Source organism: Bufo bufo, chromosome 4 (assembly GCF_905171765.1).
Source record: "Bufo bufo chromosome 4, aBufBuf1.1, whole genome shotgun sequence".
Classification (NCBI taxonomy): domain Eukaryota; kingdom Metazoa; phylum Chordata; class Amphibia; order Anura; family Bufonidae; genus Bufo; species Bufo bufo.
In genome coordinates, this window is record NC_053392.1 from 82536870 (window position 1) to 82608958 (window position 72089).

General features: G+C 42.0%; 1 protein-coding gene across 1 annotated transcript; it reads left to right on the forward strand.

The window, feature by feature from the left end:
- The first annotated feature begins 3273 nt into the window (after nucleotides 1–3273).
- Nucleotides 3274–39560, forward strand: SPATS1 (spermatogenesis associated serine rich 1). Its single transcript, XM_040430979.1, has 7 exons — nucleotides 3274–3391; nucleotides 10395–10533; nucleotides 11769–11893; nucleotides 15172–15336; nucleotides 26670–26787; nucleotides 35043–35105; nucleotides 39232–39560. The coding sequence occupies exons 1-7, from the start codon at nucleotides 3358–3360 to the stop codon at nucleotides 39359–39361; spliced, it is 774 nt and encodes a 257-aa protein (XP_040286913.1). The 5' UTR covers nucleotides 3274–3357; the 3' UTR covers nucleotides 39362–39560.
- Nucleotides 39561–72089: the final 32529 nt, after the last annotated feature.

Below are 72089 nucleotides of genomic sequence, written 5' to 3' on the forward strand. Positions count from 1 at the left end.
ATCTATAATGATCCGAAGTTTGTGTTGCTGAGAGAGCTCAAGGATATTCTGATTGGAGCAAAAGAAAAAGGTGTAATTGATGATAATATTTTTTCATTTTTGTACTGTGATAAGCCGACAACGCCCATTTTATATACTTTACCTAAAATACACAAATCTCTGACTCCACCCCCGGGACGCCCTATTGTCTCGGGGATGGACTCATTGTTTTGCAAAGCGGCCATCTTTCTTGACAAAGTCTTGCGCCCTTACGCTGTAGCAGCAAGGTCTTACATTAGAGATACTAATGACTTTTTAACCAAAATCGCAGATCTGACCATACCTAAAGGGGCGTTGTTGGCTTCATTCGACGTGGTAAGCCTATACACCTCTATAGAACATGAGTTAGGTATACGAGTCATTGAACAGATCCTACAGAAGACACAGTACAGTATTGATTGTCAACAGTTTTTGAGTTCCCTGTTAAGGTTCATCCTGACTCAGAATTACTTCTTGTTTCAGGATGACTTTTTCCTACAATTACGTGGGACCGCGATGGGGTCCAACGTGGCGCCGACTTACGCAAATCTTTACATGTCTCATCTTGAGGAGTCTGTCGTCTATGTGAGCCACCACTTCAGCCATGTGCTGGGGTGGTGGCGATACATCGACGACATTTTCCTGATTTGGTTCGGCGCCACGGAGGACCTCATCGCCTTCCACGTTTTTCTCAACACCATTGACCCTAGTGTCAAGTTTACACTGACATATTCCGATGAAACAATACAATTTTTGGATACTCAGGTTAGCATTCAAAATGATAAGCTAATAACGGATTTATATGTAAAACCTACAGATAAAAATACGCTATTGCGCTTTGAGAGTCACCATCCAAAACCTATGATAAGGTCACTTCCTTTCAGTCAGCTTCTTCGAGTAAGGAAAATTGTACAAGATCCAGTAAAAGTGGATAATAGATTAAAAGAAATGGGACATAAATTCCAGACATTTGGATACCCTAAAAAACTTATTCAAGAACACATCAACAGGGTAAAACCCCTCACTAAAGAGATCATTAAGGAGGGACTAGGTGACCCTAAACGGTCCCAGTCTCGGATTCCATTTGTTTCTGAGTTCAGTACTAATAGTGTGAATATTGCGGCCATAATTAGAAAGCACTGGCGAATTCTAGCTAGCAATTTTGAGAAGGTTGAGGAATTTAAATCTCCACCTCTTTGCTCATATCGACGTAGTCGCAATCTCTGCGATAGATTGGTTAAATCCGATATTGGCACATCTAGGGAGACATGTGAGACTTACTTTGGGTCCACTAGGAAGGGTTGTTACCCTTGCTATAATTGCATTAATTGAAAGTTGATGTTGAGAGGTGATACATTTATCCATCCAGTATGAGGACAGAGGGTTAAAATCAGACAGTACTTAACATGCGATTCGTCTTATGTTGTCTACTTGCTGATTTGCCCCTGCAATCTTTTATATATTGGGGAGACCACTTGGGACGTAAAAACTCGCCTCAATCAACATCGGTATTCCATTCGAAAACAAAAAATGGATCTTCCTGTGTCAAAACATTTCGCCGAGGCCAAACATACACAAAATGATTTGAGATTTAGAATTCTGGAACAAATAACCCCCTCCAGACGAGGAGGTGACCGTATCAAACTATTAAAGAAACGTAAACTTTACTGAATCTATACTTTAGGCACCCTGAAACCCCAGGGTTTAAATGTGGAGTTTAGGGTTGTTTAATTGCCGATTATGTTTATCCTTTCTTCTGTCTGGATTGTGTATATGGAAAATAACATGTGCCATATATTAATTGGTTTCCCCCTTTTTTTCCTTGTTCCCTTCTTCCTATATAGGAAAATACTATGACTGTATACTATGAATGGACATACATGGTGAAGACTGGAGGAACTGTGTCGGCGATCCCCATATATACTCTTGTATTACTATGTGATGCTGAGCAGCTTAGTGACAGCCCCTGTCTGTCTTGTGTGGCCCCAGCCCCTTTGTTTTGGGTCTCGGGTCACATCACACAGACGGGTTGGCTGTTTTGCTTTCTCTTATTTTTCATATATTTCTTTATGTTTACCGATGCAGTGGATCCGTGCGCTCTTTCATACCAGTGTGATTAATTCACAATGTGGATCCTTCACTATATGGTAGTAATGAGCGGCATGGAGCGGATGCGCCGATATATCTGGACGACAGGGTGGAGTTGGTATGACAGCCACACACCCTTGCCGATACAGATGTCCTGGCGGTGACCGGCATTGAACCGCTGGCCCCCGACAAATGGATCGGCCTCTTCTGCTGCACACTGCGGTGCATTTTCTGTCACTTAGTGACGTCAAACGCTCTATGGGCGGCAGTGCTGTCTTGCGCATGCGCCCTAATGCGATGTTCCCACAGTGGCCATTTTTGTTATGGTCTACAATGATGCTCAGCTCCTGTACATGTCTTGCGATAACAGATAGTGCGGCGCATGCGCCGTTGTCTTTTCCAGACGCCAGCAGTTTCCACCATGTCGCTTCAGCCAGCATTGATCCATTCAAAGGTTTTTAATTGATTTTATTATGTTTACACACCTGTTCACTTTTGTAATGATTACCAATCATGTAAAATTTGGGTATATTCTACACTATATGAATTATATCATGTATTTTTATGATTCCACTTATGTCCAATCATATTCACATCAGATGTATAGATGAATTGCACTACTTATGTGATTGCACTTTTAGTATATTTACTTTATTTGTTTTCTATGATATCATGAATCAATTTGTAATTATGTTAATCACTGCCACTACTTATGTATGTTATCGTGCACATGTTACTCAGCTGGACAAAGGCTCCATAGAGAGAGCTGAAACGTTGCTGCTGGTTGGGTGAATAAACCGTCCACTTTCTTCACTACCTGGAGTGCTGCCTTCTTTTTTTGCTTTGTATCTACAATCTGGACCTTGGTCACAGGTCTGATAGGAGGATTTTTTGCACCCGCATACTATTTGAGTGCTGCTTCTTTTCTTTTATTCTTCTAGATAGATAGATAGATAGATAGATAGATAGATAGATAAACTGTGTCTGATAATCCATTCCAGTAGCAGTATGATACATCACAGCTATGGCAGTGGGACACTTTCTGCAGTCTTTGCTCCCGGTGTTTGTTCTGCTGTCTCCATGGTTACATCATTGTTCTATGTAGATCAATTGTTGTCAGGACTGAATAGAGAGTGTGTTTACCACAACATGCTGCTGACCGCGCCAGGAATGTGGTCAGGAGCCGGGGAGGAAGAAGCCATAGCCTACTGTACAGTATATACACTGTTCTATACGTCTTAAGAAGAGATCATGCTGGACCTACTGGAGAACCTTCCTCACAGAGGTGACTATCTTTTTGAAAAATTTTACAGGGATGTTGTTATCTGATTGCATTTTTATGAATTTTCAACACTAGATATTTTAGCCATCAGATTCTGTAGGATTTATCACTAAAGAAATGTTATATAAATGTTAATTTTCGTTCTGTGAAGTTTAGCTCATTGGTTTTTAATAGGTTTAAATTGGGGTGAATAACAAAGCATCAAGATCAAGTTTTTTTTCCACATGACTGGGGTGTGTGATGCTACTTCTGTGTAATTAATTGCTCAACTTTTTTTAAACAGACCAATAGATTGATCAATGATGGATATGCAGACAGATACATAAGATTTATATATATTTTTATGTTATATATAAGTTATATATGAAAAGAGTTTATACAGTACATAATACAAAACAAGCAAAATAAGGATTTACAAATCGGTAAAGAAGCAGAGAGGACCTTTCCCATGAAGGCTTACAATCAACAAGGGATTGGGCAGGAATACATACAGTAGGTAAGGGTAGAAACTGCTCATATGGCGGTATAGTGGCCGTAGGGTCACTGAGATGTGCAGTGTTAAAACGCAACCCTTAGGGCTCATGTACACAAACGTATTTTGTTTCCGTGCCCATTAGGTTTTTATTTGCAGACCCTATGTGGAACCATTCATTTCAATAGATCTGCAAAAAAGTTACTTTGTGTGCTTTCCGTTTCCGTATGTCCGCAAAAAAATAGAACATGTCCTATTATTGTCCGCGTTACGGACAAAGGTAGGACTGTTCGATACCACAAAGTGCGGAATGCACATGGACGTCATCCGTATTTTTTGCAGATACGGTCGTGTGCATGAGCCCTTAATCATATAATTAAAAAAAGGCAGCTAATTAAATAGAATAGTTAAAGTAGGGACAAGATATCCCAGTGTGGGGAAAAAATCAGGCGACCCTGTAAAACAGGAAACCTTGTACGGGAAAATGTGACAGACTCTCGGGGGATGTCTTTCTAATGGCCCCTTAGACGCCCTGTACACTGGAAAGTGCAATGGGTCCAGGATGAGTGTATCCATAGGTCGGATCTACCCAGGATCTGGCTCATATAATAATCATCTATTGCAAGGCACAGCAGGGGATGCAGGCCCCCGCACAGTGGTGGAGCTGTACTGTCCCACAGAGGGTTAACGCTAGGATACTGGTAGAACCCAACAGCAAATGAGATAGCTGTGAGTAGAGTCCTGCCTTAACCCTATGCTCCCTGCTGGAGTAGACAACCCGAAGTACAGCTACAGCAGGAACACTGAAACCCACATGCAATGGGAAAGCTGAGCTAAAGTGCTCTTGTACTGGATGGGTTAATGCTAAAGTAAGGTCTTGTCAGCCAAGCGGCTTAATGTTAAACTGCGGGCAAGGTCAGAAGTATCAACCCCTTCAACACTGAAGCCCATATGCAATGGGAAAGCTGGGCTAAAGTGCTCTTGTGCTTGAGGGGTTATTGCTGAGGTAGTTTTTTTGTCAGCCCAGCAGCTCAAAGTTAAACTGCGGGCAAGGTCAGCAGTGTCAACCCAATCAACACTGAAGCCCCTATACGATGGGAAATGCAGAAGTAGCGTCTTGTCAGCCCAGCAGTTTGATGTTAGTCTGTGGGCAAGGTCAGCAGTATCAACCCCATTTCCCCTGCTTTAGAAAGCTAACTTCGGTGACGCATATGCTCGAACATTAGTAGCTACAGTATGCGATATTGATGTCTATTACGCATTTCTGAGTCAGTTATTGGGAGCGTTAGTAGCCGGATATAATAATGCAGACAGTAGTGCGGTGTACCACAACTGGTGGTGTGTGGTCACCTGTCGGCGCTGGGTGGCCATGCGCGGCCGCTTACATGTGAGTATTTAAGGAATAAGCCCCCCTCCCGATGAGGCAGTATATTGAGGGCCGCATACACATGTGAGAAGGTATATGACACCGTGGTCTTGCAATTCATGAAAGATCTATTAGATATATTGCCGGTGGAGGTTATTGGAGAAGGTGCAAGCCGCGCACTGACCGCATCTGTATGTCCCTCTAGGTTCAGCTTCGGATTTTGACACCATCATTTATGCGAATAAACAAAGTTTCAGGTCATAGACGCGAGACAAGCAAGATCGCAAAGACCTCCGTGGAGCCCATACAATTTACAGTAGGACGGAGGCTATATTGTTAACTAAGTTTACAAATGTATCGGTTTTGGATACAGCAATCCATAGGTGACAGTCTGATATGTTGGGGTAGACAGTTCTAGAGCATGGCGGATGCACACGATACATCTTGGAGACGATTGTGAAAAGAATAGATAAAAGAAGGAGGTCTTGTGAGGATCACAGATTATGTGTGGGAAGGTCACAGATGTATGGAGGGGGCAGATCATGGCTGGTCTTGTATGTCATAGCTAATGTTTTGTACTGGATTTTATGAGGAATGGAGACAGTGAAGAGATTGGAAGAAAGAAGAGACAGAGGAGTAACATGGGGAGAGGTGGAGTAGCCAGGTTGCAGACTTGAGGATAGATTGGAGGGGCACAAGAGTGTTAGATGAGAGTGGAGTACCTCAGAACAGGGTTACTGCAAAGGGTTAATTGCTATGATGTTAAAAGGTGCATTAGACTGGTTTAGGCTACATGCACACGACCGTATGTGTTTTGCAGTCCGCAAATTGCGCATCCGCCCAAAAAACGGATGACATCCATATGCCATCCGTTTTTTTTTGCGGATCCATTGTAACAATGCCTAAAACGGACAAGAATAGGACATGTTAAATTTTTTTACGGGACTACGGAACGGACATACGGATGCGGTGGGCTGTCCGCATTTTTTGCTGACCCATTTAAATGAATGGGTCTGCATCCTATCTGCAAAAATAACGGAACGTGTGCATTATTCTCAGTCAGTTCATCGTTAACAAGTTTTCGCATGAACGCTCGTTAACGATGATCCGGCAGTTTAATACTGCCACCGATTGCCCGATGAACGGGCAATTGTGATTTTTAGGCATGATCGTGATTAGACAGGACAATCTGCCCCCAGCAAACAACTTACAGTGTTTCCCAACCAGTGTGCCTCCAGCTGTTGCAAAACTACAACTCCCAGCATGCCCGGACAGCCTTTGGCTGTGCGGGCATGCTGGGAGTTGTAGTTTTGCAACAGCTGGAGGCACACTGGTAGGGAAACACTGAACTAGACAGTATGGGGACAAGCGATGGCATAACAATCGTTCCTCCCCATGCTGTGGAGGCGATCACTGCATGTAATAGCAGCAGTCTCCTGCTCTAGCGACCAGGCATTTACGGGAAAGAACACTTCCTTCCCGACAATCGTCTGCAGAATCGGGTTGTCTAATACAGCCTTTACATTGCTAAGTTAATTGTATGGACAATTAATGCTTAACTTCTTGGCTGATTGTGTTGAGTTGTCAGGAGATGGACTTAGGTGTGCCCCCTGTTTAGTTAGTCAATACAGTTGAGTTCTAGCTGTGCGACAGTGCAGACCTTAATGTGCAGGCTAATCAGAGCTAGGCCCAGGATCAGAAAACTCTCATCTGTGACACTTCTACAGCCAAGAAAGCACCTTAACTACCAAAGTTCTCCTGAGAGAAGGAAGTTAGAAGGTCTAGAACCCTCAAGGCCATGCATTGGAGTCAGGCAGCAAGGCACCGTGCACATTTATGGCAGAGAGACCTTTCTGCTGTGAGAGGGAACATTGCTAATGCACCCTTCCAGATTTTGAGATGTTTTTGATCACCTTATCTCACATCTGCACCCCTCAGCACAGGAATCTTGCTAAGAGCCTCATTGTCTGGACCAAGGTTCTGCAGAGAGTCTTTTGAGAAAGACAGATAGAAGGAGTGCTACAACCCTCATTACTGATGCTGTCCATACGTTACCATTGGAAAATAATTGCACTGTGCTTTCGAATTGTGCCTTGTTATTACTAGATGAACTACTACTCACATTTTGCACTTTCATAAAAGCAGTCTTTATTTATTGGAATCAACTGGCCTGGTTCCTTACTCCACCATCAGCTTGCCACTACACCTATATTCTTGCGGCATACTTAAAGAAACATCCAACACCAAGCGGGGTCAAACTCCACAACTCCAGGGAGAGCCCTGAGGAAAGAAAGAGGAGATGCAGGAGATGAGGGAATGCACAAGTGTTTGAAGACTCCTGGTTGAGGAATATGCAGACCTAAGAGATAGTTTTGAACTGGTGGCGGCAGAAGGTGGAAAAGGCTTGGATGTGTGTTTGGAAGGACACAGCTGAATCAAACGTTACCGAAGGCAGCAGAATTGTGGAACCAGGGAGAGCATGCAGCCATTGACTGTGATAGATGGGTCTGTTGGGGAGGGGGGGGGGGGGTGACAGTAGGGGTCACCTGACAGGGGGGAATAATAATTCTGTTTTCTCTATTTTAAGTTTCAGAAACCAAGAGAAGTAGAAGGAAGATATAGCAGATAGACACTGAGGAATTCTGGATAGTAGGGAGGGAACATCTGGACCAGAGAAGTTAATTTGAGTGTCATCAGCATAAAAGTAATAAACTAAAAGCCACAGAGCTCTATGAGCTGTCCCAGGCCAAAGATCTGGTCATTGTTATTCCAACAATCTGGATCCTGGACAATTTATTTTCATCCCAAAAAAATTAACTTTATGATGTATGAGCTTTTCAGACTTAGAAAATCACCAGATCTACATATAATACTTCTCATAGTATGGGTCTAACCATCATTTGGCCGTTTCTTAACGTAAACTGCTTTGCCTGCCAGTATGTTTTGCAAATTTGGAAGATTTAAAGTAGCTGACATGGCAAATTACAATATAGGCAAATGTCAGCCAGTATCCTAAAGTTTACAAAGAATAGGACCAGAGGTATACAGGGTGTAGATTTTTGTAATCGTGTTTATATCATATGCAGTATGTATAGAGATATATACACAGACAATGGTCTTTGGACCCCCTCAGGCACCTGGTCCTTGTAGCGACTGGTACCTCTGACCCCCTTTAGCTATGCCCCAGAGTACAGCCACAACAGCCCTAGCTACTGCTATAGGGGGGCTCAGCAAGTGTTCTGATGCTAGCTTAAAGGGAACCTGTCACCTGGATTTAGTGCATAGAGCTGAGGACATGGGCTGCTAGATGGCCACTAGCTCATCTGCAATACCCAGTCCCCACAGCTCTGTGTGCTTTTATTGTGTTAAAAAACAGTTTTGACCCATATGCAAATGACCTGATATGAGTCCTGTATCCGGAGATGAGTCAAGCGGAAAGGAGCCCAGCACCGCCCCGTGTCCTCCGAATCTCCTCCTTGCTGGCTGACGTCACAGAGCTGGAGCGCCGAAATCTCGCGATGCGCGAGCTAGCGCATGCGCAGTGTCGGCATCATGTTCATTCCCTGTACTGGCATCAGCACAGGGAACGAACTACGCATGCGCTAGCTCGCGCATCGCGAGATTTCGGCGCTCCAGCTCTGTGACGTCAGCCAGCAAGGAGGAGATTCGGAGGACGCGGGGCGGTGCTGGGCTCCTTTCCGCTTGACTCCTCTCCGTATACAGGACTCATATCAGGTCATTTGCATATGGGTCAAAACTGTTTTTTAACACAATAAAAGCGCAGAGGGCTGTGGGGACTGGGTATTGCAGATGAGCTAGTGGCCATCTAGCAGCCCATGTCCCCAGCTCTATGCACTAAATCCAGGTGACAGGTTCTCTTTAAATCAAACAATGCACTGATGCGGTCTGGTCTTGGCACAGAGTGTAAACTTTAGTGCAGGGCAGCAGAAGATCCTGGAAACATACAAGTGAAGGTTCCTAGACACACTGCCTAGGAAGAGTGTCAAACAGGGTGGTGACTCCGATTTGGGAGTTTTACTGTTTATTGCCACCTGTGGTTTCCCTGGCCCTGGACACCTTCAAAGTAGCGTAGCAGGTGCCAGAAGGGTCCTATCCAGGAGTAGTCTGTACTCCTGGGCTACTCTACCTATCACACCAGAAATGTCCTACAATGCAAGCAGACATTTCAGCAATGCACATCCTCCATGTGCAGCTTCAGTGTAAAGGTTCAGTCAATAATTGGTACACAGTACCTTGAAAAAGTATTCATATCCCTTGAATTTATCCACATTTTTTTGACGTTACACCCACAAACTTAAAAATGTATTTTATTGGGATTTTATGTGATGGACCAACACCAAGTATGTGTGAAGTGAAAAGAAAATGATACATGGTTTTCAAAATATTAATAAATAAAAATCTGAAAGTGTGGTGTGCATTTGTATTCAGCCTCCTATACTCTGATTCCTCTAAATAAAATCGAGTGTGACCAATTGCCTTCAGGAGTCACCTAATTAATAAATAGAGTCCACCTGTGTGTAATTTACTCTCAGTATAACTATGGCTGTTCTGTGAAGGCCTCAGAGGTTTGTTAGAGAACATTAGTGATAAAACAGAATTATGAAAATCCAGGAACACACCAGACAGGTCAGGGATAAAGTTGTGGGGAAGTGTAAAGTAGGGTTAGGTTATAAGAAAAATATACCAAGCTCTGAACATCTCACAGAGCACTGTTCAATCCATCATCTGAAAATGGAAAGAGCATGGCACAACTGTAAACCTACCAAAACATGGCCGTCCACCTAAACTGACAGCCTAGATAAGGAGAGGACTAATTAGAAAAGCAGCCAAGAGGTCATGGTCACTCTGGAGGAGCTGTAGTGATCCACAGCTCGGGTTGGAGAATCTCCGCAAATCTGGCCTTTATGGAAGAGTGGCAAGAAGAAACCATTGTTTAAAGCAAGCCATAAGAAGTCTCCTTTGCAGTTTGCCACAAGCCAGGTAGGGAGCAGAGCAAACATGTGGAAGAAGGTGCTCTGTTAGACAAAAAGTTTGGCATCATAATATTATTGGAAGTTATTTGAATAAACATTTTTATCTGACCAGTTGCACTATTAAAATAATAATAATATGACTAATAATAATTTTACATTCTTATATCTTTACAGACTTTTTAGAAAACTGTAATAATTTACTACATCACGACTGCACCTGCAACCCAGAAGAACCCCATTCTAATTCTGAAGAGGAACAGCATGACAGAAATGTTTTCCCAAATATTCACTACAAAAGCCCGACCTATCCTAAGTAAGTTGTGTTGTTGTTTTTTTACATAAAATTTTAATTTCACTTTTTCGTCTTGAATGAGACCATGTTTATACCATTTGTTGCCTACTTCTTGCTATCATCTATTTAGTAAGTTGTGAAGTAAGATTCAGGTGAAAGATACTGGAGGTTCATATCACATGTGTAAGGAAATACTACAGTCACCATCCAGAACCACAGCCAGCAAACTCAGAAACTGCTACCAGTGTTCCTTAACCATTCAAGTTGGTAGGAAGATAAGACTACCCCTAGGCTTTTTACCAGAGGCTGCCACAAGGCCAGATGGACTTGGCTGCTATGGACCCAGGGTTATGTCTTTGGAGTAAGGTAGCAGAAAACTGGTGCTAGCTCCCTAGAATAGACCTTCCAGAATGACCGGGGTGGAAAGAGTAGTTGACAAGCAGGGTCAGAACCAGGGGAAATGAATAAGGACTAAACAGCAGATGAGGGGTTAATCCAGAAACTAACCATGATCAAAAATCAGCAGAAAGCAATACAGCAGACGAGAGGATAATCCAGAAAACAAACCATGCTTGGTGCACAGAAGTTTACCAAGCAGATCTAGAGCTCAAGTACAAAGCACAGCACAGGACACATATTTGCAATCACCATCAGCTGTCCAAGACTCTCTAGCAGATTTAAATACCCCTCCTATCTCTGGCTTGCCTCCCAGTCTCACAGGTCGACCAGCCACTCCAAACGCACATGGAGTCACATGGAGAAATGTTTGCATAGGTGTTATATACACAAAACGGTAGCAGATTTTTAATAAAGACTTTTTACAGAATTACATATTTTTTATTTTTATTTCAGTGACACAGTAATAAAGAAAATTGGTTGAATATTGGGACATACCATTTAAGTCAAGTAAAAACTTGGCTCAGGGTATGTCTTAGTTAACAATTCTGGAGGATCTCTTTTTATGACTTTATTTTGTGCCATTCCTGAAAAAAAAAATGCAAATTGAGGTATGCAAAAACAAAAACATTACTGCTACAAAATTGGTAGTTAAAATATGGGATTACGCATAAAACAACAACACATAACAAAATAAATAGGGTAGCCCATGGCAAAGAATACAATAATGCACCAAATAGACATCTGGTTGAGAATGATTCTGTAATATGGCATCCAATGGAGAATACCTCTGTAATATGTAATCTGATGGAATCTTAAAGGAAATAATACACAACCTACTTTCCTGTTGTTCTCCACAGCTGTGATCTAGACTGGAAACCTTGCATCCGATGGCTGCCTTCACCTCGATATTCAGACGCTCCTCTGCCTCATATAAAGGACGTTAAATTCCCAGAACGAATTAGACTTCAACGATCATATCCAAGTAAGTACATTATGAGGAACCTAATGATTTTTTTAAAACCTCATTGTTTGACCACTGAAGTGACCTCCTACCTCATTGGGTATGACTATGATAGATGCAGTAATCTAAGCAAAATAATGAAAGAGGTATTCTTATTCTGCACATAAATGTTACACTCATTGGCAAAAAAAATAAACGCACCCAGATAGACATGTTAGATTGCTTCAAAACTTGGCAAGCAGTTTTGTCTCAAGCAGATATGTAAAGGATAACAGGTGTGGTCTAATTAGACACTGCATAAGACATTTTGCTCAGTTGACAGACTTTGAGAGGAGGTGCATCATTGGACTGAGAAAAGCAGTATGGTAATTTCAACGGATAGCCCGCCATCTAAGCTGTTCTGACCTAGCTGTTAGGAGGTGTTGGAAGCAGTGGTTGAGTGAGGGAATGCACGTATGGCAAACGGATAGCCCAAGACAGACCACCAGTAGAGAAGATTTTTTGATCTTCCAACAAGCAAGAGCAGCTCCCACGGTTTTGTTGTCCACCATCCAGATACAGGTAGTACATTCATTATACACCTCTGTTTGTCATGATTCCCATTACGTGTCCAGCCATTGACAGACAGCCACCATCGCCTTCATTTGCAATGGTGTCACGAATAGGAAACCTGGACTGCTACGGACTGAAACCGTACTTTAATGATGAATCCTGGTTCTGTTTGGGATCCCATGATGGTTAGGTTTGACTATGGAGGCCTTGTGGGGAGCGCTTCAAGACATTCTTTGCTGTGGGCACATTGCCCCAACAACTACTGTGTAATCAAGGGAGCCTTCGCAAACAACAGTCGGTCACTCCTAGTAGTGATATGAGGGACACTGACAGTTCAGTGATAAGTTTAGGACAACCTGCCGCCACATGTGTTCCTCTCATGGCAGGGCTTCTAAATGGCATTATTCTGCAGGATTATGCTCACCACACCAAGGGCTTCCCAGGAATGTCTCCACCAGATTACAAGACTTCCTTGGACTGCCTTGTCACCTGATTTATCACTAATTTAGCATTTATGGGACCAGCTGGGACCCTACCTTCAGCATCTTACGAGTGTACAGGATCTACAGGCCCATCTATAACATCTGTGGGCAAATATCCTGCAGGATACCATACAGAACCTGTATGCCTCCATGCCCAACCGTATCTCATCTTATTTCCGGGCCTGAGGCCATATCTCATCTTATAACGAGGCTAGAGGCCGTATCGCATGTATCCAGACTGGAGGCAGCACAATAGGGTCCTAGAAGCTCCTTTCAATTGTTCAGTTTTCCTTAATAAACTTCTCTTTTTTTTTTTTTTCCAGTGAGTGTATTTGCTCTATTAATTCCATTTTAGAGTGCAAAGAAATATCTGAGCAATTGCAAAAGGTCTTTCTCTATATTCAGAGCACTCTAATTCTGTGATGTTTTCAGAAGTTTCATTATGACTGCATTTCCCTTTAAAGGGATATATAGGGGGTCATCTACTAACCTGAAATACAACTATATAAGGTGTATTTCTGGTGCAGATTGCATAGAAAACGTCCTTTGTGCCACAATCTTCAAATTTCCCCCGCTAACGCCAGGTCTAAAAAAGTGGGCGTGGGGTGGGCGGGGAAGGGGAAAGGCCAGTAGGCCCGTTTCATTTACCATTTTGTACGCCTGGTTTAGACATAGACAATGGTCTAAATGTAAGACAGCAAGGAAGCTTTGGCTTGCTTGTCAGCCAGGTCCCTCCTCCAGTGCCAGTAGTACCTTCAGGTTTTTTAAAGCGCCAATGCACATGCCCTAATCTTCACCAGCCAATGGCGGGAGAACTGTGAATATTTTAGGCACCTTCTCCAGTGGGAAGGTACCTAAACAATTATAATAATAATAATTATTATTATTTATATAGCGCCACCATATTCCGCACCGCTTCAAAGTAATAGGGTTCATATACAAAACAAAAGTAACTGGCTAATATACAACTGAAACACTAGGAGTCAGGGCCCTGCTCGAAAGAGCTAACAACAATAAGGTTCTTAGCTTTGCTAGATCCCTGTGAAGGGGTGTTGTTTTGTTGTCTGCCTGACCTCTGCCCTTTGCTGACTTTGATTCTCCACTGCCTGACCTGTGCCTGGTTTATCATTCTGACGCTGCCTAACCTGACCTTGGTTCTGTTTCCTGTATTCACACAAACCCTGCCTGCCCTGACCTTAGTCCATTATGGTTTTGCCTGATCCTTTGCTGCCCCGCACCGGTGTCTCTGACCACTATGAGTCAGCTACCAACCACAACAGAACTATTCCAGGAGGTAGCAGTCTTGTGGTTCCCTGCAGCAAAATCCAGAGCTTTGTATAGGGGTTAAAGGGTAAATACCAGGGGACCACCAGGATAACGCCCATAGGTATACATCTATCCCAAAGTCAAACTGTTTGGATTGGCGCACAATTCGGAGTTCCACACTCCTTTCAATAACACATATGGACATTATAGATGGGGATCCCTCTGTCAGAACTCTCTCTATGAGATAGAGCATGGAGCTGAACAGCAGAAGATGGCTAGAGTTTCCAGGAACCAGACCAGCATTTAGCTACTCACATAGGGACTTGTCTTCATGAGTCAACTCACTTTGAAAAAGTCAACAGAGAAAGTGGGTGGTGGAGGCCCCCTAGATCCTCAAAGTGATGGAGGACCCAGGGTGCATGCCTCATGTGCCTCTGTAAGAATCACAGAGCTTTTTGCATTTACGGTGAGGGTATGTTCAGATGCAGAGTACTATTTCCTTTTTATTTATAGTTCATGGAATTCAAAAGTCGTCTATTTGCAACAAAATTTTCAACTTTGTCATTTTATCCCACCTTCACCACTTTTGAAAAGTGGTGTAAAAGTGAGTGTAGTTTGCTATCCCACTTAGTTTAACTGCACATTAATCACTGCTTAGCAGTAACTTAGAGTGACATTTCTAGACAGCTTAAAGATGCTCCATGGTGTGACTTTTGTATATATATGGCGCACATTTCGCCAACTCAAAGTCAAAGCAAAACTAACTCCAAAATGTCCGATAATGATGCTTTCCTCCCTATGAATTGTGCCAAGTACCACCTATAGTGCAGAATGTCTCTCCCATAACATTTACATGAAATCTGCAGTCAGCTGGAACTTGTGGAGACTCACTTTGCATATACTCAGCATGTGACAAAAGCCGCACTTCTATAGATATCTTTCTGTTGCCTGAAACCTAGAACAAGGCATAATGAAAACTATTCCATCTATTTGTTGCAGAAAGCAGCCTCAATGTTGGAACTGAATGGAGTTTTTATCCGAACGACGGATGCCCATTTACTTACCATGTTGGCAAGAGATGTATCATTGGTGATGTTCACAGGAGCAGCCAGGTGGACTCGCATGTTCACACACTTCCAATGAGCATTGGAAAGAAGAAGAAAGGTAAGTCTACCTAAACAGCGCACCAGAGGGAACAGTTGGGTGCAGTCACATGATGCAGTCAAATCTGGTTGCTCTGATTACGGGAAAATAGCAAAAGAAAACTATTGCAGCTTTTATGAAAGTAACAATTTGCTGTCATTCTCACCAGTTTCTATCTATCATCTATCTATCTATCTGTTACCTATCAAACTATTTTATATCTATCCGTCTGTCTATACATTTGTCTATCCGCCTGTTTATCAGTTTGTCTGTCTGTCTATCCAATTGTCCGTCTATCTATCTATCTATCCAGGGGTGCACCTAGCCTTTCTGCTGCCTGAGGCACCTCCCCTTCCTAATACATATTTCTTAACCTAACCCCTCCCTCACCTGGCCTCATTGGTGGTGCAACCCTGTATCTATCTAATTCCTTCCTTCCTTCTGTACTGATTACTGTCTCACAACTCAGCACTTTCTCTTGCTTTTGGTGGACACAGTCTCTTAAACTGAAGAACCGAAGGACCATGTAATAAACTAATACAGTCTTTATAAAGGTCTAGAGGTCAGGTTGCCCTCTGAATTACTGACGGATCTTGCCTTTACCTTCTGTGCCACTATGGGTCTAATTCGGGCTACTTTCTACCATGGAATGCACAACTAGGCTTAGTTTTTGGGGTTGCACCAGCCTCTTTCATGTACTGCCCTTTTGTCTCCAGGGGCCTCTGTGATCGCTAATAGTGTTGAGCGCGAATATTCAAATTACGAATATTTATCGTGAATATAGCAACTTAGAGAATTTGCAAATATTTTGAATATAGTGCTATATATTTGTTTTTCGAATATTCGTCTTTTTTTTTTTACTTGAAAAATCGGCAATGTAATGATCGCGTAATATGCGAATATTACACGATCAATACAGGCGTGGTTCAAAAAGGAATATATAGCACTATATTGAATATAGTGCTATATATTAGTTTTTTAGAATATCCGTCATTTATAGTGCTATATATTCCTTTTTGAACCACGCCTGTATTGATCGTGCAATATTCGCATATTACGCGATCATTACATTGCCAATTTTTCGAGTAAAAAAAAAAGTTGAATATAACGAATATTCGAATACGCGAATGTTTGACGAATATTCTACAAAATATTTGCCAACTATCGCTAATTCAAATATGACCCCTGCTGCTCATCACTAATTGTTAAGCCACTAAAGAGTTGCAAAATAATTTTGATCAACCTCAGCTGCCAGTAGGTATAGTGTGTGTGTCAATGATGCTTCATATATCCCAGTATGATCCCTTTTACCACAGTTGAAGTCCACAGTTTGCACAGTTCTTAACCGGGTTATCTTCTCTAGCAGAGTACCACTTTAACTTGAGAATATAGCACACAATTCCACTGAATCATCTTTCGCAATTTACACCATTTGACTCTTGGTGCTGTGGGTTTTTTTACTCGTAGAAGAATGTCGATTCTGTGTCGGTCTCTCACTGGCGCCTGTAGACACAGTCCCTTGCATCCTCCACTCCATACATAAACCAGTCCTAGTACCATGCTGAAATTGTTTAGATCTTTAAAATGGCCTTCAGATCCAACATTCGTCTCTCATTCTCTCGCACACCATCCTTACATGTGGTTCCATGGGCGCCAATCTTTCTCAGGCTTCAGTCATTCTTCTGGCCCACCAGTGTGCTCCTTGGTGGCTTTTTAGGCCAAGACTGTACGCACACACATGGTTTTATGGAGGCATCTCAACATCACCCATAAATGCTGCATTTCAATGCTTCTATCCACCATCAAGTTAGACCCAGAGCACCAAATGATACCCCCCTGTGACTGATCATTCCTGATGTCATCAACTAACACACGAATGGTGACACTGCTGAGACAATTGGTCTCCACCTCCTGCTGTAATGGGCCATGAGTCTGAGGATACATGGCAAAAAATTAAGTATTAAGAACATGATATATCACTTTCAATGGTACTTTACATTGCAACATACAGATGTAGCAGGACTAAAAGGAATTGTGATAGTGTCATCTCGTGACAAAAGCCATCAAAAACCACCCAAAAAATCTATTAGCATTTTCTTGCCATTGCTTGCTTAATGCGCCAACTATTCCTTTGAGCTCTGCTACATCTGTATAACAATGTGATTCTGTAAGGGGGCAACTGGGTTAACGTAGTTCACCCCCCTAAACACACACCCCATATGTTTACCCATGTTATTTCAAGGACACTTTCTTATTAGAGTCCATTTACACGTCCGCATATGTATTGCGGTCCACAGATTGCGGATCCGCAAAACACAGATACCGGCCGTGTGCGTTCTGAATTTTGCATACCACACATGGCTGGCCCTGTGATAGAAATGCCTATTCTTGTCTGTGGCTGCGGACAAGAATAGGACGTGCTCTCTTTTTTGCTGGGCTGCAGATCGGAACTAAGGATGCAGACAGCGCACAGTGTGCTGTCCGCATTTTTTGCGGCCCTATTGAAATGAATGGGTCCGCCCCTGTTCTGCAAAAATGCGGAACGGGTGCGGACCCGAAGCTATGTACGTGTGAATGGACCCTTATATTGTAAGACAGTAAGGTATTCGCTCGTTTATGGCAATGAGACTTTACTGCTGTGGAAAAGGTATATTTCTTCAGCAACCACCACACTTTGACTGGACATCCGGATTGGAGATCTGCACCCCTCAGTCTTGGAACTGCTGTAAATTAGAATGACTGTGGTTATTTAGAAAGATTGTGAAGGCTCTTGGAATTGTGGCTATTGCTACTATATATACTGCAACTCCTATCATCCATTCAGTAAAGAGAGGCTTATTTATTGTAACCAAACGGGCCTGGTCAGTGACTCCACCATCCATCTGTGGTAGCGACATCTACCCTCCTGCCTTGCACTCATCTACTTAACATCGATGGCACCCACCAAACACCCAAAAAAGTCTCTAAAAAGCCCAGGGTGTGTCCCGAAAGAAGGAGTGCATTCTCCATTCACTGCATGGCCCCAGAGAGCCACCATGAACCACTATTACTCTTATCATTGCCTCAACTACCACTTCCCCTCCTTCCAGGTCTTCCTCCTGTGGATCGCTGCACATCTTCACAAAAAGCCATTGAGTTATCAGCACTTGTAAGAAAAGTAAGCAAGATTATGCTTACCACTTTTTGTATGTTTATTATCACGCCAAGCCTCCTCTGCATTCAGGTAATCTTCCCAACATGCAGTTCCATAAATCACCCAAAAGATGGAGCCTGAGCACCACAGTTTGTAAACAATGGCTACTTCACAATATATAGCCTTTCTTCAAGACTCCTCTCTTCTTCCAGTAATGAATATTTCACGCTTCTTTTTATAAATGAATAATTGAATGAGCCAACAAAAAGAGAGGAAAACGGCCACAGACAAATATTCTCAGCCATCATAATGCTGCACAGAATAGGATTATTCTACTGCGAAGAAGTCAGCAAGTCAGCAAATTTAGTGATACATTACGAGATGTGATACAATTATTAATAAAGCGGAACTCTGATGGAGTGGTGCATGGTCGGGCCCTAAGCAAAGGGGCACTTTACCTCCCACGTGTATTCTACCATCAGGACTCATCGCATTTCAATGACTTTGCATCGTTAAAACCCTTGTTCTACTTAAAGGTGCTGTGCTGTGCTAAATGTTATTTCAAGAAAAACTAGTTACGTTTTTAATTTGCTTTTTGTTAGAAAAAATGCTCCAACTGTGAAATATTTTCTTTATTTCATGATTAGTCCCCCCCTCCCCCGGCGTTTTACCTGTATAGTAATGTGCACGTACACCTACTCAAATGGTTGCACATGTTCAGTTCCATCCTTCAACTTCCACAAGCCATATCTATTTTTAAAGCTGTAACAGTTATGAGGAGAGAGCTGCAGCAGAAAGGGCACGCCCCCTGAGTTGTGATAGGGACAGAGCTGCAGCAGAAATGACATGCCACTTGAGCTTTGGTATGGACAGAGCTGTAGAAGAAAGGACATGCCACGCTGAGCTTTGGCAGGAAGAAAACTGCTGCAGAAAGGAAATGTCTCCTCAGCTGTGATAGAAGGAGGGCTGCATCAGAATTAACACATCCCCAGAACTGTGATAGAAGGAAAGCTACAGCAGAAAGGACACCCCCCTCGAGCTGCCAGCCATAAGAGAGTCTAGCAGAGCAATTTGAGCAATGAACGGGGAGATATCTGGTTTAATTTCTTAAATCATGCAATTGCCCCTATACGGATGACTTCTGTACATATACTCCGGAGGTCCGGGGTATAAACATGGACTCCATAGGAACATAGCTAACCTCCCATAGACTGCAATGGTAATTCATTGCAGTATATGGGAGAAGCAGATGACCGCATGTTCAAGTCAAAGTAAAAAAAGGTAAACAATAAAAAAGGAGGATTATTTATCATTTTAAGTTGTTTTTGTGTCAGTTTTAAGTCTGGCTTTGCTTTGTGTGCGTGCACCAAATTTATGAACTGGGTGTACCTGAACGTGGCGTGAGTGTAATGTGCTTTACACCTATGTGTAATAGTCGAAGTAGTTCCTGGCGTGGGTTGCTACTTTTTTGTGATTTATAAAAGGCACACATAGTAAATAATCCATAATCCAGGTCTAATCTCACTTTTAGTTTTTAAACATAGACCGCTGTTAAAGTGGCGAAGATCCCGAAATGTCACAAAATGTCGCAGTTGCTAGGAAAATGTTGCAGTTGCCATGGCTTGAGATTTTTTTATGCTCCAAAACTGATTTCATAAATGACCCCAAATGTTTCTAAAAAAAAAAAAAAAAATTCTAATCACCCCATTGCCCCCAAAAATAGATAAACAATAAAAATAAAGATAATTCATATTGCGCAATGTATTTATCCCATACGGTGAACGCCATAGCAGAAAAAAAAAATTAAAATAGCTAATTCCTGTTTTTCCGTTGCTTCACCTCTCTAAAAAAAATTACAAAAATAATCAAAAAGTCGTACACACTCCAAAATAGTATCAACAAACTACAAATTGCTCCACAAAAATTGAGGCCTCACACAGCTTAGTAGTCTTAAATATAAATGAATTATTGGACAGCGATGAAAAGAAAAAAAATCTTTTTTTTCAAAGTTTTTATCTTTTTTTAGGTATTAAAACACAAGAAAAACTATATAAATGTGATATTTTAATCGTACTGACCCACAGAATGAAAGTAACAGGCCAGTTTTGCCTCATATGGAACGCCGTAAAAACAAAATCGATTAGAGATGAGCAAAAAGATTCTACGGAACTGATTTGTCCAATCAGTAGGGCTCTTTTATTTGCATAAACCCTGCTGATTGGATAAATCGATTCTGTAAAATCTATTCGCTCATCTCTAAAAGCCATAAACCCCAGAATTTTTTTTTTTTCCAATTACACCCCATTTGGAATGCTTTTTCAGTTTCCCACTACATTGCATGCAATATAAGATGTTGCCATTAGAAAGCACAACTGGTTCTGCAAAAACAAGCCTCATATGACAATGTGAACAGAAAAATAAAAAAGGCTTGAGTAAAAAACAAAAACGCAAAAATGAAAAATCACCCAGTCCTTAACCACCTCAGCCCCCAGTGCTTAAACACCCTGAAAGACCAGGCCACTTTTTACACTTCTGACCTACACTACTTTCACCGTTTATTGCTCGGTCATGCAACTTACCACCCAAATGAATTTTACCTCCTTTTCTTCTCACTAATAGAGCTTTCATTTGGTGGTATTTCATTGCTGCTGACATTTTTACTTTTTTTGTTATTAATCGAAATTTAACGATTTTTTTGCAAAAAAATGACATTTTTCAATTTCAGTTGTAAAATTTTGCAAAAAAAACGACATCCATATAGAAATTTTGCTCTAAATTTATAGTTCTACATGTCTTTGATAAAAAAAAAATGTTTGGGTAAAAAAAAAAAATGGTTTGGGTAAAAGTTATAGCGTTTACAAACTATGGTACAAAAATGTGAATTTCCGCTTTTTGAAGCAGCTCTGACTTTCTGAGCGCCTGTCATGTTTCCTGAGGTTCTACAATGCCCAGACAGTACAAACACCCCACAAATGACCCCATTTCTGAAAGTACACACCCTAAGGTATTCGCTGATGGGCATAGTGAGTTCATAGAACTTTTTATTTTTTGTCACAAGTTAGCGGAAAATTATGATTTTTTTTTTTTTTTCTTACAAAGTCTCATATTCCACTAACTTGTGACAAAAAATAAAAAGTTCTATGAACTCACTATGCCCATCAGCGAATACCTTGGGGTCTCTTCTTTCCAAAATGGGGTCACTTGTGGGGTAGTTATACTGCCCTGGCATTCTAGGGGCCCAAATGTGTGGTAAGGAGTTTGAAATCAAATTCTGTAAAAAATGACCTGTGAAATCCGAAAGGTGCTCTTTGGAATATGGGCCCCTTTGCCCACCTAGGCTGCAAAAAAGTGTCACACATCTGGTATCTCCGTACTCAGGAGAAGGTGGGGAATGTGTTTTGGGGTGTCATTTTACATATACCCATGCTGGGTGAGAGAAATATCTTGGCAAAAGACAACTTTTCCCATTTTTTTATACAAAGTTGTCATTTGACCAAGATATTTATCTCACCCAGCATGGGTATATGTAAAAAGACACCCCAAAACACATTCCTCAACTTCTCCTGAGTACGGGGATACCAGATGTGTGACACTTTTTTGCAGCCTAGGTGGGCAAAGGGGCCCATATTCCAAAGAGCACCTTTCGGATTTCACTCCTCATTTTTTCCTGAATTTGATTTCAAACTCCTTACCACACATTTGGGCCCCTAGAATACCAGGGCAGTATAACTACCCCACAAGTGACCCCATTTTGGAAAGAAGACACCCCAAGGTATTCCGTGAGGGGCATGGCGGGTTCCTAGAATTTTTTATTTTTTGTCACAAGTTAGTGGAAAATGATGATTTTTTTTTTATTTTTTTCATACAAAGTCTCATATTCCACAAACTTGTGACAAAAAATAAAAACTTCCATGAACTCACTATGCCCATCAGCGAATACCTTAGGGTCTCTTCTTTCCAAAATGGGGTCACTTGTGGGGTAGTTATACTGCCCTGGCATTCTAGGGGCCCAAATGTGTGGTAAGTAGGTAAATGACCTGTGAAATCCGAAAGGTGCTCTTTGGAATGTGGGCCCCTTTGCCCACCTAGGCTGCAAAAAAGTGTCACACATCTGGTATCTCTGTATTCAGGAGAAGTTGAGGAATGTGTTTTGGGGTGTCTTTTTACATATACCCATGCTGGGTGAGATAAATATCTTGGTCAAATGCCAACTTTGTATAAAAAAAATGGGAAACGTTGTCTTTTGCCAAGATATTTCTCTCACCCAGCATGGGTATATGTAAAATGACACCCCAAAACACATTCCCCAACTTCTCCCGATTACGGAGATACCAGATGTGTGACACTTTTTTGCAGCCTAGGTGGGCAAAGGGGCCCATATTCAAAAGAGCACCTTTCGGATTTCACAGGTCATTTTTTACAGAATTTGATTTCAAACTCCTTACCACACATTTGGGCCCCTAGAATGCCAGGGCAGTATAACTACCCCACAAGTGACCCCATTTTGGAAAGAAGAGACCCCAAGGTATTCGCTGATGGGCATAGTGAGTTCATGGAACTTTTTATTTTTTGTCACAAGTTAGTGGAATATGAGACTTTGTATGAAAAAAAAAAAAAAAAAAAAAAAAGCATTTTCCACTAACTTGTGACAAAAAATAAAAAATTCTAGGAACTCGCCATGCCCCTCACGGAATACCTTGGGGTGTCTTCTTTCCAAAATGGGGTCACTTGTGGGGTAGTTATACTGCCCTGGCATTTTCCAGGGGCCCTAATGTGTGGTAAGTAGGTAAATGACCTGTGAAATCCTAAAGGTGCTCTTTGGAATATGGGCCCCTTTGCCCACCTAGGCTGCAAAAAAGTGTCACACATGTGGTATCGCCGTATTCAGGAGAAGTTGGGGAATGTGTTTTGGGGTGTCATTTTACATATACCCATGCTGGGTGAGAGAAATATCTTGGCAAAAGACAACTTTTCCCATTTTTTTATACAAAGTTGGCATTTGACCAAGATATTTCTCTCACCCAGCATGGGTATATGTAAAATGACACCCCAAAACACATTCCCCAACTTCTCCTGAGTACGGTGATACCAGATGTGTGACACTTTTTTGCAGCCTAGATGCGCAAAGGTGCCCAAATTCCTTTTAGGAGGGCATTTTTAGACATTTGGATACCAGACTTCTTCTCACGCTTTGGGGCCCCTAGAATGCCAGGGCAGTATAAATACCCCACATGTGACCCCATTTTGGAAAGAAGACACCCCAAGGTATTCAATGAGGGGCATGGCGAGTTCATAGAAATTTTTTTTTTTTGGCACAAGTTAGCGGAAATTGATATTTTTAATTTTTTTCTCACAAAGTCTCCCGTTCCGCTAACTTGGGACAAAAATTTCAATCTTTCATGGACTCAATATGGCCCTCACGGAATACCTGGGGGTGTCTTCTTTCCGAAATGGGGTCACATGTGGGGTATTTATACTGCCCTGGCATTCTAGGGGCCCTAAAGCGTAAGAAGAAGTCTGGAATATAAATGTCTAAAAAATTTTACGCATTTGGATTCCGTGAGGGGTATGGTGAGTTCATGTGAGATTTTATTTTTTGACACAAGTTAGTGGAATATGAGACTTTGTAAGAAAAAAAAAAAAAAAATTCTGCTAACTTGGGCCAAAAAAATATCTGAATGGAGCCTTACAGAGGGGTGATCAATGACAGGGGGGTGATCAATGACAGGGGGGTGATCAATGACAGGGGGGTTGATCAATGACAGGGGGGTGATCAGGGAGTCTATATGGGGTGATCACCACAGTCATTGATCACGCCCCTGTAAGGCTTCATTCAGACGTCCGGATGCGTTTTGCGGATCCGATCCATCTATCAGTGGATCCGTAAAAATCATGCGGACGTCTGAATGGAGCTTTACAGGGGGGTAATCAATGACAGGGGGGTAATCAATGACAGGGGGGTGATCAGGGAGTCTATATGGGGTGATCACCACAGTCATTGATCACGCCCCTGTAAGGCTTCATTCAGACGTCCGGATGCGTTTTGCGGATCCGATCCATCTATCAGTGCATCCGTAAAAATCATGCGGACATCTGAATGGAGCTTTACAGGGGGGTAATCAATGACAGGGGGGTGATCAGGGAGTCTATATGGGGTGATCACCACAGTCATTGATCATGCCCCTGTAAGGCTTCATTCAGACGTCCGGATGCGTTTTGCGGATCGGATCCATCTATCAGTGCATCCGTAAAAATCATGCGGACATCTGAATGGAGCTTTACAGGGGGGTGATCAGGGAGTCTATATGGGGTGATCACCACAGTCATTGATCATGCCCCTGTAAGGCTTCATTCAGACGTCCGGATGCGTTTTGCGGATCGGATCCATCTATCAGTGCATCCGTAAAAATCATGCGGACATCTGAATGGAGCTTTACAGGGGGGTGATCAGGGAGTCTATATGGGGTGATCACCACAGTCATTGATCATGCCCCTGTAAGGCTTCATTCAGACGTCCGGATGCGTTTTGCGGATCGGATCCATCTATCAGTGCATCCGTAAAAATCATGCGGACATCTGAATGGAGCTTTACAGGGGGGTGATCAGGGAGTCTATATGGGGTGATCACCACAGTCATTGATCATGCCCCTGTAAGGCTTCATTCAGACGTCCGGATGCGTTTTGCGGATCGGATCCATCTATCAGTGGATCCGTAAAAATCATGCGGACGTCTGAATGGAGCTTTACAGGGGGTTGATCAATGACAGGGGTGTAATCAATGACAGGGGGGGTGATCAGGGAGTCTATATGGGGTGATAACCACAGTCATTGATCACGCCCCTGTAAGGCTTCATTCAGACGTCCGGATGCGTTTTGCGGATCCGATCCATCTATCAGTGGATCCGTAAAAATCATGCGGACATCTGAATGGAGCTTTACAGGGGGGTAATCAATGACAGGGGGGTGATCAATGACAGGGGGGTGATCAGGGAGTCTATATGGGGTGATCAGGGGTGATCAGGGGCTAATAAGGGGTTAATAAGTGACGGGGGGGGGGGGTGTAGTGTAGTGTAGTGGTGCTTGGTGGGACTTTACTGAGCTACCTGTGTCCTCTGGTGGTCGATCCAAACAAATGGGACCACCAGAGGACCAGGTAGCAGGTATATTAGACGCTGTTATCAAAACAGCGTCTAATATACCTGTTAGGGGTTAAAAAAAAACACATCTCCAGCCTGCCAGCGAACGATCGCCGCTGGCAGGCTGGAGATCAACTCTCTTACCTTCCGTTCCTGTGAGCGCGCGCGCCTGTGTGCGCGCGTTCACAGGAAATCTCGGCCATCGCGAGATGACGCATATATGCGTGACTCTGCGCAGGGCTGCCACCTCCGGAACGCGATCCTGCGTTAGGCGGTCCGGAGGTGGTTAAAGGCTATGTACACCTTTGAGGGCAAGTTTTGTTTTATTATTGCATTGTACTCATTTTGAGCTAAAAAATCATTTTTCAATTGGTCCTTATTAAAAATGTTGAGCCCCTTTCTCTGTACAGCCTTGAGATTCTGTAGTAGCAGGCTCTGTATTTCTTCAGGTAGCTCAGCTGACTGCTCCTTTTCTCTGGTCTCTGACCTCCTAAACACTCAGTATAGCTTAATTCTTATCTTACTAATAAGAATATGTCTTAAAAAAGTGTTTATGATCTTTTAGTAATTTAGAGATAAGATTAGATGACTGGCACAAAGGGAAAGTGAAAGCGCCATTACACAGCACAGTTAACCCTTTGTGACAGAATGGCTCAATATTTTTAATTGAAGAATGTTTTTTTACAGTAGAAATCAATTTATGAAGTTGTTACGCGAAGTCTCGCGAGACTTCGCGAAACAATAACTTCGGCTCATCTGAGCCAATACATTCTAATACTGTACGGAGCTCCTGCTCCGTACAGTATTAGAACGAAGTTTTATGCAAATCGACTTTGGATGTTTCATCCGAAGTCGATTCGCTCATCCCTAGTGACAATCTTTTTCATAAAATATATAAAAAATGATTTAATTTATCAAAACTGTTTAACATAGAAACTTGTGTTGCTGTCCATATCAACTAGTCACAGCTCTGTTGTCTGGACAATCGAGTCACACTGTGATTGGATGCTATGGTGTAACAAGAACAGTTATTCACAGTATTTAGAAAGTTTTAAAAAGATTTTCTTTTTTACTTTGCTTTTCAGTTTTCGATCCTCGAAATGGAATCCCCGAGGCTCATCCTGGTGATAAACCTTTCCGCACAGTAGAATACAGTCCCGGTTTTCACATGCTTGGATCTACGATGCCGGTGGTAAATTTTAGGTATGTTTGCGATTTATAGAATAAAGGCAGTGGTCTGATAAATCCATGACAGGCTCCCCCACCTACCAAATGACATTTATAATGGTGTTTTTTTCATACTTGGCAACTTTGAAGAGTGGAAGAAGTAGCGCCACAGATCATTTTTCTGGGTGTGGAAACAACTACTTTTGGAAACTCCTCCTCTTCTTGCATGGTCATGATACGTCACGCTCCTTCAGAGCATGTATGGGCGCAGAAGCTGGAGCATCCCACTGTGGCATACAGCTAGCACTCATGGAGAGAGAAAGCAACCCTCCATTTAATTCACTGGGAGATTTTCCAGATTTTTGGTGAGTCCAGAAGGTCTGTTCTTTTTCTGGCAGCCTTCCACACGTTTCAGGAGAATTGGCGCATATGGTCTTCTTATATGGTAGAAGGTCAGGTCCTGGGCCTGGGTATGACTGTCGCCTCTCCATGACTAATGGTTATTACCCTCTTATAATTGTCAAATTAACCATCCACCATATATACAGTATGTATATCCATATTGGACCCCAAGAATCAAGATGTCTAAAAGAGAAAGCTTCTGTGTTTCCCATAGCAATTATTCCAAATCCAGCTTTCGTTTGGTAACCTGCGAAGATTGGATAATTCTTTGTTACATGAAGTTAAAGCATACTTGAGTTTTCAAAAAAAGCTTGCATAATGGATGTGCTTCTTTATACACTGCTCAAAAAAATAAAGGGAACACAAAAATAACATCCTAGATCTGAATTAATTAAATATTCTTCTGAAATACTTTGTTCTTTACATAGTTGAATGTGCTGACAACAAAATCACACAAAAATTAAAAATGGAAATCAAATTTTTCAACCCATGGAGGTCTGGATTTGGAGTCACACTCAAAATTAAAGTGGAAAAACACACTACAGGCTGATCCAACTTTGATGTAATGTCCTTAAAACAAGTCAAAATGAGGCTCAGTAGTGTGTGTGGCCTCCACGAGCCTGTATGACCTCCCTACAACGCCTGTGCATGCTCCTGATGAGGTGGCGGACGGTCTCCTGAGGGATTTCCTCCCAGACCTTGACTAAAGCATCTGCCAACTCCTGGACAGTCTGTGGTGCAACGTGACGTTGGTGGATAGAGCGAGACATGATGTCCCAGATGTGCTCAATTGGATTCAGGTCTGGGGAACGGGCGGGCCAGTCCATAGCATCAATGCCTTCGTCTTGCAGGAACTGCTGACACACTTCAACCACATGAGGTCTAGCATTGTCTTGCATTAGGAGGAACCCAGGGCCAACCGCACCAGCATATGGTCTCACAAGGGGTCTGAGGATCTCATCTCGGTACCTAATGGCAGTCAGGCTACCTCTGGCGAGCACATGGAGGGCTGTGCGGCCCTCCAAAGAAATGCCACCCCACACCATTACTGACCCAATGCCAAACCGGTCATGCTGGAGGATGTTGTAGGCAGCAGAACGTTCTCCACGGCCTCTCCAGACTCTGTCACGTCTGTCACATGTGCTCAGTGTGAACCTGCTTTCATCTGTGAAGAGCACAGGGTGCCAGTGGCGAATTTGCCAATCTTGGTGTTCTCTGGCAAATGCCAAACTTGCGCGGTGTTGGGCTGTAAGCACAACCCCCACCTGTGGACGTCGGGCCCTCATATCACCCTCATGGAGTCTGTTTCTGACCGTTTGAGCAGACACATGCACATTTGTGGCCTGCTGGAGGTCATTTTGCAGGGCTCTGGCAGTGCTCCTCCTGTTCCTCCTTGCACAAAGGCAGAGGTAGCGGTCCTGCTGCTGGGTTGTTGCCCTCCTACGGCCTCCTCCACGTCTCCTGATGTACTGGCCTGTCTCCTGGTAGCGCCTCTATGCTCTGGACACTACGCTGACAGACACATCAAACCTTCTTGCCACAGCTCGCATTGATGTGCCATCCTGGATAAGCTGCACTACCTGAGCCACTTGTGTGGGTTGTAGACTTCGTCTCATGCTACCACTAGAGTGAAAGCACCGCCAGCATTCAAAAGTGACCAAAACATCAGCCAGGAAGCATAGGAACTGAGAAGTGGTCTGTGATCACCACATGCAGAACCACTTCTTTATTGGGGGTGTCTTGCTAATTGCCTATAATTTCCACCTGTTGTCTATCCCATTTTCACAACAGCATGTGAAATTGATTGTCACTCAGTGTTGCTTCCTAAGTGGACAGTTTGATTTCACAGAAGTGTGATTGACTTGGAGTTACATTGTGTTGTTTAAGTGTTCCCTTTATTTTTTTGAGCAGTGTACAATCATAACTGTGAAGGAACAGGATTTTTTTGGGTGTTCCTAATGTCTCTTTCAGCCATATTATTTCTTGTTTCAGTTGCACAGCTACAGTAGATGTATTACTCTCAAAAGCAGGGAGCACCTCCCTTCTATGAAATCTACGAGCACTGTACTGCTATGACATCCTTGCTCTTACTTCCCACTACGAGGGGTGTTCAATAAGTTATCTGCCCCAGCATATTCTGCAGGTTGATACATGTTTGGATATGCAACACACACAATAGCAGTCTGAGGAAAGCATTGGAAGTGACAGGATCGCAAGTGCAGTACAGTGGAAGAAAAGTAGCCTAAAGAAATTCATGAAAGGATGATTGCTATATATGGTGATGATTAGGGATGAGAGAAGAGAGAGTTTCAAGTCCTACATCTGAAGTTGCTTTGCTCGAAACTTTAGTTTAATGCTGTACGGAGATCCGTCTCCATACAGCATTAAAATGTGGTACCTCAGAACCAAAGCCGAGTTCGGATCCAAGTTTTAAAATGTTTTTTTCACTTTAAAAATAAAATACCAAAGTCATTCACCAAAGTCTCTCAAGACTTCAGGAATAACTCACATTGCTTCATTGGAGGCTGCACATTTTAATGATGTATGGAGACAGATGTCCGTACATCATTAAACCAAAGTTTTGAGCGAAACGACTTTGGATCTAGGATCCGAAGCTTACTTTGCTCATCCCTAATGATTATGCACCTTCCTACTACCAAGTAAAGTTTTGGGCTGAGCAGTTTAAATGGGGTAGGGAATCAATTCAGGATGACCCTTGTTCAGGGTGACCTGTTGAGCGTCTTCAGAGGAAATGTGCCTTAAAGTGGAGGCCATGATTTTGGAAGATGGTCAGGTCAGGGTCAGCATTATAGCTCATGAATTAGGCATCATTCATGATGTTTTGATAATTTCAAAGGTCAGTTGCCGGTGGGCGGCATGAATGTTGACACCTGAGCAAAAAACTTGTCGCCAGCAATTTAGCCAAAAGAATTTAGACATGCTTAGAAAAATCCAGTATACTTGTATTCTCAAATTATTACGGGTGATGAAACATGAGTCCACCACCATGATTCTGAGACCAAACAATAGTCAATGCAATGGAAGCAAAAGAGGTCACCAACTACAAAGAAATTTTGCATGCAGCATTTAGCTAGAAAGATCATGGCAACAGTTTTTGGGGATACAGAAGGCATTTTATTACTAGAATTCATGTCACACAAGACAAAAATTGCTGGAGACACCTATGCTTCAACAATTAAGACATTATAGTAGGCAATCACAGAGAATTGCCATGGAAACTTTTCAGCAGCTGTGTTCCTGCTTCACGACATCGCGCCAGCTCCAAAGTTTCACAAATCACAAGATGCTATCAGGGAATGGGCTTCATGGAGCTTAACCATCCACCCTACAGTCCAGACCTGGCTCCCAGTGATTACTTTCTCTTTCGGAACCTGAAGAAATTTCAGTGTAGGCAACAATTTCCTGATGATAATGCAGTCAGAGAGGCCATAACAGAGTTCCTGCTGCAGCAAGAAGTCTCCTTCTATTCTGAGGGCATCTGATCACTGGAGGCGAAGTGGAATAGGTATGTTGAAGTCAAGGGAGATTACATTCAAATTGAATTTTCTCAGAAAATTTTGTTCTCAAATTTAGGTAGATAACTTATAGAACACCCTTCAATTGTTTGTTTTCAGCTCCGGTGCTCACAGAACAGATAAGGAGGGGGAAGCAGGGGTGCACCACCAATGAGGCCAGGTGAGGCGATTGCCTCAGGCAGCATAAGGTAGGGACAAGAGTGGGGCAGCTGAAGGGCCATGGGCAATGAGCGCTTTCATTGTGGCAAAGGGGTTAGGTTAGGAAATTGGCATTGGGGGAGGGCGCTGTTTCAGTTTTCGCCTCAGACAGCAGAAAGGCTAGGTGCACCCCTGGGGGAAGTCACACTTATAGACACAAAGGAGGGTCTTATAATCATCCAAAGCAGTGTACAGTCGTGGCCAAAAGTTTTGAGAATGACACAAATATTAGTTTTCACAAAGTTTGCTGCTAAACTGCTTTTAGATCTTTGTTTCAGTTGTTTCTGTGATGTAGTGAAATATAATTACACGCACTTCATACGTTTCAAAGGCTTTATCGACAATTACATGACATTTATGCAAAGAGTCAGTATTTGCAGTGTTGGCCCTTCTTTTTCAGGACCTCTGCAATTCGACTGGGCATGCTCTCAATCAACTTCTGGGCCAATTCCTGACTGATAGCAACCCATTCTTTCATAATCACTTCTTGGAGTTTATCAGAATTAGTGGGTTTTTGTTTGTCCACCCGCCTCTTGAGGATTGACCACAAGTTCTCAATGGGATTAAGATCTGGGGAGTTTCCAGGCCATGGACCCAAAATGTCAACGTTTTGGTCCCCGAGCCACTTAGTTATCACTTTTGCCTTATGGCACGGTGCTCCATCGTGCTGGAAAATGCATTGTTCTTCACCAAACTGTTGTTGGATTGTTGGAAGAAGTTGCTTTTGGAGGGTGTTTTGGTACCATTCTTTATTCATGGCTGTGTTTTTGGGCAAAATTGTGAGTGAGCCCACTCCCTTGGATGAGAAGCAGCCCCACACATGAATGCTCTCAGGATGCTTTACTGTTGCCATAACACAGGACTGATGGTAGCGCTCACCTTTTCTTCTCTAGACAAGCCTTTTTCCAGATGCCCCAAACAATCGGAAAGAGGCTTCATCGGAGAATATGACTTTGCCCCAGTCCTCAGCAGTCCATTCACCATACTTTCTGCAGAAGATCAATCTGTCCCTGATGTTTTTTTTTGGAGAGAAGTGGCTTCTTTGCTGCCCTTCTTGACACCAGGCCATCTTCCAAAAGTCTTTGCCTCAATGTGCGTGCAGATGTGCTCACACCTGCCTGCTGCCATTCCTGAGCAAGCTCTGCACTGGTGGCACTCCGATCCCGCAGCTGAATCCTCTTTAGGAGACGATCCTGGCGCTTGCTGGACTTTCTTGGACGCCCTGAAGCCTTCTTAACAAGAATTGAACCTCTTTCCTTGAAGTTCTTGATGATCCTATAAATTGTTGATTGAGGTGCAATCTTAGTAGCCACAATATCCTTGCCTGTGAAGCCATTTTTATGCAACGCAATGATGGCTACACGCGTTTCTTTGCAGGTCACAATGGTTAACAATGGAAGAACAATGATTTCAAGCAGCACCCTCCTTTTAACATGTCAAGTCTGCCATTATAACCCAATCAGCCTGACATAATGATCTCCAGCCTTGTGCTCATCAACATTCTCACCTGAGTTAACAAGACGATTACTGAAATGATCTCAGCAGGTCCTTTAATGACAGCAATGAAATGCAGTGGAAAGGTTTTTTTGGGATTAAGTTAATTTTCATGGCAAAGAAGGACTATGCAATTCATCTGATCACTCTTCATAACATTCTGGATTATATGCAAATTGCTATTATAAAAACTTAAGCAGCAACTTTTCCAATTTCCAATATTTATGTAATTCTCAAAACTTTTGGCCACGACTGTAGATGCAGTTCTTTTATCAGGCTCAAGGTCTCAGCTAGCTCTGACACGCCCCCATTTCCTTGGAGTCTTCTGAGTCTCTGTCACCATGGACAGACCTGATTGTGCATGCAATTAGGGGTGACATGGTGTCATGACACCTTTAAATGCATGTACAAGTAATGATGCTTATATTTCTTACCTGGTAACAGATGCTTTTGCGATCTGGGTATTTGCTGGTAACAGATGCCTCGTGCGATCTGGACTTGAAGGAATATCTCCCTCTTGATTGGAGAATGGTTCAACTGTTCGCACGTGAGTACCTATAAAAGAAAGGATCGGACAGTTAATTTTCAGTTGGTGAGTAGCAAGAGAAGAAACCCCCTCCCCCCCATTCCCCTTTTAAATTTATGTCACGGTGTTAGCTTTGGGGTAATAGTCACTCTGAGTGGACTAGGTGGATTTAATTATTTATATGGGGTAATAGTCACTCTTTGAGTGGACTAGGTGGATTTAATTATTTATGGTGATTAACTGGTTTATCAGTTAATTCAGTTTACATATTTATTTAAGTAACGTAAGTAACACCGTGGCCAATTTTATCCAACAAATAAAAGAATGTAAAATAAAATAAAGATGATTAATACTATTCTGAGTGTTGTATTTATTGAAAGTAGGTTGATAGATTGGTTACAATGGAGTTTATGACACCATGGACAGATCTTGCCTGACAACAGACAGTGGACTGCAAATTAGGTGGAAGTGAGACCTCTAGTGGCCATGACTCTTTTCAAGTTGATGCAGGCAGATTTTTTCAATGAAGTGATTCTTTATGAAATTAAATGAAATTGTGTGAAAGTACAGTGACTCTTAAGCCTTCTTCACATCCATGTGTACACGGCCTGCACCTTGACCCAAGGTGATAAACACTTCAGTCTTTTTCTACACAGACCAAGGACCATACAGAGAGACCCAGGACAAGAACTATTCTGTCCATATTTTACGGACCTGGAGATGAATGGTTGCCAGGACCGTGTCCTACACGGTCATTCCAGCATATGAAAAAGTGTCCGTGTGTGGAAGCTGGAACATGAATGATTTTGTAATATAAACATCTGAATGAGGCCTAAGGATTAAAAAAAAAAAGTTTTCCAGAATTTTAAGCAACTTAACCAAATAACTTGCAAGAATTTTGCTGTCTCACGCATTATGCAGTTGCTCCGCATGTTGTAAACAAGAGACGATTCACCCGAGTCAGCAGTAAATTTGTGTCGCTAGGAACATCTCGGACGGCTGCACTTTTTTACAGGAGAGCCGCATTGTTATTAGGGAAGTGCTAACAGTGCAGGAGGTTTATGAACCTAAACATTTAGGCAAGAATCCAAATGAACAGGTATTTGTATACAAAATTCTTCCGCATTATGTCGCATGGAATAACCGTTTTCTTTCTAAAGTTAAAGAGACATTATCATCAGACTATTATTATGTGTAGCAGCAGTGGAGGTTGTGGTAGTAAAATTAGTATCAGTATTTTTATGATCAACTGTGGTAGTAGTGGTAACATTTTCCTAACCCCCTTAAAGGGCACCTGTCAGTAGGATCAACCCTATAAAATCAAACTTACTGCCTGGTGGGATTGTTCCTTCCATTTGCTGCTTTTCAGAGAAAAAGGAATTTTTTTTTTTTATCCTGGTGGTTCTTAAAGGCTATGTACGCCTTCAAGGGCAATTGCTTATTATTGCATTTTTCTCATTTTGGGCTAAAAATCCTTTTTTCAATTGGTCTTTATTATAAATATTCAGTAGTTCTGTCACAATGGGTTACCTGTATGTCTAGCTGTGTGAATTGCACTTTCACTTTGTGCTGGTCATCTAATAAACTTTATCTCTAAAAGGTCATTAACACTTATTTAAGCCTCATTCTTATCAGTAAAATAAGAACTGCACTATAATGAGATCAGAGATAAGGAGCTGTCAGCTGAGCTGCCTACAGGAAGCATTAAAGCACAAAACATGCTACTAGAGAATTCCGAGGCTGTAAAGAGAAAGGGGCTCAGCATTTTTAATAAAGACCAATTTAAAAAAATGATTTTTAGCGCAAAATGAGTACAATGCAATAATTAAAAAATATATATAATCCCCCCAAAGGTGTCCATAGCCTTTAATGGGTGATAAAAATAACTTTGATGGAAGTGTCCCTTTATGCTAATAGTTCTGCTATAATGCTTATTGTTGACCTGTATGCCTAGCATGTAAGGTAGGTGTGATGTGCTTAGAAAGCCTTCCCTGGAGGGAAATAGCCAAACTATAAAAAAATCTGCTTGATCCCAGAAAATAAATACTTATTACTACTAATGTACAAATACAAATCCAGATCTCATACGTCCATTACTAATTTATATTATATTACAGTAAAGTGTTTTCTTGCAGGGAATCCTATAAAATTAAAGCTGATACATTCATTCCTCTTCAAAAATTGTCCAAGAGACCACGGTAAGTATAAAGACGTTTTGTTACCTATTATGATCATCGACAGGTTCATTTTTAGGGAATTAGCAAACTGGGCAACTAGCCAAGGCGCTCTTTTTAAAAAAAATAATAATAATAACAAGAGCAAGCTAAAATAATCCTTTATTATTTAGTGACATATGAGTACAATATGTCAGCATTATATGGGCTCTGTAAAGGGAGTCTGTCACGAATCACAAGGAAACCCACTGATAAACCAGGCACAGTGTCTTGTAGGGCTAACTCATCTAAATGTAAAGATATTTTACTTAGTGATCTGTTGCTTCATTCTGGAGAAAAATTACTTTTGATCCATATGGAAATGAACAGTTAAGTGCACCGAGAGTGGGCCCAAGTCATTTTGTGTACCCTTGCCCCTCCTATTTCCTCTGCTAGCACCTCCCTCTACTTCTTGATTGACCGGACCAGTTGAGATGACTTTGCAGGAACCTGGTCCTGTCAATCAAAAATGAGATAGAGGAAGCAGGAGGGGCAAGCATGCATAGAGTGGCTTGGGCCCGCCCTCAATGCACTTAACTCCTCATTTCATATAGATTAAAAGTACTTTTTTCCAGAATCAGACACCAGGTCTTTAAGTGAAAGGTATCATTACAGTCAGCCGAGCTAGCCCTACAAGACATTGTGCTTGGTGGCAGATTCTCTTTATTATAGATTAGAATTCTAACAGCATTTCAGTTACAAAGACCAACTCAGTTCAGTTTCTTCTGTATCACCAAATGATTGCATTGTTGGTTTTTATTTCTACATATTTGATCCCCCTGGACCATGATAACCCTGGATTATTTAGACTATATTTTTTATAAATGTGGAAACATTTGCAATTTTTTAATCATTGTATGAAATCTGATGGTATATATAATTATAGTAGATGATAAATATATATAAATGTTAGATGAGGTGCAACACATTTGTATATTAAATGGGTCCATGTATGCAATCAATGGGGTTTAGTTGGCAAACCCCTAGATGTGCTAAACAGTGAATCAGAAAATGACCAATCATTTAAATACATTTTTATGTTAATATGTGTATTTTGTAATCCTAAAATCCTCGATTTTCTGCTAGGCCTAATTGTATATTGAGACTTCCTGTTCTGTATAGATAACTTTTCAACAGTCATCTCATTATCTTCACTGGCAGAATTACAATGGAAGGTAACACAGAGAGATAAAAAGATAGATAGATAGATATGAGATAGATAGATACAGTAATAGAAATGATATATATAGATATGAGATACAGTTGCAAGAAAAAGTATGTGAATCCTTTGGAATGATATGGAATTCTGCACAAATTGGTCATAAAATGTGGATCTGATCTTCATCTAAGTCACAACAATAGACAATCACAGTCTGCTTAAACTAATAACACACAAAGAATTAAATGTTACCATGTTTTTATTGAACACACCATGTAAACATTCAAAGTGCAGGTGGAAAAAGAAGCATTGCCTGATGTGAATGATGCCTCGCACAAAAAAGCTCTCAGAAGACCTACGATTAAGAATTGTTGACTTGCATAAAGTTGGAAAGGGTTATAAAAGTATCTCCAAAAGCCTTGCTGTTCATCAGTCCACGGTAAGACAAATTGTCTATAAATGGAGAAAGTTCAGCACTGCTGCTACTCTCTCTAGGAGAGGCCATCCTGTAAAGATGACTGCAAGAGCACAGCGCAGACTGCTTAATGAGGTGAAGAAGAATCAGCTAAAGACTTACAAAAGTCTCTGGCATATGCTAACATCCCTGTTAGCGAATCTACTATACGTAAAACACTAAACAAGAATGGATTTCATGGGAGGATACCACAGAGGAAGCCACTGCTGTCCAAAAAAAACATTGCTACACGTTTACAGTTTGCACAAGAGCACCTGGATGTTCCATAGCAGTGCTGGCAAAATATTCTGTGGACAGATGAAATCGAAGTTGAGTTGTTTGGAAGAAACACACAACATTATGTGTGGAGAAAAAGAGGCACAGCACACCAACATCAAAACCTCATCCCAACTGAATTATGGTGGTGGGGGTATAATGGTTTGGGGCTGCTTTGCTGCGTCAGGGCCTGGACGGATTGCTATCATCAAAGGAAAAAATGAATTCTCAAGTTTATCAAGACATTTTGCAGGAGAACTTAAGGCCATCTGTCCACCAGCTGAAGCTCAACAGAAGATGGGTGTTGCAACAGTACAACGACCCAAAGCATAGAAGTAAATCAACAACAGAATGGCTTAAAGAGAAGAAAATACGCCTTCTGGAGTGGCCCAGTCAGAGTCCTGACCTCAACCCGATTGAGATGCTGTGGCATGACCTCAAGAAAGCGATTCACACCAGACATCCCAAGAATATTGCTGAACTGCAACAGTTCTGTAAAGAGGAATGGTCAAGAATTACTCCTGACTGTTGTGCACGTCTGATCTGCAACTACAAGAAACGTTTGGTTGAAGTTATTGCTGCCAAAGGAGGTTCAACCAGTTATTAAATCCACATACTTTTTCCACCTGCACTGTGAATGTTTACATGGTGTGTTCAATAAAAGCATGATAACATTTAATTCTTTGTGTGTTATTAGTTTAAGCAGACTGTGATTGTCTATTGTTGTGACTTAGATGAAGATCAGATCACATTTTATGACCAATTTGTGCAGAAATCCATATTATTCCAAAGGGTTCACATACTTTTTCTTGCAACTGTAGATAGATAGATAGATAGATAGATAGATAAGATTCACCATTCACAATAGTTGAAATTACAACTCATCCCCTCCTTGGACAATGACGTCTATACAGGCCAGAGATCATGAAACAGGAAACTCTTCTATAGACAGGGGCTGATTGGGAACTTAAAGTGGTCCCATGTTGTAGCCGGGACTAAATTGATTGAGAAGGGGCAACATAAGTAAGCAGGGACAACAGAAGTAGACAGGGTTTGCAATACCATAGTAAACCACAAAGTACCGCCCCAGCAGAATCAAATAGCACAGTGCAGTAGAAAGTACCGCCCTAGCAGAGTCAAATACCACAGTGCAGCACAAAGTACTGCCGCACTCTCCACAGTATTCAACTGTATCATCGTCCTGAGGATGGTAATACAGTAGAGTTCAAGAGGGCAACTGCGTCTGCTGGGCATCAGATCATTATGTACCTGCCATGCAGCCATCAGGAGGGCTTGGGTGGCCCCTCGGGCATTGGCCCACTGGGAAATTTCCCTGTAGGGTCTATGACCAATCCTCCCTTGCCTATAGAAGTCAATGAGTCATCTCCTCTCCAGTGTGTCTATGACCCATGTGACTGCTATAAAACACACCTCTAAATGCCGTTAACAGCAGTTCAGGCAAGATGGCCGCCCCATAATAATTTTCAAGACATAAAATAAAAAATTGAAAATAAAAACTGATTAGAAAAGGAACGTGTCATCTAGTTTTTATCAGTAGAAATACATATATTTGAGTCTTTCCCTTAAAGAGTATATTGTGAATGGGACCCCTCCCCCTTCGCTAAGCCCTAACAGTGTATTTCATAATCGGCTTTCCAGTACATTTATGGCAAAAGTGATCATCCTAGGTACTGACAGCTGAATGGACTGATTGTACTTTAAAGAGATGCAGGAGACAAAGGAAACTATGACTGAAGGATCAGACTACACAACACAGTTTGTAGTCTGTTACAGTGGAGACATATACTGTAGGTCTGCATAGGATCTGTATACACCAAAAAGGAGATTTGTGCAAAGTTTTTTTAATGGTAGCCTTCAATAATCCTAATAAGCCATTCCTAAGAACCCCATTGATGCACATATGTGTGACTGGACTCCTATTTAGTTGGTAAACCCCTAGATGTGCTAATTGCTAAACAGTGAATCAGAAAATGACTAATCATTTAAATACATTTTTTATGTTAATATGTGTATTTTTTAATCCTAAAATCCTCAATTTTTCGCACTGGCTACTAAACCTAATTGTATATTGAGACTTCCTGTTCTGTATAGATCACTTTTCAACAGTCATCTCATTATCTTCACCGGCAGAATTCAGCATGTCTTAATATTGTGACCTAGACTTTCAGTATTGCATCTTCTCTTCTGCTTGTTGTTCCCAGTGTTCCATACAAAGTCATGATCCACAAGCAAAACCTGGAAGAAGAGAAGAAAGATGTGCAAGAACTGAATAGATGGAAACCAGCCAAGCGCTTCTTTCTCTTTGAATTACCCAGAAATGGACAAAAATAAAAATTTAAGAAAATGCAATTGAAACAATCTGCAGAAATGTGCAAGGTCCTCTTGTCTCAGCTTATTCATCCATTACATGTGCTTCTTGTGTGAGACATCAACCCTCAAGCTTGGTGAATTTTAGAAAGGAAATTTATAAATCGCTTATATTGTTTTATTTCGGCTGTGTCGTGTGATGCATCATTTCCACTTTGGGAGAAGTTTAGTGGTTAGAGCTAACGACTTTCTCTGAAGTGAGATTGCTTTCATGGTCATTTTTAGAGATGAGCGAAGTTCTGGAAAATTCTATTTGGCTGCTTTGCCGAATTTGACCAAAAAATTTGCTTTGTGACAAGTTACTTCTCCATGAAGCGCATTTCTTTGTAAGTAATGGCTGCAAGGATAGGAAGCAATGATTGCGCTGCCCTCCATCATTGTTACCCTCAGATGCCGCTTTCATACATGATCGCAGTATCTAAAACAGTGTAAAATAAAAAATAAAAAATTAAAATCATACTTACCGCAACCATTTGCTCGAACCGGATCGGCCGGCATCGTCTTGCTTGAAGATCTGGCGCGAAATCTTGCGTGGCCCGAGATCGCTTCTTTCCCACTAAACAATTCGCCTTCATCGAGCGAACTCACTGTAGTGTGTTAAAAATACTCAAAAAGCGCACATAGAGCAATACCTAAGGGTTAGTCAAGTGTGGGTGGGTGACGGTCTCACTCATCTGAGGGCATTGTGCTATGGGCACAACAACCAAAAAAGCCAAAGAAACTTTTGAAGGAAACTGCTGCCCTATTGTCCCCTTGGAAGAGCAATCCAGATGATATGTGGCTCATATAGTCAGAAAAAGCGAATTTGCCTGAGCGCTGCTGTATAAACGGATCTAGTAGTTGAAACATCAACCATTAATTGGTAGTGTAAAAGAGGGCAATGTGTTTCGGGACTGGACTATTCCCTACCTCAGGTCAATAACTGACCTGAGAAATAGGGAGGCAGGTTCAACCACAGAATGGGCCCGGTTTGCAGGTAGGGAGGAGAAGTCGGCTGGGTAAGCAGCGTGGCACCTTTATCTGCCAGGAGTAGTGGTACAGTGGACATGGGACACAAGCGCAAAAAGCAGGTAGCAGGTACAAAAACTGGCATACAGCAGTCCTACATTGACTCTCAAGCCTCCTTCTGTTTCTCTGCTCCATAGTAGGTGAACCTGTTTGATTGACTTCTGGAGCAGAGACTGTTACATAGGCACAGTCTACAAAAAGGACAAATATTTTTTTCTCATCTTGGACAACTCCGTTAAGTCTTGCACAATACTTCATAGTGTTTCTTTTCTTGAGCTCCTTACATTGCGACTGATAAATGAAAGTTCTACGTGGAGACAGGTTGAGCAATAATCTCTCCATTAAACTCTATCCCAGTACTTCGGGGCATTGTTTCATAAACCTGCTCTTCAGATAACTGGCTCCTCATTTTGGGTTTTATACACAGAATTGCCTGAGGTTTTTCAACGTTTTCATCATAGCCATAATTACTCAAGAAATAAATCTATTGAAAATTGATATTTTTTTCCAAGATAATATAATAGCCAGAAATCCCTTGGTCTTAGACGGTGAAGTCAGAGTTAAATGAATCTGTTGAAGATAGCAAGGTACATTTATTTCCAGTAAATGCAATACTGCGGCTGTGGGAGAGGACACCCCCCCCCCCCCTTGCCTATGTTAGCTAAAGTAACATAAATTCAATATTTGTCTGGGTTATGGTTTTATTAAAGTTGAAACTGAAACTCTGCAAGCAAGCGGACGCAAGAATCTAATGACAGGCATCAAATCAGCTTGCTGTGGATTTATAGCAAAGTGGATTGCATTTTTTATTTGGTTAAATAAATATGAGTCCTATTTCTTTTCAGATAGATAGAATATATTTCCTTTTATGACCACACAAAGCCAATGAGCACAGTTCCTTTATGAGGGCAATCCTAGTTCCTATGGGTCCATATTACGTACACAGGACTCGGAATGATTACTTCATACACCTCCATAATATGACTGGCAATGACACATACTGCAAACTGTTTCAAATGCAAATAAGCTCTTATCTAGTGCCCCCTATTGGAACGCTACCGTATAAGTCAAAAACCCTCAAACAGCTATTGATGATAGTTGTGATTTATTAATTAATTTAATTATCTTATAGAAAAGATTCTGGTTTTGGTTTATATCCAAAGTCAAGTCCCAAAGGGATTGATTTTATAGGGTAGTCACCCCATAGGTGGCAGTAGAGAGCCAGGTTTTATTCTTCCAGTTAAAGGGGTTATGCCATGATTGATTTAAAATTGCAAATCAGACAGCTAGCTCCAGCCCTGAGCATTCATTCATTGCCCCAATTCATTTGCCTGATTATCTTCATCTTCGGGGGGGGGGGGGGGGGGGGGGTTCCTGCTGCATCTCTCTCCCTGTAACTTCCACAACTTCTAACAAAACATATGGCTGGTGGAAGTTCAAGATTTAAACTGAGCATGTGCGACCAGCTCAGTGAGATGGACAAAAAAATAAGGAAGAGAACAAACAGCAGGTGGTGCTATACAGATACATGTTATTGAATATCTCAATAGGTATCCTACATTTTTAATTATATGTAATTACAAAAGTATTGAGATCCAGGTGCCGCTTTGAAAAATGAAGAATAGGTTTTGTGACACAACCCAGATTATTTACACATTCCCTATTTTGCAGGACACAATTGCCTTTCTATAAGACTCACTGTGTAGAGATGAGTCAATTGTTTGTTAGAATCAAAATTTGACCCAAATTGTGAAAGAATTCAGATTTAGAATTCAGAATAAAAATGTCTTCATGTTCGGTTGGGTAGAACTGAGAGAGAGAAAAATGTTCAAGGCATTTAAAGCACTTTTGATTTGTGTGGAATCGGTTTGTACCCAAATGAATTTTTTTTGCTATTTCGGATGAATCAGACCACACCAAATTTTCGGAACTTCACTCATCTCTATTCTTGTGCCAACTAGCCCAACTCCTTTCCCTCAGACCCACACTAAGGACCCAGATGCCGTTTTATGGATCTGCACAACATGGGACCATAGAACAACAAAGTGCAAGAAGCCTGATGAACATAAGGAAGAGTTAAAAGCAAATAAATAACGTACTATAATTTTTAAAAGTTGGTAGTAGATGTCATACCTCATGCACTACTAAACTAAATAATACCCATTTAACAAAAAAATAGTAATAAAAGAAATCAAAGGGGTTGTCCAGAATTACTAAAACATGGATCGGTGTGACATTTTTGGAAGATAGCATGTTTTCCTAACTATGTACAACCCCTACTATACAGTGAGAGAATAAAGAAAGTATTAATATAGCCAGATGTGTCTCTCCAGAGACAATTCACAAAGCTGATTATTGCTATAACATTATTCAACCAAAGAAGACAAAAAGTAAAATGAATAATGTAGGTTTACGTAGTTTAACTATATAATAATGAACGATATAATCATAAGAGAACTAAAAACATCAACGCTTGGCTGCATTTCTACACATATACATAACGTAACGGCATTCAAATTACATACAGTATACCGTATGCTACATACACGAATAAATAATCATAAAACACCATTAATATACAGTGAACTACCATCAATGGGAATTACATATGTTATGAAGGATGTAGGCCATTAAATAGAAAAAAATGAAAGAAAAAATATCGCAAAATAAATGTCCATAGCAGTTAGAAATACATAGATGCTTTATGTCCAAAAATGATTTTTTAAAAATTACTGCTGGACTAGATTACGTTCATAGGAGGACATTTATTATTTTATTTATGCCACAATATTGGCATAAAAGAGTCTCATAATATGTTGCACACCATATTTGAAATATGCAGTTTTTCCTTCATGCCACTTTTCAGGAGTTATGAGAAAAGCGGGAGTGGCGAGGATGGGGAGGGAGCATTGCAGCAGGTCCGACACATTTATCTTTATTACGCCAGTTTAAGGGTCCATTCACACGTCCGTAGTGTATTCCGGATCCGCAATACACCCGGCAGGCACCCCCATAGAACTGCCTATTCTTGTCTGCAATACACCCAGCAGGCACCCCCATAGAACTGCCTATTCTTGTCCGCAATAACGGCCAAGAATAGGACATGTTTTATTTTTTTCCAGAGCCGCGGACCAGAAGATCGGGTGCGCGCTCCGGAGATGCGGATGCGGACAGCACACTGTGTGCTGTCCACATCCATTCCTGCCACATAGAGAATGAATGTGTCCTCACCAGTTCCGCAATTTGCTGAACGGATGCGGACCCATTCTACGGACATGTGAATGGAGCCTTATGGCGTAAATAAAGACAGAAATCTATGGCAGCTACGAAGCTACATGGCCAACGAGGATGTGCCAAATCCATGAGAGGCGTGTGCCTCTACATAAATTTGGCGCCTCCCCCGATAGAGCAAGGGAAATCAAGAGCGGCGAAAAAAACACCAGTCTTGATAAATGTCTTCGATAATGGTTTATGCTTTACCTTATCTGAGGCTCCTACTGATAACAGGACCATGGACAGTGCAGCAGATTTATGAAATTATCTACAAGATCTAAATCCTTTTGCCCATATCAACCAATCACAAAACAGCTTTCTCTGAAAATACCTGAATTTTTAGAGGCAACCCCAGAAAATTCAGCTTGTGTATACCTCACGCAGTAATAGGCCTTCTGGTGGCGGGTTTGGAGGGTGTCTGGGGCAAGGATTAAAATAGCCTTCAGAGATACGATTTACAGCAGCCATGAGAACCTTAGGCACAATAGGCGGGAGATGTTTATTGATATCTATGGGTGAGTTTTCTAGACATGAACTTCTGCGGGAGGAAGAGAGTCCCACACAGTTTATAATCTAATAGTAAAAAGGGATGGGACTATCAAATGTTCTTGTCCATAATAAGAAACAAGTTGGCACTTACCATAGTAGTCAAAAAAGTCTTCTTTTATTCCATCAAAAGAGTAAAAGCAAATCACAAGGCAAAGGCGGGCAATCTGGACACCACACAAGCCAGAGCAAGCAGCGATGGTTGTTTCATGCTAGTTAGTTTCCTCAGACCACTGACATTTTTCTTTCTTTGGAGGCCAAGCACCGCTAGTAGCGATAAGGGGGTCCTGTATCGTGGGGCGTATTATTTAATCATACCGGAGACAAGAAGGACAGCTAGCAGTGCCACCCACATTTTTTTTGTGTAGCTATCAAATGTTCTTCCCCAAGGCCACATAGTGGCTCTTAGTCCAACTCTATGCAATGTATGGCCCTTCATTAGCATGTCAAAAAGTCTCTGTTAAAGGTAAAATTCCTTTAACTTTTTGACACAATTGCCCTCCTTTATCAAATATCAATATGCAGCTTTTACTTCCCAGAACCATTTATAAAAGCAGATCGCTGATTCATTGCTATGGGAATAAAGATAAGTGGGTCAATTCAAAAATTCTGAAATTCTACCCAAATTAAAACATCCCAGAATATTGTGAGATACTCTCTTCCATTCTCCCAAAATGTAAGAGGGAGACAGAGAGGGATTTTCAAATTTATTCAAACCAGAATTGGATTGGATGGCCAAATTGGACCAGCAATGGAATTTTGAGAAATTCCCAAATCTCTATATGGGAAAAATGACTGTTTTTTTATCACAATTTTGATTAAAAAAAAGGCCAACTTGTTATTGGGTTGCTTTAGGTATTTCATTATTATCAACATTAGTAAGGGGATAATGTGAACATTGAAATTGAATAAAGTGCATCTGTCAGCAGATTTGTACCTATGACACTGGCTGACCTGTTGCATGTGCACTTGGCAGCTGAAGGCATCTGTGTTGGTCCCATGTTCATATGTACAGACATTTCTGAGAAAAAATTATATCTTTTAATACAAACCGGATTCCAAAAAAGTTGGGACACTATACAAATCGTGAATAAAAAAATGAATGCAATGATGTGGAGGTGCCAACTTCTAATATTTTATTCAGAATAAAACATAAATCACGGAACAAAAGTTTAAAAACTGAGAAAATGTACCATTTTAAAGGGAAAAATATGTTGAATCATAATTTCATGGTGTCAACAAATCCCCAAAAAGTTGGGACAAGGCCATTTTCACCACTGTGTGGCATCTCCCCTTCTTCTTACAACACTCGACAGATGTCTGGGGACCGAGGAGACCAGTTTCTCAAGTTTAGAAATAGGAATGCTCTCCCATTCTTGTCTAATACAGGCCTCTAACTGTTCAATCGTCTTGGGCCTTCTTTGTTGCACCTTCCTCTTTATGATGCGCCAAATGTTCTCTATAGGTGAAAGATCTGGACTGCAGACTGGCCATTTCAGTACCCGGATCCTTCTCCTACGCAGCCATGATGTTGTGATTGATGCAGAATGTGGTCTGGCATTATCTTGTTGAAAAATGCAGAGTCTTCCCTGAAAGAGATGACGTCTGGATGGGAGCATATGTTGTTCTAGAACCTGAATATATTTTTCTGCATTGATGGTGCCTTTCCAGACATGCAAGCTGCCCATGCCACACGCACTCATGCAACCCCATACCATCAGAGATGCAGGCTTCTGAACTGAGCGTTGATAACAACTTGGGTTGTCCTTGTCCTCTTTGGTCCGGATGACATGGCGTCCCAGATTTCCAAAAAGAACTTTGAATCGTGACTCGTCTGACCACAGAACAGTCTTCCATTTTGCCACACTCCATTTTAAATGATCCCTGGCCCAGTGAAAACGCCTGAGCTTGTGGATCTTGCTTAGAAATGGCTTCTTCTTTGCACTGTAGAGTTTCAGCTGGCAACGGCGGATGGCACGGTGGATTGTGTTCACTGACAATGGTTTCTGGAAGTAATCCTGAGCCCATTCTGTGATTTCCTTTACAGTAGCATTCCTGTTTGTGGTGCAGTGTCGTTTAAGGGCCCGGAGACCACGGGCATCCAGTATGGTTTTATGGCCTTGACCCTTACGCACAGAGATTGTTCCAGATTCTCTGAATCTTCGGATGATGTTATGCACAGTTGATGATGATAGATGCAAAGTCTTTGCAATTTTTCGCTGGGTAACACCTTTCTGATATTGCTCCACTATCTTTCTGCGCAACATTGTGGGAATTGGTGATCCTCTACCCATCTTGGCTTCTGAGAGACACTGCCACTCTGAGAAGCTCTTTTTATACCCAATCATGTTACCAATTGACCTAATTAGTGTTAATTGGTCTTCCAGCTCTTCGTTATGCTCAAATTTTCTTTTTCCAGCCTCTTATTGATACTTGTCACAACTTTTTTGGGATTTGTTGACACCGTGAAAATTGGAATCAACGTATTTTTCCTTTAAAATGATACATTTACTCGGATTAAATGTTTGATCTGTCATCTACGTTCTATTACAAATAAAATATTGACATTTGCCATCTCCACATCATTGCATTCAGTTTTTATTCACAATTTGTTTAGTGTCCCAACTTTTTTGGAATCCGGTTTGTATATGCAAACGAGCCTCTAGGAGCAACAGGGGCGTTGCTGTTACACCTAGAGGCTCTGCTCTCTCGAACTGCCTTTCCCTCTGCACTTTTATTGACAGGGCCAGGCCTTATAATGTTTTCACTGCCTGGCCCTGTCAATCAAAGTGGAGAGGGCACGCCCCTGTTGCTCCCAGAGGCTCATTTGCATATATGAAAACTTCATTTTTCTCAGCAATGCAGCACACATGAACATGGGACCAACACAGATGTCTTCAGCTGCCAAGCTCACATGTAACAGGTGAGACAGTGTCATAGGTACAAATCTGCTGACAGAAGGCTACGGACACCTTTGATGAGAAAAACATATATGTTTATATATGTTATTGGTTAATTCTTCAAACTTTATTCATGGATTAATTTTTCGGACCCCCTAAAATTCTGTTTGGTACCTGCTTCTATATTCAGACTTGTCATGCGACTGTATCCCTCCCAGTAATAAATGCTGGATCTGTGTTTCCATGGTGCTTGTGTCTTCCCCAGCAAACTTCTTTGTGTTTGCTCTCTTCCCTCCTTGGATCCTCGCCTCCCTCTCCACTCTTCTGCTATTAGTTAAAAAGTGGAGAGGGAGAGTTAAGAGAGCCTCCAAAAACAGAATTTCAGATTCTGCAGCACCGCCAGCTAGGTGAAGGACTTACACAAACTCTGCGGAAGCAAAATGTAGGAACATTCGGTGTGATGTAGCTGATGGCCTTTAACTTGTATTATCCTATGAACATATTGCTATTTATATTTTTGCCATTTGTTTGAAAGACGTAATCACTTTTTGCCAAATTTTTTTAAACTGTCAAACTTGACAAAAGGTTTCCAAAATCATAATAGTTAAGCAAAAAAATAAATAAATAAAATAAAACAACCCATAATAAAACATTTAGTCTCTGACATCATTTAACAGAGATTAAGTTAATTGCAGAATTTAGTCAGACATCAGCGTAGCCATTAAATCTATTTATTTGTATCTCTGCCATCTGCCGTGTGTGAATCATTGTCTGTGGAACATGCTGGGAAGCAAGGACTGTGATATAATACATGGTGCTCAACTAATGACGGTTTATAGCTGACACTGGTAGGAAATTATACTAGGGGTCCTCAGAAATATGGTGATTTCAGAACAAAGCCAAAGACATAGTGAGGGTAAAAAAGGAGGAAACTAAAGAGTGTCAGAAAATCAGAGACAAAAATAAGGAATTTTTTTTCATTGCAACAAAAATTATTTTGTGACCATAAATTTGAAAAGTAAACAATAGATTCTGTCTCACAAAATTATATTCTGTGATGCATTTTATGCCACAAAATATATGAATGTTGCTTTTATTAACGAATGGATTTACAGACTTAATTGGCACGGCTTTCAAAAATTCAATAGGTCATAAAGTCAAATTATTCTAGGTTATTAACTGATAATACTCTTGAGTATGAAAGTACAATATCTATATACCATAGATAATTTATGTTAAAGGGGTTTGTCATTTCTTTAAGATAATGTTTTCAGAACAGGATAACATGATCATGTACAGTTTACTAATATATACTGTAGATATTAAAAGATCAGCTCGAAACGTCCACCTGTTAGCACAGACTTTTCCAAGGACTGCATGGTCCTCCCTTCCTGAACATGACCAATGAAGGAGGGGCTTGCAACCAGACCCACCGGCCAGCCTCCTACATAAAAAAAAAAACTGTCTTTACCCTAAATGTTTGCCACTAGCTAGACAATTCCTTAATATACCCCTTTTTTTTTTTTGCTGAATAAAGAGCACAGCTCGTATTGCTTTTTTAAATACATCCTGACAATACAAAAAAAGTATGGTATACAGGATGATTTATGGCCAATATATGCCATTAGTCGGAGATATCTGTCTTCATTAAACAGATGCAGCGTGAATAGAGCTCTATACTGATGAACAGTAATGTACTGGTGAAACTGGAGACAGATGTAAGAGTGACACCTTAATATAAAATATTCATGAAGAAAATTCATAATGAGTGTTGGATTTTCTTTATAGTGGGGCCATAGAAAACCAAATGGCACAGCAATAGAGGCAGCAGATGTGATTCTATGGTTATTTACTTTTGAGGACTTATATTTGTAAAAAATGGAGCATAAAAAAAGATTAGTGCTATGCTTTGCACTGTAATATTGAAGAATCTGTAAGCTATGCACATCAACGATCATACTATTACTTGAAATTAATACATTAGTATATTATTTTCGATAAGATGAGAAACTACTGGATATACCATAGTCATACAATTGGATAATAGATGAGCGAATCAATTGACCAGAATCTTTGAAAAAATTCTCCTTTGGTAGAATCAGAATTTCTACCAAAACAAATCTGAAGAATTTTCCAAAAGAGAGAGAAGAGAGCAAGGAGAGAGAGAGAAAACATCATAGAGAGAGAAGAGAGATAGGATAAAGAGAGAGAGAAGAGAAGAGAGAGACAGAAGAGAGGAGAGAGAGAGAGAGAGAGAGAGAGAGAGAGAGAGAGAGAGAGAGAAGAGAAAGATAGAGAGAAGAGAGAGAAAGAAGACAGGAGAGTGAGAGAAGAGAGGTGACAAAGAAAAGAAGAGAGAGGAGAGAGGCAGAAGAGAGGAGAGAGAAAAAAGAGGTGAGAGAAAAGAAGAGAGGAGAGGAGAAAGACAGAGAGGGGTCAAGAGAGAGGAGAGAGAAAAGAAGAGAAAGGAGAGGCTAGAGTTAAGGAAGGAATTTAAAGTGCTTTCAATTAAGGTGGAATTGATTTGTACCCAAATTTAATTTCTTGCCTCCTTGACATTACATTAAATAAATATATCAACTAACCAACAAAAGAAGGAATATAAAAGAGGAACAGAGAAACAACTGTTGTCTCTGACAACATAGTCAGAGACATGCGTCATTTTTTCAACTGTGTACTACCACTATACAAGTACAGTACAAATATAAACAATAATACCGCCATACAGTAACCACATAATGGTGTATTATTATGTTGCAGACTATAAAAGAGAATGCAGCACTGATCAAACACAGTCAGAGGCAGAATAAACATTTATATTTCGTGGACTCACTGTTTGGGCTGCTTTTTGTATTTTCTTCTTCGTATGGACTACACCTTCATGTTGGTTTGTCCTAGTCATGATACGTCTCTGCACAGTGTGTCACCCAGATGTCTTTGGCTACTCAGTTTTGCTCTAGATCCTTACACTAAAAGCAACCTTGTCTCCAAAATTAACAGTCAGGGTCCACCAGAATTTAATAACTCCACACACCATGGCCCCTAGGGATAATAACTTTTCACTGTGCTCTTGAAACAGTTTTAACTTTAAAAAGGTGATTCCTAGTCTGTGACCGGCAACAGGATCTGTTTCCAGCAGCAGCCACCAGCTTACTCTTTCATTTCCAGTCTCAAACTGAACATGAGGCATTCATAGTACTTTCTTATATCATCTCATGATCGCTGCATTTACTACCTACTCAAGGACTTTTCTGTGGGTGGTCTCCAAGATCTCTTTTCAGCACAAAGACCTTAGCTGGTAATTCAGTCAGATGATCAGAACGGTATTGCATCATCCCATGTATTATCCAACAGTGGTAATGAATTGCTCAATAGATGGCAGCATAACCACAGCATTATTCTAAACACACATGCTTTCCATGCATATCTTCATAATATAAAGTGTAGTATACAAAATATATTGTCGGTGTTATATAATCACAGAGCATTCTCCCTTGTCTTTAGTGCAATGACCATCACAACCTACTTAAAGTACATGAATTTACAAAGTTGTCAGCAGGCTGTCCTGTATAATGATGACATCATCATTATACATTCCCGATGCAGTCTCAATATTTTCAGGGTGGGATGCCTTCTCTAGACGCGAGCACAGCATAAGGAGAAAAAGGGTGTCTCATCCCCAGTAGTGAACATACATCTATTATTCCTTTGCTGGCTTTTCACAGTGGCTTAACCTCTTCCAGACATGTGCAGTATATGCACAGCACATGTCGAGTCTTTAAAGATGGCACCCACTCTGGAGTTTTACACAGCAGACATCAGGAAGCAATGATCAGCATGAACGCCAGGCATGGACATATAGCCCATCAGATGTTGCGGTCAAATGCGACCACGAGATCTGAGAAGACTTTCCCTGGGAGCACTGCACTCCCAGGGCCTGAATGAGACCCCAATGCTGAGATTGAGGGAGCCACTTGGTTGCTATGGAAACCTCGGGCCGTCAGAAGGCTCAGAGGCCTGCCACAGCTATGTCCCAGTAATGCGCTGCCTGTGAAATGGCTCCATAAAAACACAGTGAAACTTCCATGTAAATTCATTGTGGTCTATGGGAGAAATGATCGCATGTTTAAGCCCCCTAGGGAAACTTAAAAAAACTGTACAGAATTTTTGTTAAATACATAAAAATTATAGATAGAAAAATAAACACCATCACAGCTTTCCAAATTTTAAGAATAATAAAAAAAATAAAGATCATAGGCATTGCCGCATTCCAAAACAGGTGGTGAGGAGGGAGGCTAAGTGGGGCACATGCTTTGGGTGCAGAGGTTTGAGGGCGCGCCTGGACAGCTCATTTAGGCTACTTTTGCATCACCGTTTTCTTTTCCGCTATTGAGATCCATCATAGAATCTCAAAAGTGGAGGAAAACGCTTCAGTTTTGTGCCCATTCATTGTCAATGGGGACAAAACGGAACTGAACGAAACGCAGTGCACAAGAATGCATTCCGTTCCGTTTCATTGCATTCCCATGACACACACAAAAGTGCTGCAAGCAGCGTTTTTGAGAGCGTCATAGGATATGATAAAGACGGATCCGTCATGAAACACAATGTGTCGGACATGAAAAAAAACGGATCCGGCACCCATTGACTTACAATGGATTTAGTGATGGATCCTTCTTGTTTATTTGCGATATAATACAACTGGATCCATTCTGAACGGATGCAGACGGTTCTATTATATACCGGATGCGTTTTTGCTGAACCCATGATGGATCCAGCTAAAACGCAGATGTGGAAGTAGCTCGCTGCTTCATCGTACCAATGATCTGCGACGCTCCCCAGCAGTGCTGGGTGTGTGGAGGAGCAGTGCAGGCTGGGAATTAGCCTCCTCCACAGCCAGCAGAGGTGTGTGTGTCCGCATCAATGCTGCTGTTGGAAACGCCGGATGTGCAAGATTATACGTTTTTTTTTTTTACTTTATTAATGGAGTTGAAGAGGGCATTACTGAATGGGGCAAACTGAGGGCATTACTGCTGAGAGGGCGCACAAGGTGGGCATAATTACTGTGAAAGAAGAACAATGTGGGCATTACTACTGTGAGGGGCACAATGTGGGTATTACTACTGTGAAGGGGCACATACTGTGAAGGAAGCACAATGTGGGCATTACTACTGTGAGGGGAGCACAATGTGGGCATAACTATTGTTAAGGGGCACAATGTGGGCATTATTACTAGTATTGAGCGAATCAAAGTTAACAAAGTGGACTTCGATCTGAATTTCAGGAAAAATTAGATTCACCGCAAAGCCGAATTTCCTCGTGCTTTTCCCGAAATGGCGATGAAAATAAAGAGATCATACTTACCTCATCCATTTAAGTGCAAAGAGACCACCACAGCCATCTTGCTTGAAGATCCCATCATATGACGTCACCACGCCGGCAAATGTGATGATTCACAGAGGAAATCCACGGCACAGCATTACAATTTCATCAATTAGTGTTTTTTTAATTCATGATAGTTCATACATATATTGTATGAACTATCATGAATTAAAAAAACACTAATTGATGAAATTGTAATTGGTGTGCCGTGGATTTCCTCTGTGAATCAATTGACGTTTGTCCTTCACGAGCACCCAACATCTAGGGTGTGCAGATCTCAAACCTTTTTTTGGCAAATGTGATGATGTCATCACGCGCCGCACAAGATTTTGCGCTGGATCTTCAAGCAAGATGGCTGTGGTGGTCTCTTTGCACTGAAATGGATGAGGTAAGTATGATTTACTACAGATCACCCAATTAAAAATGAGCATTTACACAACGCCATACACAAAGTAATTAAAGTATCAAAACACAAGGAAAACTATGAAAATCTGGCATCTCTCTAATTGTATTGATCCGGAGAATGAAGATAGCAGTTATCAGTTTTACCACATAGGAAATTCCGTAAAAACAAAACCCATAAAACTGGCAGAATTTCGTTTTTTTTCTCCAAATTCCACCCCATTTGGAACTTCCCACTGATTCATATGCAATATTAAATGGTGCCATTAAAAAGTACAACCTTTCCTGCAAAAAAAAAACAGCAACAAGCCCTCATAGGCTATCTGAATGGAAAAATAAAATAATTATGGCTTTGGGAAGGCAGGGGGTGAAAAGCAAAACAAAACAAAAAAAACGACGTACAATACTTTCACAGTATATGGAAAATATGTGTAAAAATGCTTGTAAGTACTGGGACATACAATAGCATGCATATACACAAACCTATAGCAATGCAGTCACATTACAGGTCAATTAGGTGGTATAGCCACCACAACAATGCCAAATAGCAACACAGTTACTGTTGTAAGAAGTACAAGGCTGAATTCCAACCCTCTTTCATGCCCCCTTAATAAAAATGCCCCACTGTGCCCAAATTATAAAAAATGTCCATACTGTGCCTCTGATTATAATAAAAAACTGTTGCCACTGTGCTCCCTGAGTAAATGTATGCTCCACAATGTGGCTTTATTAAAAAATAAGCAACTGTCACCCCAGGAACAGAATACTTACCTTCCAATATTACCATGTTGTCGTCCTATCACTTGTCTACGGCATCTTTAGAACGTCATCACTCTGCCTGCATCTAGAGTGGCTACTTGCTTCCCCCCAAAAAGGATAACATGTAGGCCACGACCCAATTCTGCTAAGACATGCTCCCAACTCAGCCAAGCCACGCCCTCTTCCAGTAACGGTGCCCGTGAAAAACAGAGAAAAAAAAGATGTGAAGAGTAGACCTGAAGGTGAGCTGTGCTGTTGTCTGAGCGTGGAGCCACTAAAAAAAGAGGACCTCCCAGTGTCCATCCAGGCCTGGAGGACAGAGTGGCAGAAAGCTGGATTGTCCAACCCTGCTATTATATTTAGAGATGAGCGAATCAAATACCACACAGTGGAATTCGATCTGAATTTCAGAATAAATTTAATTAGTCTAGAAGCCAAATTTCCTCGTGCTTTGTGTCAGCGAATCGATTTTACCTGAAATAGTATAAAAAACAAAAAAATTCAAACTTACCTCCTCCACTTGCTCGTGACCGGCCGCCAGTCTTCATCTTGCTTGAAGATCACGGCTGAAATCCCGTGCGGCACGAGATTACATCATCACGCAGGCCGGCGTGATAACGTCATAAGTCACCATGCAGGTCGGCGTGATAACGTAATCTCACGCCGCACAGGAATTCGGCCGAGATTTTCAAGCAAGATGGCGCCGGCTGGCCCGTCGCAAGCAAATGGAGGCGGTAAGTTTGATAAAATATATTTCTTTTATTGTTAATTTTACACAGTTTTTATACTCAGATGCCGCGATCATGTATGAACGCGGCATCTGAGGGGTGAAATGACGGGGGCAGCGCTATCGCAGCTCCCTGTCATTGCACACGCTACTTACAAAAAAATGCGCTTCATGACGAAGTAATTCGTGACAAAGCGATTTTTTGGTGAAATTCGGCGAATCAGCCGAATCGAACTTTTAAGAAACTCGCTCATCTCTAATTATATTCAATAGTATCCAGATTCAACTGAATTCAAGAAAAATGGATGAGACAACTGTGGCGGATGGATCTTGGGAAAATAACTGCCTGCCATATCATCCACTGCTTCTTACTATTAACTCAAATGTAAGGACTGTGTCAGGTCTTGCACCACTGTACATCCAGATCAATCCCTCGGAGTATCTCCTGTTTATTGGACTGGACACACAGTTGGTAATCCCGGCTAATGCAGTTGGAGCATGCCATTTCATTTACCAAACCGCTTGATGGATTTAAATAGTTTGACAAATGCACTGAAGGAAGCACCTCTCGAAGTGCACGTGTCGTCTTACTTATGACCTGCGAGCGGATTCCAACTGGAAATCTGCATTGATTGACCGCAGCATTAATTCACTCAACCCATCAATCAATATCCTCAACAAAACGGCTTCCAGATTATAATATTTTCCTGTGAGATTTAATAAATCTCTTCCCTGATGCATTACCAGTGCCCGGAGTCTATGTTCTGTAAATGCTTTCAATTATTTCAGAATCCATTCAGGCATCACTAATCACAAGGGAATGCTTAGATAGATAGAATAGATAGAATAGATAGAATAGATAGAATAGATAGAATAGATAGATAGATAGAATAGAAAGAATAGATAGATATGAAATAGATAAATATTTTACACTTAGGCCTCATGCGCACGACCATTACTCGGGTCCACAGTTTTTGCGGCTTGGGTGCGGACCCTTTCACTTCAATGGGGCCGCAAAAGATGCGGACAGCACTCCGTGTGCTGTCCGCATATGTTGCTCCATTCCGTGGCCCCGCAAAAAAAAAAAAATCGAACATGTCCTACTCTTGTCCGTTTTGCCGACAAGAATAGGCATTTCTACAATGGGCCACCCGTTCCGCAAATGGCGGAAGGCACACGGGCAGCTACCGTTTTTTGCGGATCCACGGTTTGCGGGCCGCAAAAAACGGCACAGTCGTGTGCATGAGGCCTTACAGTGGAATCCTGACATTTTCTGGAGTTTACCCGGAGGCACTGTATGTGTGAACGGATACATCCACAATATCGGTCCTGGACTTTACCCAGACTTTATCTCCCCAGAGCCCTAGTCATTAGAGATGGCCTTGCAGTTCGCCCGCCGGTCGTTTCGCGGCGAACTTTGCGTGTTCGCAATTCGCCGAACATGCGAACATATGGAGATATTTGCGCCTGCCATATTCTTTTACATTGTGAAGAACTTTGACCCATGACACATCCATCAGGTGGTACAGGACAGCCAATTGAGACATTTCAGCACATGGACGTACCCCCTACCTTATAAATAAACCTGATCCGGCCGCCATTTTACATTCAGTGTTTTGCCAGTGTAGGGAGAGGTTGCTGTGTGGAGCAGGGACAGTTAGGGACACCAAACGCTAGCTAATAGGGCCACAAAAGTCCTTTTAAGGACTAGTATAGGTGTGCTATCGATAGGTGTGACATACTGAGGGGTGCGATATACAGTGGGGGAAATAATTATTTGACCCCTCACTGATTTTGTAAGTTTGTCCAATGACAAAGAAATGAAAAGTCTCAGAACAGTATCATTTCAATGGTAGGTTTATTGTAACAGTGGCAGATAGCACATCAAAAGGAAAATCGAAAAAATAACTTTAAATAAAAGATAGCAACTGATTTGCATTTCATTGAGTGAAATAAGTATTTGAACCCTCTAACAAAAAAAGACTTAATACTTGGTGGAAAAACCCTTGTTTGCAAGCACAGAGGTCAAACGTTTCTTGTAATTGATGACCAAGTTTGCGCACATTTTAGGAGGAATGTTGGTCCACTCCTCTTTGCAGATCATCTCTAAATCCCTAAGGTTTCGAGGCTGTCTCTGTGCAACTCTGAGCTTGAGCTCCCTCCATAGGTTTTCGATTGGATTAAGGTCCGGAGACTGACTAGGCCACTCCATGACCTTAATGTGCTTCTTCTTGAGCCACTCCTTTGTTGCCTTTGCTGTATGTTTTGGGTCATTGTCGTGCTGGAACACCCATCCACGACCCATTTTCAGTTTCCTGGCAGAGGGAAGGAGGTTGTCGCTCAGGATTTCACGATACATGGCTCCGTCCATTTTCCCGTTTATGCGAATAAGTTGTCCTGTGCCCTTAGCAGAAAAACACCCCCAAAGCAAAATGTTTCCACCCCCATGCTTGACGGTGGGGACGGTGTTTTGGGGGTCATAGGCAGCATTTTTCTTCCTCCAAACACAGCGAGTTGAGTTAATGCCAAAGAGCTCTATTTTGGTCTCATCAGACCACAGCACCTTCTCCCAGTCACTCTCTGAATCATTCAGGTGTTCATTGGCAAACTTCAGACGGGCCTGCACATGTGCCTTCCTGAGCAGGGGGACCTTGCGAGCCCTGCAGGATTTTAATCCATTGCGGTGTAATGTGTTTCCAATGGTTTTCTTGGTGACTGTGGTCCCTGCTAATTTGAGGTCATTAACTAACTCCTCCCGTGTAGTTCTAGGATGCTTTTTCACCTTTCTCAGAACCATTGACACCCCACGAGGTGAGATCTTGCGTGGAGCCCCAGAGCGAGGTCGATTGATGGTCATTTTGTGCTCCTTCCATTTTCGAACAATCGCACCAACAGTTGTCACCTTCTCTCCCAGCTTCTTGTTAATGGTTTTGTAGCCCATTCCAGCCTTGTGCAGGTCTACAATTTTGTCTCTGACATCCTTGGACAGCTCTTTGGTCTTTCCCATGTTGGAGAGTTTGGAGTCTGCTTGATTGATTGATTCTGTGGACAGGTGTCTTTTATACAGGTGACTAGTTAAGACAGGTGTCCTTAATGAGGGTGACTAATTGAGTAGAAGTGTCTAACCACTCTGTGGGAGCCAGAACTCTTAATGGTTGGTAGGGGTTCAAATACTTATTTCACTCAATGAAATGCAAATCAGTTGCTATCTTTTATTTAAAGTTATTTTTTCGATTTTCCTTTTGATGTGCTATCTGCCACTGTTACAATAAACCTACCATTGAAATGATACTGTTCTGAGACTTTTCATTTCTTTGTCATTGGACAAACTTACAAAATCAGTGAGGGGTCAAATAATTATTTCCCCCACTGTACTTATAATATACTTTTATAATGAGTCAAAAACACATAGATCTTTATAGTGATCACCTGGAAGTCAGGGGCCTAGGGGCATTTTTATATAGGTTAAGGTTCCGGACGGGGTCGCTGTTATCAGGGCGGGTGGTCTGTGGTTAGGCTATCAGGGCCAGAATAGCACCCCCTGTAGGGCAATATCAGGGAGAGTTCTTTGCCCACCCTGTCCTTCAATACCACATCATCATCTAGACCAGGGATGGATGTTTTTTGCTTTCCCTCCGGGATTCATGGATGTGCACTGGAACCCCCCGGATTGTGGTAGGACATATGGTTTCTGATTTGGTGCTGCCGAGCACTTGTTATTGCCGACCACATCTATGCTTTTTGCTTAACTTTGATAATTTAATTTATTTTCATTTTGAGCGATATCTTTTCCATTCACACGTCCGCAAAATAGGTCCGCATCCGTTCCGCAATTTTGCGGAACGGGTGCAGACCCATTAATTTTCAATGGGGCTGGAATGTGCTGTCCGCATCAGCATTAGCGGATCCACATCCACATTTGCGGATCCGCACTTCCGCATCCGTGCTCCCGTTTCCGAAAAAAAATAGAACATGTCCTATTCTTGTCCGCAATTGCAAACAAGATTAGGCATTTTCTATTATAGTGCTGGCGATGTGCGGTCTACAAATTGCAGAATGCACATTGCCGGTGTCCGTGTTTTGCGGACGTGTGAATGGACCCTCATAGTAACATTATTAAAGGTTACGTTTTATCTTCATGTATATTCTAATGGATTGCCTTCCTTGTACAATGTTATAATATACTTTCTATGTTAGAAAGTATATTATAGTGCATTTGTATTGTGCGGCAGTTGTGTGCGGTTCTGCTGCGATACTGCAGGTATATAGAGGGACAAGCGTTATTGGAAAAAATAATTTCTACTGGTGTGATATACCAGTCGCCCCCCAAAAAAACTGATTGAAGCGGGGTGTTATATACCAATATACTTTCGGGTACTGTATAGTGCATTTGCGCATGCACGTACACGAAAATTATATTGCCGATATTTCGCATTGAAAAAAATTATAAATGGAGATCGCAAAATCGAATAATACATCTGGTATGTCACTGTCCATGTTGTAGGACTATTTGTGCACTTCTAGTAATTATTTCTTGGCTGCAAATATGAGCTGAAGGTTTTTCAGGTTCGCCTGCCATTAAAATCAATGGGACCCGCCGCAAACTTGCGGTTCGTGAACATTTGATCGTGTTCGCGCAATCGCGTTCGAACCATCCCGGCAGATGTTCGTTCATCACTACTAGTCATAACTCCGGATTTTATCCAAGTGAGCGCATGTGAGAAAGTAGCAGTAAATGTTTTGGATAATCTGAGTAGGCGTGTTGCAAACAATTTCGCCATGTGACTGGCGTGTTGACATGTTTGTCATGTGACTTGGCGTAAACCGGAAGAAACAATAGACACACCGGAACCACGAGACAAAATGGCAACTTGGAAGGATGAGGAGATCCGCAAACTACTTTCAGTAAGAGCTGACGCAGAAATAGTCAAACAGATTAAAGGAACGGCAAGAGATTCTGTTGCTTATGACCAAATCACCAGTTTACTCCGCAATCGTGGTGTAAATAGAACCAAAGCCCAAGTGAATAGCAAACTGAAGGCACGGAAAAAGCAGTACCATCAAATTGTGGATCACAATGGCCGGAGCGGAAATGACCGCCAAACCTGGTGTTATTTTTCCTTGTGTGAGGCTTTATGGGGTTCAAGTGCTTCTACAAATCCTGTGGCATTAGTTGGGAGAATGGAAACATCCTTGACTTCTGCAAGCTCAGAGACGCAGGAAGTGGAGATTGAAGAGCAATTCCCGGGCCCAGAATCGAATATTTCGGCAAACGATTGTGTTGCCAGTACAGGTAATAAAGCTTTTAATATGTAAATGGTATAAATGTTTAATATATCAATTGACATGTTTTGTTGGACAATGGTAGTCAGAAACAAGTTCCTTACTAACCCAAACCATAATAGACAGAGTCTCACATAACCATCACCTTTATTTCAGTACACGACAATATGCAGAAATTACATAGTCCTGTTACATGCTATGTGCACATTCTTCAAGTCTAGTACAGCAAAATACTAAACTGGTACTTCATAATGGGGTTATCACACATGAAAGGGCTTTTGTCATCAACAAAATGGTTTTAAAAATGGCTAACTTTAGGCATGTGCTATCATTGGCTTTGTCCCTTTTTTGTATGTGCCAACTTATTTTTGTGATAAATGTACATTTAAAGGGAACCTGTCATCAACTTTATGCTGACCTCACTGAGGGCAGCATAAAATAGTGACAGAAATGCAGATTTCAGCGATGTGTCACTTATAAGCTAAAAGTCAGTGGTTGCTGAGAACCAGCATCATAATCATTGCAGCCCAGGCCTGGAAAAGAGTCAAATCTACCTGAGAAGAGTCTTGGTTATTATAATCTCCTGCTCTCTCTGCTGATGATTGGCAGTTCTCTCCTAGAGAGAAAGGGAGAAAAGTAGGTAGAAGACTAATAAACAAAATGTCCAGCTCACAATGTATACTATATCCTCCGAGCACGAAACGAACCAGATAAGTTCTCCAGATATAAAACAGCAGAAAAAAGTTTTATCACTATTGAAGATTCTGTTGCTTTGTCTTTATTTTTAGTAACAAAGTACATCATGTGGACACCATTTTATCCCCCCGCACATTGACGCGTTTCAAACTATACCGTTCTTAGTCGTAACAGTTACGACTAAGAACGGTATAGTTCGAAACGCGTCAATGTGCGGGGGTGTGAGATGGTGTCCATATGATGTAATTTGTTACTAAAAATAAAGACAAAATAGCTGAATCTTGTTCAATAGTGCTAAAACTTTTTTCTGCTGTTTATAGGTAGAAGAGCGGGAATTGTGCACAATTGTGCCTTTTTCTTTCTAAAAACCAGCTGCAATTTTGCTACCATTTAAAATTACTAATTTGGCACACATCTGTGCCTTCACCATAATGGAATTCAGTAGGCTTTACTATCCCCGGCTAGCTGTCCATATGTGCCTTGTTGTTCTCCTATTATGTGGCGCAGTTCTGCACCTTCACCAAAATTTCATTCTGTGGGCTCTAGTTCCTCTGGCCAGGTGTCCGTATAAATTGTCTTACCGTTCTCATAATGTGGTTTTCCCTGAATGTTGTTCAATTTCTTTTTTAAATCATCAGTTTAACTCGCCATCTGAGGGGGGGGGGCGGGCTATCGCTATCGCTGTTCCCTGTCATTGCATCCGCTATTTACAAAAAAATGCATTGTAAAATTCGGCAAAGCAGCCAAATCAAATTTTTCAATACTTCGTTCATCCCTATCCCTGACCTTTGTCACTTTGATAGAGTGCCCAAGGTGGGCAGGAGGTGGGTAGTGGTCTAGGAAAGACCTTTAATGTTCCCACCCACAGGGAAGGCAGTCTGTTACACCATATTTGCACCATAATTTGTGACTTGAGCTTCTTGCCACTTTTCTGTAGTAGTGAGACAATTGGAGGAGTCTAGCAGCTGCTCACAGTATTTACTATAATTTACACCAGAAACTTGTGTAAGTTATATCTCAAGTCTACATTAGCCCCTAGTAATCAGAGGGCATCCACCTCTTTCGGTGCCAGAAGCAGGGGTGCACCACCAATGAGGCCAGGTGTGGTGATCGCCTCAGGCAGCACCAGGAAGGGGCAAGAGAGGGGCAGCAGAAGGGCCATGGGCAATGAGCACTTTCATTGTGGCAAAGGGGTTAGGTTAAGAAATTGGCATTGGGGCATGCGCTGTTTCAGTTTTTACTCAGACAGCAGAAAGGCTAGGTGCACCCCTGCCCGGGAGGTCGCAACTGGCATAGGTAAAAAAACTGTCTTAATAAATCTCCCTCTAAGAAACTGTAGCAACACCCTCCCCTCCCTCTTTTCCCTGGTTACTATTTACAGTTTTATGCTAGATGTATTTTTTTAGAGGACTGAGAAGGAGTCTGAACATTAACTTAAAGCCTGTAGGCAGGGAAAAGAGACCAGGCTGCTGTAAGATAAGGAAGATGAATCATTTCCATAAACGGGTTTTGCAAGAATAGAAGAATGGCTGAACCTGTGAAAGGAAGCTTACCTACCTGCTTCCTGGCACTGGCTCTTTGCTCCTTCTCCTCCCGACCTGCGATGCTCTGCTGGGCTCCCTTACTGTAAACATCTGGATCGACATTGCCTGCAGCCAAGCACTGGCCATGGCAGTGACTGGATCCCCTCGCTTCATGTAACCATTTGTCATGAATTAAGGGAAGCCAATCACCACCATGGCCTGTGATTGGCTGCAAGCGATTGGATGTTTACTATGAGGGAACCTGGGGTAGGCTAGGAGAAGAAGGAGTGAGGAGTCAGCGCCAGGAAATAGGTAAGTAGGCTTCCTTTTAAAGGTCCAGACTCCATCCAGGTGGGGAGGTTGCAGAAACCCCCACATTCTTATACAATCCCTGTAATACTTATTCTACAATGTTTTATATATTCAAATATAGGCTGATAAACTGTATGGAGATATTATTATAACAATAGTCATTGATTGAAAAGTAAATAAAGTTCCCGACCTCAACGTATTCTCCAAATGATGATGCATTGTCTCTCTGGTTTAATTATATTCATTTGAGTGTTTCAGTGCCTCCAGTATCTTTTCTGTAGAAGACTCTATTCCTTTATTAATTCATAGACATAAGAAATTCCAAGTATAAAAAGATTTCTCTATGCAAAATGTCATTACCTGACATCAACTGTTAAAGGTGCAGCACCGCGTGTCATTGCCTTTTATTATTTCACGTTTTCATTCTATTTATATATAAGCTGCTAAAGTGACAATAACATTTATATTCATAGCAAGAAGCTTCGAGGTTGTAGTGGAAGGTCCTTCGTCTGCTGACTGGAGAAGCAGGTCTATGCTCTTCTAGAAAAACAGAAACGCAAAATATTTCCTATTAACCTCGCAGGGCACCCAATTCTATTTTACAAGCAAATGGATGCGTCTGCCCTGAGGGGGAAAAAATGACTAGTTTTCTGACTATTACAAAAAAGTGCAACAATGTTAAAAGATAATAAGGGTGTAAAATAAGAAGGGCATATGGTGTTGCAGTGGCCCCTTTTCAACTAACTGTATCCACATCTTTAGGGTGCACATACAGGTGAAACTTGAAAAATTAGAATATTGTGCAAAAGTCCATTTATTTCAGTAATGCTAATTAAAAGGAATTGCATTAATGCAGCTTAAAATTAGAATTTTGTGAAAAGGTTCAATATTCTAGGCTCTACTCAGCTCTAGTCAGCTAATTAATCCATACTCACACTCTAGTCAGCTAATTAATCCATACTCCGAGCAAAGGGGACCTTAAAATTGTGACTTTGGGGTTTCATAAGCTGTAAGCCATTATCATCCAAATTATAACAAATAAAGGCTTGAAATCTCTCGCTTTGCATGTAATGAGTCTATCTCATATATTAGTTTCACCTTTTAAGTTGCATTACTAAAATAAATGAACTTTGCACGATATTCAAATTTTTCGAGTTTCACCTGTACAGTGGAAAACTATGGTATAGCAGAGTGCCATCAGCTCCCAATATGCCATTTCCACTATCAGGTCACATATGTTTGGGGTATGGGCAGGGCTGATGGAGCAAAAAAACGCATAGTGCCGCCTACACTGGATGGCTAGCAGCGAAGGCTGGGAAATGACAGTCTACTAAGACAAGAACATGATGCAAGTATTTTTTTTTTGTTTTGTTTTATCTGTTTTCTAATATACTAAAATCTCTGTAGGGGAGCATAAAAGAGGGAATGCATTTTTTCTGCTGGGGGCTCAAAGGGATTAGCAATTATTATAAGCAATTATTGTTGTGCGGTACGCATTGTGACTGTGTGCAGTCTAAAATGAGGCACTATTAGGCCCCTTTCACACGAGCGAGTTTTCTGCGTGGGTACAATGCCTGACGTGAACGCAGAGCACCCGCACTGAATCCTGACCTATTCATTTTAATGGGTCTGTGTACATGTGCGTTGGTTTTCAAGCATCAGTTCTGCGTTGTGTGAAAAACGTAGGATGTTCTATATTCTGCATCTTACACGCAGCCCTGGCCAGCAGGTGTGGATGCAATGCATTTTTCACTGATGGTTGCTAGGAGATGTTTGCAAACCTTCAGTTTTTTATCACGCACGTGAAAAAAGCATCAAAACGCAATGCACCCGCGCAGAAAAAACTGAACTGAACGCAATCGCAGACAAAACTGTCTGAACTTGCTTGCAAATTGGTGTGAGTTTCACTGAACGCACCCTGAAGGCATCCGGACCTAATCCGTATCGTTCGTGTGAAAGAGGCCTTAGGTCGTGTGACCCTCAGTGAAATCTAAGAAAGCAGCAGCTGGAGATAAACTAAGGCTGCGTTCACACGAGCGTGTCCGGATTAGTTCCGGACGCGTCCCGGTGTGTTGCGGCAAACCCGCGCGAGTAGGAATGCAATTGCAGTCAGTTTTGACTGCGATTGCGTTCCGATGTTCAGTTTTTATTGCGCGGGTGCAATGTGTTTTGCACGCGCGTGATAAAAAACCGACTGTGGTACCCAGACCCGAACTTCTTCACAGAAGTTCAGGTTTGGGTTCGGTGTTGTGTAGATGTTATTATTTTCCCTTATAACATGCTTATAAGGGAAAATAATAGCATTCTGAAAACAGAATGCTTAGTACAGGGGTCAGCAACCTCCGGCACTCCAGGTGTTGTGAAACTACATCTCCCATCATGCACACTTGCTTGGCTGCTCTCTAAACTCCCACACAAGTGGAAAGAGCATGCTGGGAGTTGTAGTTTCACAACAGCTGGAGTGCCGAAGGTTGCTGATCCCTGGCTTAGTAGGTGATCAGTTGAGGGTTAAAAAAAATAAAAAAAATTAACTCACCTTCTCCTGTTGTTCGCGTAGTTCTCCCGGTCTTTAGTTCTTTAAAAGATAAACTATGGGCTAAAGGACCTTTGGTGACGTCAGATCACATGCTCCAATCACATGGTCCATCACCGCGGTGATGGACCATGTGATTGGAGCATGTGATCTTACGTCACCAAAGGTCCTTTAGCCCATAGTTCATCTTTTGAGAAGTAAAGAAGAGACCGGGACTTACGCGAACAAACGGAGAAGGTGAGTTAATTTTTTTTATTTTTTTTAACCCTCAACTGATCACTTACTATGCATTCTGTTTTCAGAATGCTATTATTTTCCCTTATAACCATGTTATAAGGGAAAATAATACAGTGAATAGACTGTCACCTAGCAACCATGCGTGAAAATCGCACAGCATCCGCACTTGCTTGCGGATGCTTGCGATTTTCACGCAACCCCATTCACTTCTATGGGGCCTGCGTTGCGTGAAAAACGCAGAATATAGAGCATGCTGCGATTTTCATGCAACGCACAAGTGACGCGTGAAAATCACTGCTCATCTGAACAGCCCCATAGAAATGAATGGGTCAGGATTCAGTGCGGGTGCAATACGTTCACCTACCGCATTGCACCCGCGCGGAATACTCGCCCGTGTGAACGCAGCCTAAGTGAATTGTAAAGTACTTACATTTACCTAGTTAGAAACATACAAAGAACAAAAAAATAACTCAGACAACCCCTTTTTAAAATATGCAGGAGGGGAGATAATAGTGGACAACCACATTCAAAGTGACTTTGGAGAAATTACTTGCCACTAGGGTTTATTTCTTATGGGTTGTTTCACAAATAACTTACTAGATCTCATTCATTATCTGTCCTGTGTGTATAATGATATCAATGATTCATTCAAAAGTGGACGTGGACATTCTGCATGGATTCTCAGAACCATCACCTTTGGTGAGAGTAAGGAACTCCAGTCCAACAATTAATTCTGGTAAAGCACATACTAAATAAAGCACTAGCCTGTTGTCTTTTGTCTTAAGTTGACAACCCCTTTTAAAATTTAAGCAAGCCTACTTTGAGAAACCTTAGTGATCAGTTATCAATGCCAAGGGAAAGCTAAATGTACATTTATCATGCAGTCCTGGTTGACCACTCAAACAAAAAGGCTGGCCATACACAAGCCAAGTCCAGAGCAAGAGCAATTTACTTAGCAACTTGGTGTTAGAAACTTAGTTAGCAATGGGGACCCCCTTGACTGGTGTCCATATGTCCTTTAACAAATTATATATTATGTCCATTGAGTAGCCATCAAACTACCAATTCTATATGCTGTTAGTAGAAAGGACAATAATTTCATATTTCATGATGTTTTCAATGCCGCAGGTCATATACTGGAAAAGTAACAGTATCTATTGTAGAAAGGCACAAGGGACCATCATAGATGGAAGATGTGTCACCGAGGTTCCTGGCCTCTGTGAAGTAGGAGCCAGTAGTGTAAATGTCCGCAGCAGTTGCTGATGGACACTTTGATAGTTAGCATAGCTGTGAAAAGCTAATCCGGGCCGGCTCTTACTGGGAGCAGCCAAAGTGCAGGGAGGGTTGGCTGTTCCCCATGGTCCAGGCCGGGTTTTGACGGGCTTACAAAAAGTCAGCCAGCAGGGTCAGTGGGGTGATTACCTGGCTGATGGTGGAGCTCTGTGTAGATGTGTGTTTTTGGAGCCGAGTGAAAACCAGAGGGTCTCTGCCGAGAGACAAAGGACAAAGCAAGGTTCCCATCCACTCCGTGGGGAGTACGGTACTGTGCCCTAAAACTTTCTATGTGATTTTTCAGATTCAAGACTGAACTGTTTTTCTTTAAGTGTCAGCTGAAGTAAGCTGATCACTACCGCCTGTTGAATTGTGGTGTGTCAACAATAAAATACATTTATTACTTTGATTTCCACCACTAAAAGGCTACTGTGTATTTATCTGAAGGCTACCATTTGGGAAATCCCTACACAATTTTTTTTTAAATACCATTTTTTAGCAATTTTTTTATTTCTTAGGCTACTAAAATAATTTTTGCATTTTTCCCAACAAACAGACCTCCCTATCAAACTGGTTGCATAGACACATAGCTGTGGTCTCATTTCACATTTGCGGAAGAGGCAAATACACAGTAGTTTTCGTCCGGCCGCTTCTCAGCATATTTGTCGCATATCGACCGAATCTCCTCCACTCCCCATAATAATCAATAAGACCGGACAGAATCTCGGCAGCGCACGGTATTCACGGATCCGTCAGGCTGTTCCCGGACAGGATAGTCTGCAGAATCTGTTTACTGCAAATGTGAAACAGGCTTTAAAAGTAGCTTTTTTTTGTTCATCCGAGGCTCTGTTCCCGAGTTATGATACTTTTTAATAATATGCAAATTAAGACTAGGTGCAATGAGGGCATCACCGTTGCTCCTGTTGCACCCAAGCTCTGCTCAGCTCCAACCTCACTGCTCTGACACTGTCTGGCCCTGTCAATCAAAACTGCTGGCCACAGAAGGAAGTGGAGCTTGTAGAGCATGTTAAGAAAAAGTATCATAATACAGGAACGGACCTTGGATCAACAAAGAAAGATAGCGTTTTTTATCAAGTGAGCGTTACTAAGCTAAATGCGCTAGAATAGTTCAATTTGCACCAAAAAAACTATCATTTAGGCTTTGTACCATGACCTATAGGTCCTAAATACCAGATGATCAGGGGTCTGACACCTGGCACCCACACCAATTAGCTGTGACACTGCGTGGTGGCCGTGCTGGGTTAGGGCATTCACATGAATGGGAGCTGAGCCACAATACTCCGGCGGCCAATACACAATTGACGAAGCCTTCGGCTTCTAACTCCATCCACTATAATGTTTCTGGCATTGGCGCCTGGCACAACCAGCTAATCATGGGAGTGCCGGGTGTCAGACCCCCACTCAGTGGCGTACATATAGGGGTCGCAGGGGTCGCAGTTGCGACCGGGCCCAGCACCCCAGGGGGCCGGGCCGCCTGCGGACCCCTGGCCCCTGCTGAGTCTGGCATCCGATTCCCAATCCCAGTTAAGTTGCCCCCACCGGGCCCGCCCCCCGCCCTCCTCCTTGCGGTCAGCGCCGGCGCCGGGCCAGTGAACTCCTGTGAGACCTGTGTGAACTCCTGTGCAGGTCTCGCGGGAACATGCGCGCGCTGCGCGCACCTGAATTCAGACGGGATCCGGAAGTGACAGAGAGGACGAGAACTGCGAGAAGAGGACCACCAAGGCGCCGACCGACCAGAAGAACAGAAGAACTGAAGTTCCCCTGCCCTGCCAGCCGGTAACTCGACGGTAAGTAAGTAAAAGCCGGGGGGGGGAGCGGACCGGACCCGACCCTGGCAGTCCCAGGCTGGCACTCGTCGTCGTCGTCTCTGGCAGGAAAAGCCCGCACACTGGCACACTGAGCCCCCAGCCCCCCAGGCATCCCCCCTGGCAGATGAGGGGGGGGGGGACTCATCTCTGGCAGGAAAAGCCTGAAACAGGGCACACTGAGGCCCCCAGCCCCCCAGGCATCCCCCCTGGCAGATGACCGGGGGCGGGGAGGATTTACAGACTACAGTCACTGCCACTCGTCTCTGGCAGGAAAAAAAGCCAGCAACAGGGCACACTGAGGCCCCCAGGCATCCCCCCTGGCAGATGACCGGGGGAGGGGGGGGTTTACAGTCACTGGCACTCGTCTCTGGCAGGAAAAGCCCGCAACAGGGCACACTGAGTCTGACTGTAAACCCTCCCCCGGTCATCTGCCTGGGGGCCTCAGTGTGCCCTGTTGCGGGCTTTTCCTGCCAGAGACGAGTGGCAGTGACTGTAGTCTGTAAACCCTCCCCCATCTGCCAGGGGGGATGCCTGGGGGGCTGGGGGCCTCAGTGTGCCCTGTTGCGGGCTTTTCCTGCCAGAGACGAGTCCCCCCCCCGGTCATCTGCCAGGGGGGATGCCTGTGGGGCTGGGGGCCTCAGTGTGCCCTGTTGCTGCGGGCTTTTCCTGCCAGAGACGAGTGCCAGTGACTGTAAACCCTCCCCCCCCCCCCTTCCCCGGTCATCTGCCAGGGGCCATCTGCCTTGCTTTGATGGGATTGCCAGATTGGGGCCTGGGCTGATCTGATCATCTGAGGGGGTCTTTGAAAGCAAAGACTGTCTTTGCTTTCAAAGACCCCCTCAGATGATCAGATCAGCCCAGGCCCCAATCTGGCAATCCCATCAATAAATTCAGGCTCCCCCCCCAGGGCCCCACTGCTGCAGGTCATTGTTCTCAGCAGCAGGCCAGGGCCCCCTACTCAAGTAGTCAGACTCTGTAAAGCAGCTGGCCTGCTGCTGAGAACAATGACCTGCAGCAGTGGGGCCCTGGGGGCTGTCTGAATTTATTGATGGGATTGCCAGATTGGGGCCTGGGCTGATCTGATCATCTGAGGGGGTCTTTAAAAGCAAATGGGATTGTACATACCTCCCAACTCTTACCCCTGGCAATTCGCTCAGAGGTAGAGCTTGGCAGGACAGCAAGATTGGCATTCAAAATCAGACTTTACCGCGCAAAGTGGTACTATTGGGACTGGAGGCATGTTGGGTGAATGGTAGTGGGGGTGGGTGCGGCGGCGGGTTGGGGGGGGCCCATGGATCAATTTTGCACCGGGGCCCCATGGATTGTGTGTACGCCACTGCCCCCACTAATCTGATATTGATCACCCTATCCGACAGAGAGGTCTATTGAGTGCTGTGTATGTAAGGACAGAAATGGCTGAGCACAGCATAGAGGATTCACCATATCTCTGTGCAGCAAAAATACTTGTCCGGGAATTGAAATGGCCATTATTATTCTAAAGATACAGCTGATTTTAATTGAGCATACCGGCGATTAATAAAGTGGCCTAAGAAATAGATCTTTCACAACTGTGTTAAGTTAATTTAGTTAGCAGAGCTATTGATGACTTTGTTCAATAACTGCAAATGTATTCATGCCCTTGAAAGTCATATCTTGCAAAAAAAATTTAAAAATTCTGGGGTTATAAGACAGGATTATTTGTGTGCTATTTCTAGTACCACTTAAGCTGCAGTCCCAGAAAAAAAGGGAATAGGTCCAATTTCCCTATATTATAAAAGTAAAATACATACAAGTTTGGGTCCGCGCTGGAAATTCACAAGTAGAGAGTGGTTCAAAAAGCACTGGTCTTTCAGGAGTTGTTTCTCTCAATCTTTGACTACAACTTCCACGATCTCTGAACCAACCAGCATCCAGGGCTGATGTTATTAAAAATTTCTTTTTTCAGTATCACACATAAAATATGCAAAACTCTTGCCCGACCCGGGTTTCGCTCCTGCTTCGTCTGGGGCGTCATAGTTTTCTTATGGGCGATATTTATTGCCCCATCACAATAATCACGTGCTTTACCTAAGCTCCCCACCCTAAATTGATTGGGTACTCCTTTCTTATGAGGGGTTCTCATTTTGGTGCTTACGTTCCATTTTACTCACATAATATATTAAAACAGTTACATTTTATCCATAAAAATTTTTAATAACATACTTTTCTTAATAATTTACATTCCTTAAAATTATATAAAAAACCTTTACACTCCAGTGTCCTATATATCCATCTTATCTACTGCTACTCATGTAACTTCCCTAACTCACTCTATACATGGGTATCGCTAGTATCATAAAAGGAGGTGAAAAGCGGTATAGATTCCATATAGTTTATTCTCCTACATATAAAACCTAAATCCAATCACTACCCTAGTAAAAACTATTCTGACAAGATAGACTCTTAAAGGGGTACCGTATTCCCTCTAATGGAGCGATCCCAACCTCCAAAGTTGCAGAAGCTTTCACCACACCTATCCTATCAATGAGGTACCGTATTTCTTCTAATGGAGTGGTCCCCTATCTTCGGTACTGCAGAAGCTTTCACCACACCTAACTTGTCTCAAGACTCCTTCCTTAGCCTAAAATGTTCCGATCCTAGGGACTTAATTCCTTTTCTCTCTACTCCTCTTATGGTTCTTTCTTGTACCATAATTCATTTGTGATCTAAGTGCCTTCCGTTATACCTAAGTAATCAGATAGGTGGGTATGGGATGAGGGTATTCCTTTCGCTATTAGTTTCACATTCTTACGTGCATTCTCAGGATCTTACAATATCATATCATACATACAGATTTTATATCCCATTCAATATTTAAACCTGTAGGCTGTAGTGTACCCATGTTATAAATCCATTCTACTTCCTTTTTATTTATCTGTTTTACCAGATCTCAACCTCTCAATTTTTTATGTACTATTTCCACCCCAGTGAATTTCAGCCCCGAAGGATTTTTTGGTGCGCTTTTTTTAAAGTGTGCAGAAACACTGAGTCTCCAAACCCTTTTTAATATTTGCAATATGCTCACTAATTCTCACTTTTAACTTTCTAAGTGTTCTACCAACATATTGAAGTTTGCAGGGGCACTCCAAAACATATATAACTCCCATACTCTCACAAGATAAATCTCCTTTCACTTTTTTTTTTGTATCAACAATTTTTATTGTTTTTAAATAATAATTAGCTTACAATGGCAGTAAGATAGTACATATATAAGAGGTACAAAATAAAAAGTATATGGTATTAATTCATACCAGTATAGCATGACAATGCAAGTCAGAATTCAAAGACTATAAATTAACACAAAGAAAAGGGGATAACAAGGAATTAACAAAACATGTGGGTATAGACCAGGCTGAGTACATGTTATAGCTAGTAGGATGCAACAACATATAATAGAGATCCAAAATATGTCTTAAACTTTGAATAAAGGGTGAGAAAGTGGTTGGGGAGAGGGGGGAAGGAAGAATAGATCTCATGGGAAGGCTCTATATTCCTTCCAAGGAGACCATATATCTAAGAAGGTAGCTTGAGTAGGGGTTTCCCAATGGGATTGTTCTTCTAGTCTATATAATTGATCTACCTTTTGGGTCCACTTAGCTTCTTCTGGAGAGTCAGTGGATAGCCATGCAGCAGCTACTAAAATTCTGGCTGCAGCTAAAAGAATAAGAAGCAAAGACCTGACTTTCTTGTTAGTCTTGTCTAGCCCTAAGTTAAGGAGGGTCAGTTCTGGGGAACATTGAAGAGAAGTACCACAGATACTGATCTCCTTTCACTTTTAACTCCCTTTGATTTGCTGTCGCAACAAGAGTATTTCTGGTTCTGTTCTTTTTTTCCTCTTTAGATCTATTTTTGCACCCTATACCAAAGACGCACCATGTGAACTTGCCACTGATGGCCTGGGGTTTTTCTTTCCTCAAACAACTGTGTACATCTTGTCCTTAACTGTAGATGCTCCTTTAAACATAAACGGA

Coding starts and splice junctions, on each gene's coding strand:
- SPATS1 (XM_040430979.1), top strand. CDS start 3,358: ATGCTGGACCTACTGGAGAACCTTCCTCACAGAG. Junction 3,392..10,394: donor GGAGAACCTTCCTCACAGAG/GTGACTATCTTT, acceptor ATATCTTTACAG/ACTTTTTAGAAAACTGTAAT. Junction 15,337..26,669: donor CATTGGAAAGAAGAAGAAAG/GTAAGTCTACCT, acceptor TTTGCTTTTCAG/TTTTCGATCCTCGAAATGGA.